Consider the following 53,261-nt stretch of genomic DNA (forward strand, 5'->3'; position numbering starts at 1 on the left):
ATCTAAGTTGAAAAGTGCCGAAATTCCGAGAAAAATTAAAGGAATCGGAATTTCCTGGTAATATGCACATCTACACATTGTGTCCTAAATATCTGCAAAGTTTGACGAAATTCTGTGCAGCGGTTTATGAGGAGTTGCGCTGACAAAAAAACAGGACTGACGGACTGACTGACTGACTGACACACTGACTGACTGACTGACTGACTGACGGACGGGTCAAAAACATTATACCTCACGCAACTTGTTGCGTGGGGTATAATAATTTTTTATTGAGAAAAGATACGGCATTTACATTTACATTTGCATTACCTGTTTCAAGACATTTCCGATTGTATACTCTGGTTTTTGAAATTTTTTTTTTCACATGCATTACTTGTGACAAGACCTTTCAAATTTTATTACATTTGACCTCATGACCTTGATCTTGAAGTTTGATGAAGTTTTTAGAACTATAATCTTTGCCAAAACTGTTATTAATTCAATAGTTTATGTCTTTTTTGTATAATGCACAGACAAGATAGGACACACAAACAAGAAACAAGACAGTTACAATATACCATAAATAATGGCATCCCATCCACTAAGACACTGAAAGCAGGGAACTACAATTCTTTGAATTCACTTGTCTCTTTCAAAAGTTATGACCATGGTTAAAGTCTGTAATTTTTTGAAAAAATTAGGTTAAACTTAAAAGTCAAAGTCGAGGGGTGAAAAATCATAGCATATTTAAAAACGTCTTGTCACAGGTAATGCACATGGCAAATATGAAAGCCCTATCTTCTCTCATTCAAAACTTTTAACCAATGGTAAATTTTTTTAAAGGTAGGTCAGGCTTCCAGGTCAATGGGTCAAAAATCAAACTATATTTGGAAAGGTCTTCTCACAGGTAATGTACATTTCAAATATGAAAGCCCTGTCTAATTCAAGAGTTATACCAAGGTTAAAGTTTGTTAAATTTTTTTTGAAAAGTAGGTCAAATTTCAAGATCAAGGCCATGGGGTAAAATTCATAGCATGTTTGGGGGGGTCTTGTCACGGGTAATGCACATCATATATAATAGCCCTATCTTTTCTCATTCAAAAGTTATGACCAAGGTTAAAATTTGTTAAAATTTTTTTGAAAAGTAGGTCAAACTTTGAGGTCACAAGGTCAAAAACATAGTATGCTTGGAAAGGTTTTAACAGTGGTCGAAATTTGTTAATGTTCTAATTGTAGTAGCCTGAGAGCGACAACCCTACACACCACAGCTGAATGATTTAACTTGGAAAAAAAAATTTAACTTCATGTATTCAAGGACTCAATGACTTGCTGGTACAGATGAAATGGATATGTCAAAGTGAGTTGGTATTTCCTAAATTCTTCATGTATAAACCTCAATTCTTAATTCTCAGATATTTCGGAATCCTCAGCCCCACAGTGTTTGAGATAATGATGTTTGGCCTTGTATACATTTTATGTTTTACCTCAGTCTAGAATGTTGCACTTCATTGGTTGAAACATGACTATATTTCTGAGTCCGGCAGGTAAGAATTAATATCCAGCAACATGGGCAATGACAGCATCTTGATATTAAGAATCATTTTTTACAGTGTATGTGTCTCTCACATTATGGTCTTTGAGAAAACAAATTACTTCTTAGATGTGTTACCGTCTTTGGAAACAATCTCAGTTAATTTGGCTTTGCCTTGGAGAATGATCAACCCGATAGATTTCCATAGACAGTCAGTACATATAATACATCTTATAAATAATAATAAGTTATAAGTAACAGTAACTGTCAAACTCAGGAAGGTAATCCTTCTATGTAAGAATCTGAGACATTATTTTGTATTAGACAATATTTAGACACATTTATTTTCATTTTGACAAATAAAAATTTGTGAATTGCATTTAAAATGAATGTACTGTAATGAAAGTAACAGTAGATGTAGTTATACATGTATATATAATTGTCATATTCCAGTTCATCTTTCATTAACTTCCCTAGTTGTACAGTGTCCTACTAGTGAGGAGGACCACACTAAGTTCCTAAAGAGCATAATAATTAAGGAAACTGAATATTCTGTTCTCTTTGGTTTCCTATATTTAACATCACCAATCTGGAGCACTAATATTTTGACTTGTGTTCTGTAATCAGGACTACAGATGTTGAGGTGTATTCAGTTTTCATTCCTCTGTAGTCGGAACTATAGATGTTAAGTTGTGTTCAGTTTTCATTCCTATAGATGTTAAGGTGTGTTCAGTCTTCTTCATCCCTCTGTCTTGTATTGCGAGCACCAGATGTTACCTTTCGTTTTTTGAATGTCACTTTTGTTGTCTCATTGTCCTTTGCTAAACTTTTAACTCTCTTTTCTTTAAACCTTCCTCCCTCTTGTTTTACTGTTTTCTCTTTAGGGGGCTCGGGAAGGGGAATGTCTTCAACAGGAAGGGGCTCCAATGGTTCCGTGGGTTCTTCAGGAAGTTCAAGGTTTGGAAGTTCTCTAGTTTTCAAGAATATGAGGTATATGTTAAACATAAACGTCCACAGTAAAATTATTTAAACACATGGCCCATGGACCTTATGGTTATCTAACTTTTTTCTGAAATCATATAATAAAACAAGAACATTTGGAGCAATTTATTTCAGCATTTTGGTGCGATAACATTTGTGTGCTAAGAAAATTGTATGTTGTTTTTTTCTTTAAAGATTCAGTACTGTTTACCTCTATACAGTCAATATCTTAAGGTTCTAATGAATATTTACATGAAATACATCTGTTATCCAATGGATAGATTCAAAATTTTCTAAGTAAATGTTAAAAGACTGCCTTGAATTTTTTTAAAGAGATTTTTTATCCCACAAACAACCAGTATTGAAGTCAAATGCTCTGCAGATCAGGCCCTTAAATATGCATGTGCTTAATTTTCTCATTTTATAGGATTTTATAGCATATGCATACTGATACTCTAACAGATTTAACAGAGGCTTTCAGATTTTTATTTATAACTTTGAAAAACAACAATGAAGTAATTTTCATTTATACCTTTTTTTTTCTTTTTAGTTAATAATGCAATGTGCTTGTGGACTTACTTAACTGTGGACCACTGGCCATAAGCAGATGTTGAAGTAGCCCCGTGACGGAGTGGTCCTACCTCTACCTGGTCAGGTAGAGAATCAAGTTCAGCTTGCTGAAACACAAATCAGTGAAAAGTATATGTATGAACCAGTACTTCAGTCATTTGAGTGTGATGGGAAACCCAAACCATGTATGAAAAGTGCATCTACAAACTACAGGCCCAAGGGCCACATAGCTCACCTGTGGACATTGGCTAGGAAAAAGCAGAAATCAGTTCAGTATTGAAAAGATTAAATACAAACAAATCTCGTTACCTTTAACTTGATGGGACCCAAAAAAAAACTTTGAGATATCCAAAGATCCGAGATATTAAAGAATAAGTGGTTGGGAATTCCAAATCACTTCAACATTTCAGTGGTATTCAAGACATTGGTGTTTGAGATACCGAAGTTCAACTGTATATAAGTGATCGCAATCAACCCCCTCCCTAGGGAATGGGTGCATGACTTGTTCACACTTCAATCTACATGAACTGTGGATGCTTCATTTCATGCTTCATGATTTTTCTGTACTTTATTTTCTATATAAAGCTCACATTTACATTGTTACTTACAACTCTAGCCTGCTTTTCAGCTTCTTCTTCCTCTTTCTTCTTTCTGACTTCCTGTTCCTCTAAGGACACAAAGACTTCTGGGGCGACCCATTTAGACTCTGCATGTTAGTTTAATTTATGTATGTAAGAAAAAAAATCTTGTATATGAAATATTCTATAAATAAATTAAACTAGAAATCTGACCAGTCAGCAAGGGCCCCGCCGAGGGTTAGAAATATAAGGGTGCAGAGTAGGGGATGAGAATTTTACTTGATTCCAAAAAATTTCAAAATATATAAAGAATAAGCAACAGCAACTGCTAAATATCCAACAATCTGTAAATAGTATCCTTGTATTTACATAAAGCAGTAAAAAACATCATATCTATAATAACTCAATTAAATGTATATTTAAAAATGAATGAAGCATGTGTTTTCTAAAATGCCAGCCTTCAGTGAATGCAAATATCACCCAGGCTTGTCCTTAACTCCAAAACAAATATCAGCTGCAGACAAAGGTGTTAATTAATCTTAAAGTGACAGAAAGATAACCCTCTAAAATATTTTGCAACCCAGCAAGATAATCAAACCCAAGGGATTAATTATACTGCTCTCTCAACCTTTTCTTCTAAGTTTACAATAAGAACTTTTTCAGCAATGATAGAATGAGGTTATTATCTGAATACCTGTTAAAATAAATAGTATGCTTGAATTTACATAAGGCAGAAAAAAGAAAGAAAAAAGAAAAAAAATAATGATAAAAAAGATATCTTTATCTATATCTTGTTTTTAGAATTCAATAAAATCATAACTCATTGTGTATTTTACCAAAATAAAGTATGAACATTATTTAAATCCACATTTCAGAGAATGTAAACATCATTCAGAACTGACCTTAACTTCAAAACAAACTTCATTTGCAGACAGAGGTGTTAATTAATAGCAATGTGGCAGATAAAGATAAATGCTTTGGATTTTCTTCAAGAGGAAAGTTAATTAATCCCAAGAGACTCATTGCAGCCTTTCATAGTTTCCAATAGGAACATTTTCAGCAGTTATCTCTCTTTGCCCATTCACTCTTATATAAAGTTAAGGAATACACCCCACCACCCCAGCTCCAAACTGGATGACATAGAGAACCAAACTTAGCATCAAAATATGTCTTACTGCCTATTCAACCAACATACCAAATTTGAACTTAATTGGTCAACCCTAAAAAAAGTTATTAGAAAAAAACAGAAAATTTGTGGACGGAAGAATGACAGACAGACAGACGGACAGACAGACAGAGTGATTACTATAGGGCACCCGCAAATCCTTGTGGGGCCCTAATAAATCAAAAAATATATTCTTAAATATATAATGACAATTATCAAAGGAAACAAATCCTTTAAGTGAAATTCTTAAAATGACTTTTCTCTACATCCAACTCTCAGAATTTCATTATCACAGAGCTAATGTTATGTACTAACTTGGGAAAAATTAGAAGACCCTAGAAATTAACTTCTCAAAAATAAGGCCCATAGCCCTCCCCTCCTCCCTAAAAGTCTCTACTACAAATTCACTGTAGATGAGAATGAAAAGTAGGGGTTTAGTCTATAGTGAGAGTGACTTCATTCTAGTACATGTATTAAAGTGCAAGTATCTACTGTGCTGTGTGTGAATGCATTTCAGTTCAGAGTATTAGTATTTACCATAAGTCACTGCATTCCCATACTAGAGATAAATATTAAAACTAGATGTGTCGTATTGCCACAAATGCCCCCGCAGGCAGCCAAAATTTCAAATGCCATTTTTGGTTGTAAATTTGTATTGGAACTTGACCTGATTTTCTGGTAAAACAGACTTGTCGAAATCCGTCGGTCCTGTCGGCAAGGCCGGTAAAAATTTGTCTGGACCGACAACTTTTAAGAAAACGACGGTCCAAATGACCGTTTGAAAAAATCGAGCGTGATGCAAATTTAATAAAGGTCGGGAACGGGATGCCTAGCTGAAGGTCACAAACACAGAAACTAGAACTGTCCAAAAGGGACAAATACCCCCCGCTGGGTTTTTCAGAGAAAGTACCAAATCACTAATGTTTTCTAGATCTGAGAGGTGTTCACAATTTCCTTAAACATTTACAGTGAAAATTTAATTACTCATTATATATTTTTATATGTCCGTCTTACGACGGGGCGTATTATGTTATAGCGTTCATGTTCGTCCGTCCGTTAGCTTTTTCATGTCCGGCTCATAACTTTAATACTATTAGGCCTAGAATTATCAAACTTTGTCAGCTGATACATCTAGGGTAGAAGGTGTGTCGCACATTAAAACCAGGTCGCTCTGACATTTAATAAAGACGCTATGGCTAAATATGGAAAATTCATAACTAGAAAACCATTAGACTTAGAATCAAAAAACTATGTCTTTTAACTTTTAAATTACACAATCCCAAAAGATTTCAGAGTATTGCAGTATCTTTATTAAAAAAGTGTTAAATCAAGAAAATACTAGTCTTATTTTTTTCATTATGTTCTTAACAGCAATCTGTAACAACAAAAATTCCACCTCTCCCATGGGTGTAATGATCAGGCACTGGTCAAGGAAAATTTTGATGGCAGAAAATTGCATGTCAAATTAGAGAGAAATTAATGAGTTTAGTGTGAGGAGATAACTGGTAGAGCATCTCTGATCAAGCAGGTGTTATCTACATCTCTTGGGAATTGGGCAAAAGGAATCAGTCTCTTAATTAATTGTTTGTGTTGTATTGAATTGTTCTTGTTGGCTAGTCTTACTTTCAAGATAAATTTGATGTAATTAAAACTAATTTGATATTGTATATAATAATTAAAACTATATGATATTGTATACTATAATTTAAACTAATTATTTATTGTACATTTTTTATTTGAATTTTTATATCTTTACAACAAATTGCAGACTGCCTTGTCTCACTAAGATGTCATTCAAACAAATGAATCTATACTGTTTATGATAATTTAACAATATTTGATGGGCATATCATGCTCTGGTGGGGCACTCTATCTAATGAATGAAACTAAGGTGCAGCCTAATAAAACATCAACACTAATAATTACAGTGTTTTTTATTACTTTGAAAAAATAGTTTGCAACTATCTGTCATCTTTGTGAGACATGACACTCTGCAAATTGATTGTTGAAAAAAAGATATCATAATTAATTATAGAAAATCAAATTTATTTTAATACCTTTATATCAAACTCATTTTAAAAATAAAAGGCTGGTTTTAGTAACTATGTATTTTCACAGACATAAATGACAATTAAGAGACTTAGACAACAGAGATCTTTATTTCTTTCTGCCCAATTCCCCTGAGATATAGATAAGACCTGCTTGATCAGAGATGCCCTAACAGCTTCCCACACTGAACTCATTAATTAATCTTTAACTGGATGCATGTCCACTCATTACTCACAAGGGACAAATGGATTTACACTATCTGCTGTGTAATGTAAAAACTGTTTTTTATACTTTGTGGTTTTTTTTTAGTTCTAGTGAGTAGTCTTAAGCTGTAGTTCACATTTTTGTACAGACGTTCTAGATTCTATGTCTCAAACCTTAGACATGAACCTGAAATGACTAAGTCAATAAATTAAATTAAAAAAAAACACTTGTAAAATGCAGAAAAATTATCAAATAATGTTGAAAATATCAGGTGCACATCTTCATATGGTAAATAATAAGTGTACAAATTTTCATACAAATCTATGCAATAGTCTCTGGGAACAGATCCAGACAAAACCACATAATAAAAATGAAAAAAACACCTGTAAAATGCAAAATAATTATCCAATCATAATGAAAATACCAGGTGCACACCTTCATATGGTGAATAATAAGTGTACAAATTTTCAGACAAATCCTTCCAACAGTTTCCAAGAAATGGTCCGGACAAAATCTCGTCTACAGACAGACGGACAGACAGACGGACATGCTGATTCCAATATACCCCCCCTAAACTTCGTTTGCGGGGGGTATAAAAAATGGCCGCGTATGCGGCGCGTTGACGATAGCCAATTAAATTTGTTATAGCAAAGTCATAAAACGTGTCATTTATGTCTTTTATTAAAGACTTTCTATCCCAAGGAAGGAAACTTGTAAGATTGAAGGCTGTTGAAAATAATCCAGGGCATTTTGGTGCTGTTATTCATACGACTTTCACAGCGTCAAAATAATGTACATGTATCTGGTCCGACAGAACATTTGACTTTGTCAGACCAAATGTCTGACAATGATTTCAAAATTTCGACAAGTCTGGTAAAATACCTGCATATGCAATTTCAACCTTATACAAACATCCCTACAAAAGTTTGAAAGCGGAAACTGAAAATTTCTTATTTTTTCCAAGTTCAAGAGGGATAACTCTGTCAAAAATCATCGAACCATGACCATATTGAAACTAGACCTGAGTATTCCTAAGATGTATCCATATGTCAAATTTGAGTTGAATGTGTGCAACTGTTGCCGATGAATGAACAGAAAGTCAATGATGACAGAATGATGGAACAGAACACAGTAAAACATGCTTATAGTGAACATGCTTACAATGAATTTATGCATACAGCAAAGTGATTTTTATTTTCTGTGACATTAAAATATATTGTAAACTTAATGGATATAACGAATTACGCTTATAACAAAGCAAAATCGTCCATCCCTGGCACTTCGATATAAACCTGTTTTACTGTAATACTATATGCCCCAGGCCATTTTATGGCAGGGGTATAAGAATGTATCCTAGTTACATGTATACAATAAGTATCAACCTTTAGAAGTGACAGTATTTTTATTAACCGTGAGTGACTATATTCTAGTACTATTTATATTTACCATGAGTGACTATATTCTAGTACTACTAATATTTACCATGAGTGACTGTATTCCAGTAATATGTGTAACCCTCCACTGACTTTGCCTCGTACCATTCACCTTCTTTCTTCTTCTTCTCAGCTTCCAAAAGTTTCTTTTCCACTTCTTCCAGTGCTTTCTGTTTGGCAATATTTTCCTCTTTCACTTTCTTTTTTCTATCAGCTTCTTTTTCTAACATACATGTACAAAAATAAATTTCTGTATTTATTTCAAAAGTTTTTGCACTATGATTGTGATTATGCATAAGACTGAATGTTTCTTAAGGGTAAGATAACAAACAGATTATGCCAGTACGTGTTATAAGAATTTGAAATCAGTCTTGAGATTTTTGCTTTGAAGAGTTGAATTGCCCCCGAGATGAACCTAGACCTAACCTTACACCTATATGTCTGCCTACCTGCTTCTGATCTGACCCTCACTCCGTACTTAGCAGCGAGTTCTGGGTCACTGGCAAGATCTTTTTTAAATGCTTCCAGTGCAGCCTACAAATACATCACAGCAGTGAAAACTAGAAATGTCCAAAAGGGACAAATACCCCCCGCTGGGTTTTTCAGAGGTGTCAAATCACTAATGTTTTATGGATCTAAGAGCTAGGTGTTCACAATTTTCTTATTAACATTTAGAGTGAAAAAATAATTGCTCATTATATTTTTTTTTAATGAATGAAACCAAGGAACAACCTAATAAAACATCAATACCAATACATTGTAATTACATTGTTTTTTAATACATTGAAAAAATAAATTGCAACTATCTGTTATCTTTTTGACATTCTGCAAATTGATTTTTGGAAAAAAAAATCAATTACAAAATCAAATTAATCTTGATAACTTTATATCAAATTCATTTTAAAAATGAAAGGCTGGTCATCCAGTAACTATGTACAATGACAGACAATAAATTACAATTAAGAGAATTAAAGAACAGAGATCTTTAAATTCCCAGGAGATATAGATAACACATGCTTGATCAGAGATGCCCTAACAACTTCCCACACTGAACTCATTAATTTATCTCTAACTGGATGATGTCCACTCATTACTCCCAAGGGTCAAATGGATTTACACTATCTGCTGTGTAAAGTAACCAGAAGTCTCTGACGAGACTGTAGCTCTACTGGTTTGTACTCATAACGAAGGAAGATAAAAGTAGCACTTGGACTTGAAACTTTACAACAGCTGCAATAAATAGAATGATGATCCTTGGTTTAGTCTCTTTTTGTGGCAAGATTTATTGCAATCAGACTAAAACTGTTGAAAGAATTTTACAGAAATTTAGATTTTAATAACCATGGCAACATCATTCAACAAAACCAAAAAACAATAAAGACAATTATGCATCTTAGTGTAGTCTACTTGTGTGCCAAGTTATACTGAAATCAGACCAAAACTGTAGGAAGAGTAGCATTTTGAAAGTATTTCACAGAACACAGAAATTTCTAGTCGCCCGTGTGGCGCAGTGGTTAGAGCATTTGCTCTAGAGTCGCGGAATAAGGAGTTGATCCTTAAGTCGCAGGTTTGAATCCCACTGTGGGACGTGAAGACCGGTCCTTCGGATGAGACCGTATAAACTGAGGTCCCTTGTCGCAGTAGGTGCTGGCATGAAAAAGATCCCTCACTGCTCAATGGCCCTGAGTGCCGAGTAAAGGTCAAAATTTGCAGCTCTCCACCGGCAAATGGTGGCGTCTCAATATGAGTGAAAAATTCTCGAAAGGGGCATTAAACAATAAACAAACAAAACAAACAAACAAAAATTTCTATTTTTAGCAAACATGGCAACACTGTTCATCGAAAACATAAACCAATAAATAGAATTATGTATCTTAGTGTAGTCTACTTGTGTGCCAAGTTATAATGAAATCAGATCAAAACTGTAGGAGGAGTAGCATTTTGAATGTATCTCAAGGAAATTTCTGTTTTTAGTAACCATGGCAACACCATTCATTGAAATAAAAAAAAACCCATGTACAGAATTATGTATCTTAGTGTAGTCTACTTGTGTGCTAAGTTATACCGAAATCAGACCAAAACTGTAGGAAGAGTAGCATTTTGAAAGTATTACAGAGAAATTTCTATTTTTAGTAACCATGGCAATACCGTTCATCGAAATCAAAAACCGATACACAGAATTATGTATCTTAGTGTAGTCTACTTGTGTGCCAAGTTATATTGAAATCGGACCAAAACTGTAGGAGGAGTAGCATTTTGAAAGTATTACAGAGAAATTTCTATTTTAAGTAACCATGGCAACACCGTTCATAATTAAAAACCGATACACAGAATTATGTATCTTAGTGTAGTCTACTTATATGCCAAGTTTTATTGAAGTCAGATCAAAACTGTAGGAGGAGTAGCGTTTTGAAAGTTTTTCAAGGAAATTTCTATTTTTAGTAACCATGGCAACACCGTTCATCGAAATCAAAAACCGATATACAGGATTATGTATCTTTATGTAGTCTACTTGTGTGCCAAGTTATATTGAAATCAGAGCAAAACTGTAGTAGGAGTAGCGTTTTGAAAGTATTTTCCAGAAATCTCTATTTTTAGTAACCATGGCAACATCATTCATCGAAATTAAAAACCGATACAAAGAATTATGTATCTTAGTGTAGTTTACTTGTGTGCCAAGTTATATTGAAATCAAACCAAAACTGTAGGAGGAGTAGCGTTTTGAAAAATTGTTTACAGACGGACGGACGACGGACACATTACTATCGCATAAGCTCTTCTGGTCTCTGACCAGTAGAGCTAAAAATTGTTTTTAAGGGAGCCGACTGGGGTTTTATTGTGTGAAAACTACTATAGAGAAACTCTTTAATTTTATACCATATGTACCTTACATTGACTTCAGTATGCATGCCAAGTTTAGTGAAAATCTACCGCCTGGTTAAGTTTTAGGGACCATCTCAAAATACAGGTACATTTACTATAGGATTATATAGGAAATTACCATTTTTTCGCACTTCGGAGCAAATTATACAAATGCTACTATAGACTTTTTGCTCAGATTACATTATTTGATGGGTAATACTATATTGTACATTTTGTGCAAGAAACACAAAATTCTACCATTTGGTTTCCAGAGGGGGCATCTCAAAATGTCAAAATTCATGATATTTTCCTATTTTTATGGAGTACAACAAAACATGACAGATACCACAGATTTACATAAAAATAATAAATATGATTGTTAGATTCTCAATTTCCTATGTTTAAAATTTCAAGAGCATGTATTTTGTACTTTTTATTTTATGGCATAATTAATGACCCCACTTTAAGAACTTCGGTTATTCATAACGTCAAAAACACACTATTACGACGTCTATCTACCCATCATTTGAAAAATCTTTTAAAAAATCAGTTATTTAAAAACGTATTTAGATTTTTTAAACTGATTTCCTAAATTTGTTAATTTTTATAAATTATGTAAAAACAGTTGCTTTCAAAGAGTAAATACGCTTTATTTTACTATGCTGCGCGAAGTATTGCGCAATGAAAACCCCAGTCGGCCCCCTTAATACTTGGTGATTTTTTTTTTGTTTTGATGAATAGTTTTAGCTGTAGTTCACATTTTTGTACAGATGTTCTAGATTCTGTGTCTCAAACCTTAGAAATAAACCCAAAATGACTAAGTCAATAAAAATGAAAAAAAAAAACCCTGTAAAATGCAGAAAAATTATCAAAAAATGCTGAAAATACCAGGTGCACATCTTCATATGGTAAATAATGAGTGTACAAATTTTCATACAATTCTATGAAATAGTCTTTGAGAATAGGTCAGGACAAAACCACATAATAAAAATGAAAAAAAAACACCTGTAAAATGCAGAAAAATTATTCAATCATGATGAAAATACCAGGTGCACACCTTCATATGGTGAATAATAAGTGTACAAATTTGTAGACAAATCTATGCAATAGTTTCCGAGAAACACTCTGGACAAAATCTTGTCTACAGACAGACAGACAGACGGACAGACAGACAGACATGGTGATTCCAATATACCCCCCCTAAACTTCGTTTTCGGGGGGTATAAAAAAGCTCCATCGTGAACAAAGTACAGTCTCTTACAAAACTTTGTGACTAGTCATGTGACTAGTCATCAATTTTTTCTAATCGTTTTAAAACTTCTTTGTACATGTTTAACAAAATCATCTATTTTTTTTCAAATATATCCATGTAATATGCCTTTACATTCCAACTTTATTAAAATGCAACCAAAAAAAGTTTCAAATTCTGTTTGTTAACCTTCTCCATCTTTTGGATATCATCCTCCAGCTCTTCTTTTTTCTTGGCATCTGTAATACCCTTCTTTCTGACCTAGATTATGTAAATACACAGATTATGTTATGTTTTACATTATATAAGATTATTTTTAAAACTCCCTTTGCAGTTTGTGACATTTAAGTCAGAACTAAATTGAAATTTTCCGAGATATTAGTGATTTGTAAAATTCTTTCCTATGACAATATGACATTTGATTGAGATGATACATTATCTGTTCACATACCACCTATGTTCTATCTTAACAGAGAGAAAAGAATGGTCAGATGTAGTCAAAACAATATACAACATATATCCAAACTATATAGAAACTTTAGTGTAAAACTTACTTCATCAATTTTTCTTTTAACATTTTCTTGGTGCTTCTTCCCTTTTTCATGAAAGTCAACGCTCTGTGTAAAATTGCAAAATGATAGTTACACATATGAAAAATATATATTGTACACACTTGCAAATAAGTTGATTTTTGATATTTGAGTCTACCTTGACGAGTTACATATCAAGCTCTCATTAAATAAACAATTATTCAATGGAACTGCTTGCCATGTATGCGATTTTAGAATCAGATTTCTGCTGACTAATCATATAAATTACTGGTTTACAATTACATCTTTTATTTTCTGAGTTACCCATCATTGCCTATAGTTTTATTTTTGCTAATTTATTTATTTTTTAATGTAGAAATTTGAAATTACAGTGTGATACCTATAACTCCAATGAATTGACAAACTTACTGGCTTATTGTCTGTTATCCAACATTTACAGTATTCACAAAATTTTCTTGGCTGTGATTTCCAGTATTCTGACCTGTAAAAACCAAAATCAGTAGTTCATTAGTACCATTTTAGGAAATTCAAAACACAGTGTCAAACATACCCTATAGCTAAATCTTATACACAAAAAATATCAATTGTTTTTTTTTCTTTATATATTAAAACACGTTAAACAAATTCCCAAGTAAACCTAGGATCATATGCATGAGTCTTTAAGTATGTAAAGAAATACTTATATATAAAAGAAAAGTAGAAGTAGACTCGTTTACATACTTTGGAGCTACATTAAAACCAGAGGGAAGGAAAATGGAGATAATAAGAAGAGACTTTAAAAAGCAAGAAACTTTATTTTTACCACACTTTAGAATATATATTTATACATACGGAACAGCAGCAATAACATCAAAACAACATTAAAACTTTTCAAAAAGCTTGAAAGTACTGTTACTCTTATATGGAAATGAAGCAAGGAAAATGAACAAAGGAGACAAAAGATGACGGAACAAATGATCAAGATTAGACGGAGAGCAAGGACGAGACTGATCAATGAGGAAATAAGTGGGAGAAGAATGGATCAAATTGGATGGATTAACTGGACATACACTGAAACTAGATACCACCAGTGGGGTAGACTTTACTTTACCGGTCCCCTGGCTCCGGGGCCATAAAACTTAGATGAGCTCACTTTTGATCTCAGTCTCATTTTTACAAAAGGAATATATAGTAAAAAAGTGAGACCGAGATCAAAAGTGAGCTCATCAAATTTTTATGGCCCCGGGGCCAGATCCGCAAGATCCGCGCGCTCATTGCACTATGACGTAAGATTTACATCACTCAACTGATTGGGGTTGGTTTTGCACATTTTTCGACTGGTTAGCGTTAGTCTTGCACCCACCCAAAAGATTAGGGTTAGTCCTTGCATAAGTTTTCGACTGATTAGGGTTAGTCTTGCATCCATCCGAGAGATTAGGGTTAGTCCTCGCACATGGGTTAGTCTAGCATGGTCTAGCATCCGCCTGGGAGATTTGAGTTAGTCCTCGCATACCATCCGAGAGATAAGGGTTAGTGTCTTGTTCTTTTAGATTAATTAAGAAATCATTTGCGTCTGTATTTTTTGCAAGATCTTAATTCAGCTTCAACGACATCTCGTTGGTTTGTTTACATGAAAAAATGGCTAAGTACGAAAGAAACGGCACTAAGCATGCGCCGCACGCGCTTTATTCACAATTATGTTTTGTCTCCTATTCACTGAATAAACAATATTTATTACTTTTTTTCAGAGAACAAGGTTAAAAACTTCTTTTAAAAACGAAGTTTTAAACTAAACTTTTAACTGTAGAATTCGAATTTGGGGTCCAAAAGGCTTAAAACCTCATTTTTTCATTTTTTTTTTTGATCGCTCACGCGATCTCATATATATGTAAGTCGCCTATGGCGACACTATATTTTAGCGCGTTTTTCTGGGGACCGATATAGTAAAGTCTTTCCCACCAGTGATATTAACATAGGCACCCAGCGGAAGAAGAAACCACAGGCAACTAAAAACAACATGATGCCGCAAAGTAGAGAGGGAAAGTCCAGATGCTGGCTGGTAATCGCAGAATGAAGCGAGAATAGTAGCAGCCAATTGGAATGAATGGAGGTGCTCTGAGGAGGTCCTATGTACGTGCCACCAGGCATAAGGAACATAGATGAATTTGAAAGATGGAGGAAGTGATACAGTTGCTTTAGTCAAACATTATTTTTTTAAATTCATTTTTCTTTTTTTTTTTTTTTTGCTCAGAGGGTAACGTTTAATTTCGCATAGCTGCATGTCACACATTTTCAATCATTCATTTGAAAGGATGTGTACCAAACTGTTTTCCTTTAAAGTGAATAAAATTGGCTGCTTTGATTGACAAAGAATTCGTGATTTTCAAAGAACAGTATCTTGAGAAAAAAAAAAGGAGGGTTAAATCTAAGTGTCTAGTGTTCAGTTAAAAGTGCACGTGTAATCCCTGGTACTCATGTTTTCTCACGGAGTTGAACTATAGAGATAAATAGATATGATTTGTTTTAACAGTGCTCTTTTCCTATAACTTGCGACTTCGCACTTACATTACTTAGCTTCGTTGACACAGGAAGTTTACAATGTAAGTGTGCGTGCGCTATGAATCCCGGGATGCCTATTTTAGGCTATATTTGTTAGGTAGCATTTTATTGGTGAAAAATTCGTACAAATCTCGTTTTCAGGAACCAATGAAATTCACCCGAATTCCAAAGGTCGCACATGCGTACTGATACAATACATTTGTTGTTTCTCTAGATCCAGGGACCCCGGTAGCAGACTGGAGGTTTTTGTAACCGTTATCACAGAAAAGTGGGAGGGAAAGTGTCATAAGCCACACCCTTTTATGTGTGCTTTATGATATTTCAGTATGGTAAGCGTGAATGCACCTAAAGTGTGCTGTCTCGGTTTGTTATGATGTGTGGTTTGCAGGCTACCACAGTGTTTACGTTTTTATGTCGGTGAAGTTGCTCTAAAATTAGGTGTTTTAGATAAATTCTCCAGTTTCAGCTATTTTTCATGTTATTTTTTAGTATCTTTTGTGGCATGTTCACATACTTTTGCAGATAATATATTGCATTAACATAGGATGTTGCCAACTACCCACAAGTGCATCAAGTTATATTCATGTGGGTCAAGGTAAAACGAAACATTACGTGCATAGGCAGGGAAATGAGAACATTTTGTCACATAATCATAATATTTTCGTTATCCTTGATGTAAATCGGTCCAGTAAAGTACAATAATGATAAGAATAACTCTTTCATTTTCACTAACCCCCTTATGATGGCCTATCTATTGCCCATCATGGATCGAGCCATATTTTATTATTGAGGCGTTCATTTAAGGAGTGAATTTGATTTTTGATATTTCATGAGGAAATAAATAGAAGATATTCAATGTTTTGTAGATGAATATGGATTTTATTTCACGAGTAGGACAGGATTTTTTTTATATTTTCACGAGTGCAAAGCACGGGTGAAAATATCAAAAATCCTGTCTCACAAGTGAAATAAATTCCAAAGTCATCTACAAAACATTGAATTTTCTGTTTATTACATTTTCTTTGATTTTCCCTTTGCCTCACATCTTCGTAAAACAGTGTCATAGGCTGTGACGTCATAGTTAAGCAGTTGAGACGTCATAGCTAAGCGATTAAGAGATTGAAAAATGTTGTAAACATGGATTTTTATAAATATATTTGGAGAAACTTTGGCAGTTTTATTCTATGTCAGGATGGTTCATTTACTTTCTCTATCTTCTGACAGGCAAGGGAGTTTAAAAAAAAACAAAAAAAAACACTCTTCGTTAAGGGAAGAAAAATCGAGAGTTTTGCCACACTTCTGATATTCTCACACTGTGAGAATACCATTTTGATACCCTTTCACACTGTGCCAGAATATCAGTTTTATCCAATAAATAAATAACAGTATTTCACATTTGAAAATGTAATAAATTAAACTCTTAAACAGTGAAATATCATTTTTTGCATACTTCATAGGAATGAACTGTTTTGCATATTTAATATTAATCAAACAATGTGCTTAACTTCAAAGAAAAACACCACAGTTGTGTTAATTGTCACTATTTTTGAAGCTAATATTTATTTTGAAAATGGGTGGATTTATTAAGCTTGTTAATTGTCATGTATATTTGAATATTATTCTTTTTATTAGTAGTAGAAGTAGATTTTTTTAATGCTTTATTTCTGTGTACTTGATGCAGTTAATAGATTATAAATAAATTGCACAGAAATTTTTAACACACACACCCACTTCACTCTTCACTCATACTTACATAAACAATAATTAATATTTTAGCCATATTTACAAACTATGTAAAAAAGCAAATTGTATGCAGCCTTTGTCTCTTAATATTCATCTTTTTTCTTAGCAATTAAGTTTCCAACATAAGTTTCCATTGTGTCCATACAGACTCAAATTTATCAGCAGTTGAATTTTTAACAGATATGTATATTTCCACATTATTGTACACTTTTAAATAGGCTACCAGTCCATTTAAATTTGGCATTTTAATATTTTTTAAACAATGAAAAATATCCTTTTTTTTTCTTTTTTTGGTTATTGTAAAAATATGTTCTTTATATTTCAGGACCAGAGTGACACAGGTCAGTATTGCATTCTTAGTCATTGATGAGCTTTTTGATAATGTTTTATACTCTGGAAAGAACTGTATTTAAAATTTCTCTTCCTGTTCTTCCATAATTTATATTGCAAAAGTAAAGTTTTACTCTATGTCAGGTATAGAACATACTCTTCTGAACATTTTTAAGTAACTTTCAATGTCAATGTATAGTAGAAAAGAAATTTTCAAAATGTCTGTATTGGATATTCTTATTAAATGATTTTTTAGACTGGGGAGGATGGAATACAAGAGATTCCATGGAAGGAGATTCTGTCTCCAGAATGGAGGATTCTAACCTCAGCATGGGGGACACAAAGGCTGATTCGGTGTATGGTGGCAGCAATATTGGGGTAAGACGTAGATACTATTAATAAGTTTTGGATAAAATCTTCATGTACTCTATATATGAGTGTTTTAACTTGAAACTTTCATGACTCCTATAAATATTTCAGAATGATGATGACTACAGTAATATGTATGATGAGTATAATGATTTTCATGAGGGATCAGATACTGAGGATGATGACGATGAAAATGAGCGTCCATACACGTCCACTCCACAATCCATGCCCTTTAAATTCATAAATGGAAAAGATGGAATGGGTAAACTAATCAAGATTGATATATATATAGAGAGACAGACAGACAGAGAGATGCATAATTGTGGAAAATCATTTTTGAAAATCTCTGATATTTACAGTAATATTGCTAATTGAATTGTAGCAACCTGTGAGAAGTGTGGTGCAGTGGGAATCAAGCATGCCTTCTACTCCAAGTCTAAGCGCTTCTGTAGCTTATCTTGCTCCAGGAGTTTTGCCACTTCTCAACGAGAGGGAAAACAGAGCCCAACAGGAAAGGGCGATGGAGTCATCTCTCCTTTGGTATAAAACACTGCTTCTATAATATGGACTTTCTCATTTATGTTAGAGGTTTAAAAAAATCATTAAATTTGATTTTACTCTTAATTTTAGCCTCCAAAGAAACCAGCAGCCAAAAAAATAGCCAACCAAAGCCATAATCAAAGACCCACGGACAATGTTCCTAGAACTCTGACCAAAAGAGCAGGTTCATATTCTTTTTTTTTCTTTTATCAATTATTTAAAAATCAAATCGAACAATTTAAATCACAATATTTCTTGCAATAAATATTTATGTTGGATTGGTCTTTATTAAAGGTGGATTGAAGGGCTTTGACTGGGGACCTTACCTTTCTTCTGGAGGGGCAGAAGCAGCACCTGTCAGCTACTTTAAGCATGTAAGTATGTGAAGAAATAACACTTTTCAGCTAGAGAGGACATGGAGTCACCATAAGTAAGTCCCCTAAAACCCCAAAATGAAATTATTTTGTAAACTAATTGTAGATAAACATTTGATTCTTTCATGCAACCATATTTAACCTATATTATTGATCACACAGTATTTTCAAATAGATTTTTATTCGCTTGGATCATAATAAAATTGATACTGAAATGATGTAGAAATGATATTTTTCACTCAGGCAATGAAATATGTATGTCTCGTTATGTTGTACTGTGTATATATTCGTCTTCCAGTGTCCAATGTTTGATAGCTGGCACAACATCACCACAGGGATGAAATTGGAGGTTGTTAACTTTGAAAGTGATCTCTCTGGCAATGCCTTCTGGATTGCCACCGTCATTAAAATAGCAGGTATTAGCATATACACTTCATATCAAAATTCTGTACCTTGTCTTTAGATCTTTAGTTCTAAATTGAAGTTGGAAGAAGCATAATACTATGATTTATGATGAAAAAATTTAAATGTTTTGTGAAGATTTTAAAGAATTTTATGGGAAATGTGTGTCTTATTCAACAAAGAGTTCATCTGATTTTGAAGCAGATGTTGGAAGCTGTTTTTAGCTCACCTGAGCTGAAAGCTCAAGTGAGCTTTTCTGATCACCCGTTGTCCGTCGTCCGTCCGTCTGTCCGTCACATTTTCAACTTCTTCTCAAGAACCACTGGGCCAATTTTAACCAAACTTGGTACAAAGTATCCTTGGGTGAAGGGGAGTGTAAATTGTTAAAATAAAGGGCCAAGTCCCCTTCAAAGGGGAGATAATCAAGAAAAGACAAAAATAGGGTGGGGTCATTAAAAAATCTTCTTCTGAAGAACCACTGGGCCAGAAAAGCTGAAACTTATGTGGAAGCATCCTGGGATAGTGTAAATTCTAAATTGTAAAAATCATGACCCCCGGGGGTAGGGCGGGGCCACAATAGGGAATACAAGTTTTACATTGAAATACATAAGAAAAATCTTTAAAAATCTTCTTCTCAAGAACCACTGGGCCAGAGAAGCTAAAACTTATATGGAAGCATCCAGGGGTAGTGTAGATTCTAAATTGTAAAAATCATGACCCCCGGGGGTAGGGCGGGGCCACAATAGGGAATCCAAGTTTTACATTGAAATATATAGGAAAAATTTTTAAAAATCTTCTTCTCAAGAACCACTGGGCCAGAAAAGCTGAAACTTATATGGAAGCATCCTGGGGTAGTGTAGATTGTATTTTGTTCAAATCATGACCCCCGGGGGCAGGGCGGGGCCACAATAGGGAATCCAAGTTTTACATTGAAATACATAAGAAAAATCTTTAAAAATCTTCTTCTCCAGAACCACTGGGTCAGAAAAGCTGAAACTTTTATGAAAGCATCCTGGGGTAGTGTAGATTCTAAATTGTTCAAATCATGACCCCTGGGGGTAGGGCGGGGCCACAATAGGGAATCCAAGTTTTACATTGAAATACATAAGAAAAATCTTTAAAAGTCTTCTTCTCAAGAACCACTGGGCCAGAAAAGCTGAAACTTATATGGAAGCATCCTGGGGTAGTGTAGATTCTATATTGTTCAAATCATGACCCCCAGGGGCAGGGCGGGGCCGCAATAGGGAATCCAAGTTTTACATTGAAATACATAAGAAAAATCTTTAAAAATCTTCTTCTCAAGAACCACTGGGCCAGAAAAGCTGAAACTTTTATGAAAGCATCCTGGGGTAGTGTAGATTCTAAATTTTTCAAATCATGACCCCCAGGGGCAGGGCGGGGCCGCAATAGGGAATCCAAGTTTTACATTGAAATACATAAGAAAAATCTTTAAAAATCTTCTTCTCAAGAACCACTGGGCCAGAAAAGCTGAAACTTATATGGAAGCATCCTGGGGTAGTGTAGATTCTATATTGTTCAAATCATGACCCCTGGGGGTAGGGCGGGGCCACAATAGGGAATCCAAGTTTTACATTGAAATACATAAGAAAAATCTTTAAAAATCTTCTTCTCAAGAACCACTGGGCCAGAAAAGCTGAAACTTTTATGAAAGCATCCTGGGGTAGTGTAGATTCTAAATTGTTCAAATCATGACCCCCGGGGGTAGGGCGGAGCCACAATAGGTATATTAAAAGAGGAGAATCTGGTAAAGAACAGCATGGCCAAAGTTACTCAGGTGAGCGATGTGGCCCATGGGCCTCTTGTTTCAATTTTGTTATGATTTACTGGAATTTTGCATGAGTAATAAGATATCCATAGGCAGAAAAGTTGGTTTCGCAGAAGTATATACTCTAAATGCTCTTTAGTTTTGTTTAAAAACAAAGAAAACATTAACAAGGATGCTGATTTTTCTGTTGTTGGACAGGGTACAAGGCCTTGATGCGTTATGAGGGCTATGCCAATGATCCATCGCATGATTTCTGGATCAACCTATGTACAGAAGAAGTACACCCTGTTGGCTGGTGTGCTACAAGTGGGAAACCCCTTGTTCCTCCAAAGTGTAAGTAATAAGATAATAAAGTGAAAGCCTTTTCTCAGCATAAAACCTGTGATTTTTAATTCATGAGAATGTTGAAATAACCTTTTGAATGTTGAATGTAGAATCTCCAAGTATGACTTGGACATAACTCTCATAGATTTCATTTCACTGAACAGATATACAGAACAAGTATGTGGATTGGAAAGAATACTTGGTGAAGAGGCTAACAGGCTCTAGAACGCTTCCTAATAATTTCTACAACAAGGTATGATGTGGCATGGTCATTTTTTATGCCCCCGGATCAAAAGGTCCCGGGGGTATATTGTTTTTGTCCTGTCTGTCTGTTTGTCTGTTTATCTGTTTGTCTGTTTGTCCGTTTGTCTGTTTGTCCGTTTGTCTGTTTGTCTGTCGTCAACTTTAACCTTGCCCATAACTTTTGATTGGTTGGAGCTATGACTTTCATATTTCACATGTGTATTCCTTGTGACAAGACCTTTCTTTGGGTACCATCATATTTGACCTTTTGACCTTGACCTTGGAGTTTGACCTACTTTTGCAAAATTTTATGAGACTTTAACCTTAGCCATAACTTCTGAACAGTTGGTGCTTGGGGTTTCAAACTTCACATGTGTATTCTTTGTGACAAGGCCTTCCTTTGGATACCAACAATTTTGACCTTGACCTTGGAGTTTGACCTACATTTGAAAAACTTTAACCTTGGCCATAACTTTTGAACAGTTGGTGCTTAGGGTTTCAAACTTCACATGTGTATTCCTTGTGACAAGACCTTCCTCTGGATATCAACCACTTTGACCCTTTGACCTTGACCTAGGAGTTTGACCTACTTTTGAAAAACTTTAACCTTGGCCATAACTTTTGAATGGTTGATGCTAGGGCTTTCATACTTCACATATGTAATCCTTGTGACAAGACCTTCCTTTGGATACCAACCTATTTGACCCTTTGACCTTGACCTAGGAGTTTGACCTACTTTTGAAAAACGTTAACCTTGGCCATAACTTTTGAATGGTTGGTGCTAGGGCTTTCATACTTCACATGTAATCCTTGTGACAAGATCTTCCTTTGGATACCAACCACTTTGACCTTGACCTTGACGTTTGACTTTTATTCAAAAAACTTTAACCTTCACCATAACTTCTGAACAGTTGTATCTAGGTCTTTCAAATTTCATAGGTGTATTCCTCGAGACAAGACCTTTGTTTGGGTATCAACATTTCTTATCTTTTGGCCTGGATTTTGACTTGCATTTGAAGAAACTTTAACCTTCGCCATAAGCTGCCATACGGGGGCATCAGTGTTTCACAAACACATCTTGTTTTTTTTTTTTACAAGCTTTCTACATATTGTCTCAGAGGTGAATCTAGAATGCCTTTTTTTTTTTTCATGGATTACACTATATTTTTCTCGTTGTCCCACTTGAAAACCTTGTATGTGCCATATGTTATGCAAGAAATTTATGATTCCTGCTGTTGAGCTTTTAAAGTGCATCAGGTTCAAGATTTAAAAAATATGATTGGGTGTAATGTTCATAATTATGAATAGTTTTTTAAATGGCACCAATTGAAAAGAAAGCCAAGTTGTTGAAAGTTACTCTGAGTGGACGATAGTAATTATGGTAACACTGATGCATATTTTATTGTCAAAGGAAACCTTGCAAAACTTGAAGATTGTGAAAAAAATGACAGTGTTCAGATATTCATTTCTGGAATTCAGATGTTCGTTTCAGGAAAGTTGGTTAAAAAAAGTAACCTTTCCTTTCCAAAAATGATAAAGAAATGTTTGGTACATTGTGTCAACATAATGACTCTTGTGTGTTAATTAAAGAACTTCTTGTAAGATCCGTAAACCATATTGACATCTTTATTTATAGTCAAATATTAAATAATGTATATGAATCAGAACAATTAACATATGCGTCCTTCAATTTTAATAAAATAGCTTGGAGAAAATTTAAAGGTACATGTGCTAAAATTAGAGATTTTGCAGTGAAAACCTATTTGGGACAACTTCCCCATTGTTGAAGCTATGGGGGAGTTGGCCAACTGTCACTAATTTCCAGGTTTACCTCTGTTGACTGTATACCGTATATACTCGCCTATAAGTCGGTTTTTTGGGAGTTAAATTTTGGTCCAAAACTCTATGTCCGACTTATAGGCGAGTCATAAAAAGCTTAGTATTTTCCTGGACGCCGAAATGTAGTATTTTATAAACATTTCCCATGATTATCATTGAACAACGTCTGGATATATTATATCATTTACGTATTCTAAGATTATACATAAAATACAAGTATTTACGTATTTTAATAACTTTATTTTCATCTTAAGTGTGCATTATGTATTTTTCTTAATGATCTTAGATTAAATATTGGCGTCATGTTTAAAAATATTAATTGAAACCAGGTTAAAACATTAGAGCATTGATATTAAATTGTCAACTGATTCTGGCAAAAAGTTGTACCGACTTATAAGCGGGTCAATGGCAAATCCCTCCAAAATAACCTCAAAAAATACAACCGACTTATAGGCGGACCGACTTATAGGCGAGTATATAAGGTAACTTAATCAGTAGACTTTCTTTCATGATGTCTTGGATTTTCAGGTGGTGGAATCTATAAATAGTCATGGATTTAAGCACCACATGCAGGTGGAAGTGGTGGACAAAATGTGTGTGTCAGCGATGCGCGTCGCTAAAGTAGAGGAGATCATAGGTGGGAGATTAAGACTACAGTATGCTGACACAAAGGTTTGTCTTCATAAAAACATTACTTAATCGTGGCATGAAACTAAAATTTCAGACCAATATACATGTAACTTTAAAGAGATCTTGATTGTAATTTTTTTTTGAATGTTTTTTCAGGAGGAGGATGACTTTTGGTGTCATTGTAGATCTTCCCTGGTTCACCCTATTGGTTGGTCCCAGCAGATGGGACACAAACTGCATGCTACAAATGGTATGTCACTCATTATTGGTAGGATATTTATTTCTAGGTATCATTTATATCTTTTTAATGTAATACATGTATATACATCCTTTGTATTTTAGACTACAGAAATAAGTGCTTAAATAAAATTGCTGTTGAGAAATATGATGCCAATGATGCTACTCCAAGCTTGTTTTCCAAAGTAAGTATTTTTTTATTTTATTTTTGTAATCTTTTGTCTGGTTTGGTTTTAGCTCTACTGGTCAGAGATGGTAAGGTGTCCATTGTTCTTCCATCTTCCTGTAAACAATTTTTCAAAATTCTAAGTACTACAGTTTTGGTCCAATACGTTCTATTTCCATAATGGAAGAGTTATACTTCTTAGTGCACTCTTTTGTGAAAAAGTCGGAAAATGTACAAATCTCGCGGGATTTCTGGGACAAACGTAACATAAACATGTAAACAATATGTTGAATGTCGATGAACAACTCCTAAGAAAATGCAAATGAAATATTTTATTGTTGTGGACTTTATATACATCAAGAGTAGGAATGACAACAATAACAATTTATATCTATTGTTGATCGTACGTATCTTTTTATTGTATGGTACATCTAAATACAATACACATGCCTCGGAAATGTCGTATTTTTTATTAATGGATGATAAATTTAGGGTTCTCGCTCTCTTACATATGTCTTTTAGTTCTTCTACTCTTTAATTGGAATGACAAATACATTTAACATTTAAAATTGGATTGAGATTGGCATGTTTTGTATTATCCGCAACGCCATGCTGTCCCAGTCGGACGACCAAACGCGCCTCTAATTTTGAAGAGTTCACTAATGGAAATAGAACGTATTTCAATAAGACTTGGTACATGAGTACCTTGTACTAAGATACACAATTTTATATATCGGTTTTAAATTTTGTTCCCATAGTTACTTAAAATAGAAATTTCTTTTAAAGTCTTTCAAATCACTCCCCTCCTACAATTTTGGTTCAATTCAAAAAGAGCACAAGTACACTATACACTATATTAAGATACACCAACTACACACCAGAAGAGCTTCAGTTATCAGAGATTTCTGGTTTTTTAATAGTTTGGAACAGTCTGTGCATTTATTTATCTTTCAAGTACCGTATTGATCCTGTTTTTTTCTTCCAGATGAAAGATACTCCAAATGGAATGAAATTTCAGGTTGGAACAAAGTTGGAAGCAATTGACCCATTGAACCTCTCTGCCATTTGTGTTGCTACTGTAATGAAGGTATGTGTACAGTAAATCACTTTTTATTCGGGAGAACTTTATTTTCACGTAATTACGCTGTTTGTATTGTTGTAAATTTAAAGTTTGATGAAGTTTTGGGCCTAAGAAAGGGTTTCAATACAGCATATTCTTTTTTCTTAGAGAGAGATAGAGCTATATGTCTGGATTGAGCATTATCACTATATAGTATCTTGTTTATATATATAGGTGCTAAAGAATAACTACCTGATGATCGGTATAGATGGATCCATGGCAGAGAATGGATCTGATTGGTTCTGTTATCATGCCACATCACCATGTATATTTCCTGTGGGATTCTGTGAAATTAACGGCTTAGATCTTACTCCACCCAGAGGTTTGTAATCTGCTAGCTAAAATTGTGTAAAAGTATTTTGGGTCAAATAACATTAAAGTTATACCTGAATTCCACATCAGATATAAGTCTAAACTATTAAAAATATGTATTTTAGGTCATAAAGGTCCTTTCAGATGGTTTGACTACCTTAAACAGACAAAGTCTGTTGCAGCACCTGTGAAACTGTTTGATAAGGTAATTACATCTTTTAAAACAGTTTTTAAAGTTATAAATTGATTTTTTTCCAATATCAAAATTACATTGGTAAGGAAAATAAATTCAAAATTGTCCTCTTCAGGACATACCAAAGCATGGATTTAAGGCTGGAATGAAGATTGAAGCTGTAGATTTAATGGAGCCAAGGTATGTTTAGAACATTGTTAGTACATTAGATTCTACATATATACCGTATAATGGGTATTTTCTGCGGTTGGAAATTTTTGCGATTTAACCCCTAAAAGATAGTAAATTAATTTCTGCGTTTTCAATTTCTGCGGTTGCATTATACCGCAGAAAATATATATACTGGGTATGATCACCAAACTCTAAGAATTATCAGATAGCTGCCATGTTTACGTTTCATAAATTCATTGAGACATATTGATCAAAGGTGCATGAGAACTGGTATTAAGCTATTAAGCTTAATTAAACTACTATCTTTTAGTTAGTCTTTGTAACATTATGTCGAGTCCCAATTGAAATGAATTATTACAGTATCAGTCCACCCAAGCAACAATAAAAATCTTTATTCTACATTGTAACAAACGTTTTATGCGATCTATTAAATTTTTTAAATATATAAATAATTAATGCATCCAAGCCATATTCTAAAAATACACTTAAAGTTAAGTGCCATCAAAATTGACCTAGTGTTTATATTTTTAGCTCAAACAAACATTTGCATAATCAAGTAATCTAAAGTTGACCGTATACAATCACAGGTGCCATGTGCAATGAGGCGTAACTAATCCTGTCAGTCGTCTGCATTGAGTGACAATCAAGCCACATTGTGTATACAAGGAGTAATTATGGTCTCAAGATAAAACACAAGATTGAAAAAAGTGTGAAAAAAAGAAAGAAAAGCTAATATGTGTTGCTTGTAGCTATCGGAGTTTGGACGAATAATTGCGAAATCTCTTTTAGTCATTTACATTTAGGCCTACATGCATATCCGTATAAAATAAAGAAATAGGTACAAGAAAAGATGTTTTTGTATAAACTTATTAAATTGATATTATTTACAAGTACGTTTTGATTCAATTTATTTTGGACAAATCCTGACATCTAAAATCTTCGAATTTCGATGACACCCGAATATTCTCGCTAACGAGGACGTGTCCACTAGTGAGTCTGCGGACGCATAGTTTTTAAGAACCTTGCGTCCCAAATAATTTTGCTACGTCTAGTACGCAGATTCTTGCGTTAATGAGAATCCTGTGACATAAGTACAACTTATCATACTTGCATGTATAAAATATATATCTGAAGAAATATTGAAAAATATTTTGCGATTGTAATTTTTGCGGATTTATCCTATCCGCAAAATTCCGCAAAAATTGGACATCCGCAGAAAATACCCGTTATACGGTATCAACCTACCAAGTTCATGTGCCCTATAATAATCACCATTCCCATCTATTCATTAGTAGGACTGTGTATTGTGAGAGGAAAAAGTATCATGATGTATTACAATATTTCAGAAAAATATTGCAGTATATCATGATATATTAGGTTTTTTTAATTTGCTAGTTTCTCCACAATTCTTTATTGATTTTAAGGAAGAAAAAAAATAGATTTCACTTTCTTTTTTCCAAAAATCTTATTCTAATATAGTCTATTGCCATTTCACTTCTCTTTTTAAATGCTAGAAAAAGAAATTTGACTTTTCTTTTGGATATTTTATAATTTCTGCCATTTTGTTTATGCAGACATTAATTTTGAGATAAGAATGTGCCCATTATACACTTCCAGAAAGTATTAAAAAAAATTGATACTTCACTTTGTATCAGTGTATCATATCAACCCCCTCTACTTTACAATATATTGATGTATCAGTGTATTGTTACACCTTTATCCATTAGTCTGTACATGTAAATTCATCAACATTTTAGACAAATGATTGCTCAGTCCACTACAAGGTCAGGATTACTGATATAAGTGTTGTGTATAGTTCCTATGACATTTTTCTAGGTGTACAAGCATTTGTTAATAAATTCTTATAATAAGCCCATTTTGTTTTAGACTTATCTGTGTGGGAACGGTGTCACGAGTGGTTGGACGCTTGCTGAGGGTCCACTTCGATGGTTGGGAAAATGAGTATGACCAGTGGGTAGACTGTGAATCACCCGATATGTACCCAGTGGGCTGGTGTGAGGTTATGGACTACAGTTTGGAGGGACCAAGGGTCAAAGGTCAGGGGACATTTTTCTAATGAAAAAAAAATGATACCAAATGTAATCTACATGTAGGTTCACAAATTCATGTTAAAAAAATGCTATAGTAACATACAACAAAAAATCTTATCTGGATATAATTATTTTCAGTGGAACAAATACCCCAAGTAATGTCTACACACAAAATGTCGAAGGAACAGAAAAAACGCAAAGGCAAAACCCAAATCTACAAAGGCCCAAGAAAGAGTAAGAAAACCGGTTAGCTATACATGTAGAAGTGGATTGATTCTACATTTCATATTTTGTATTTCTGTAGTTTCTTATGAAGCATGTGTCAAGGTTCCTAACCTAGCTTATAGCATTAATCTTTGAAGCACTAGTGGCAATGAAGTTTATCTACTCACATGTTTGATTAGAATAGTACTATTATATGTCTTATTAATTCATGTACATGTTTATACATCTGTTAATCCTTTGCATGAAAATGCAACATTTAAAAACTATCAAACAGATAAGATTATAAACTGTGTCTTCTAAGTAGCCATTGAAAGTTTTCATTTCATACATGTATAAACATCTGTCCAGAGATACTGTACAATTAATATGATTAAAATTGCAATCTAAAAAACAAACTGAAAATGTTATAGTTAGGTATATTGAAACAATTATGTTAGTGTACTGATATAAATCTATGTAATTTGAAATTTTGACAGAGAGGAAGACAAAGTTTGGATCCCCGTTATCTGATCAGAATCAGAGGTCTCTGCAGGAGAACAATAGAGACCAGGGATTTCTCTCCTACGGCAGCCGCACACGCCCCGCCCACCACAGTATCCCCCACCTAGTCGACCCTGTCGTGTCTTCAGGCACTAAAGGTCAACTTCAGCAAAAATAATGCCTATCTTAACATTTTGAGAATTTTTTAAAAATATTGAAATAATATTTATACCTCCACAAAAGAAGTTGGAGATATACTGGAATGACCATGTCCATCTGTCTGTAGACATATTCTGTCCAGAGATGATCTCTGAAACTACTGAATATTTTTTTTTTTCTCAAACTTTGTAGAATTAATATATATATCATCTGAACTAAGGTACCTATTATTTCCAGGTTGATTTGTAACAATTATAAAGATTCAATTTTTTTTCAAATCATAGCCCCAGGGAGTAAGGTGGGGCCACAATAGGGGATCAAAGTTTTACATGGGGAAACATTTTAAAATTATCTTCTGTAAAACAAGAAGGCCATGTTTAGTTAAAGTAAGATGCAGTCATCCTTAGGTAGTGCAGATACAAGTTTGTTCAAATCATGTCCCCAAGGGGTATTGTAGGGCCACAATGGGGGATCAAAATTTTACATGGGAATATATAGGAATATGTTTAAAAATCTTCCTCTCAGGAATGGCAGGGCAATGATTAGTTATCATTAAATCCAACCATCTGCAGGTAGTGCAGATTCAAGTTGTTCAAATCATTGCCCCATGGGGTTGGTTGTGGTCCATGGGCCTCTTGTTTAAGATTTCATTGTACATAACTTCTGTGCAGTCAGAGGAGTGAATTTCTTGCCAGGGCATAACTTCGTAATGGAGAAACTCCAGAGCATAATACCTTAAACAAAGGTCGCTCATGTCCAGAAATGTGCCTTGACTCGGTCCAGGGATTATTCTGGACAAGGTCAAGGTTATAAGGTACGAAAGTATTAAATTACTGAGATAGCCAAAACTTTGAAATAGAAAATAAGTAGAAGCCTAATCTTAAAGCAAAGGTTGCTTGTGACTCAAAGGTATGCCGACACCCTAACCCAGGGTATTAGGACAAGGTCTAGGTCAAGTGTTTTAAAAAATGAAAAATTCTTGCCATAGCCATAACTTTGGTGTAGATAAAAACTTAAGAAGATTATACTAGACACAAAGGATGCTTGTGACTTGACGTGTAACAAACCTGCACCGAGGTCAATCAGACAGGTAAAGGTCACTGGGTGTTTATCAAAATATTCATGTCCACAACATGACTATAATTAAATAACTTCCAAAGATCATATTGCCCAAAGGATTTATTATGGACAAAGGAAATGACATGACCCAGACCAAAGTCTTTAAGACAAGGTCACAGAGATCAGAGAGGTATCTTGGAAATGTAAATTATGTAAGACAAAACTTTTTTATCGCAGGTGTATCTGTAGGTGATACTTGGCATACAAATGATTGTGACCAAGAGGTATGTCAAGATTCTATCCCTTATAGGTGTGTATAAATGTTCCTCAGGCCTTTACATTTTGGAGGCTTGGACTGTGGATGAATTTTTGCACTCAACACAATCATTAATCTTGGCCATTAACATTCTTCATTCAGTTATTACATTTGCGCAAGATTCATGCTATGGGAATTTACAGTATAATTTTTTTTAACAAGATGGCAAAGTTCTTTTTTAAGCTATTTTAAAGTGAGCTTTTTTCCTAATTGTCCTGCAGGGGTATTAGTCCTATTAAGACAGTTCTTGTTTACAAAATAGTTTGTTCTGTCAAATTTTCCAGTTGAATACATTTTCCTTATTTTATCTTATTTTTTCTGTTATAGGACCCTCAGAGATGGAAACCTCTGACACAAGTACAAATGATGGACCACCACAATTAAGTCCTCATTCCATCACAGAAAACCAGTCAAAACCCTTATCACAAACTGCAGTTCATTCAGATAACCAGTCAAAACCATTGTCTCAACCATTTGTAAAACAGGAACCAATGGATACATCAGATAATCAATCCAATACCAGCATTTCAATGTCACCAAATGGGAAAACAGCCCTGTCTAATCTCCTATTGTCCAAAACTACCAATCATGTCAAAACGGTCACTCCCTCAACTTCCCAGGGTAATGAACAAATGTCATTACTTGCTGCACGTCAGTCAACCGTGTCGCCTGACCAGTGGTCCGTATCAGATGTCTGTTATTTCCTCAAGTCACATGACTGTGCTTTCTACTGTGAAAGCTTTGTTAAAATGGTAATTATAACACATGTTAATGCTTGTACATTTAACAAGTTATGTAAGTTCTGGGATTTTTAATATTTGATTTTATACAGATTATTTCTCTATCTTACATATCTTGTTTATAGGGGATAGATGGGCAGAAGTTGTTATCCCTTACCAAGGAGCAGATTGCCAGCATCACAGGAATGAAAGTAGGTGCTTCCCTGAAGATCTCAGAACTTGTTCAGCAGCTCAAATCCAGATGCAGCAAAGTGTGAAGTTGGAGGAACTCAGCAACTCCTTTGCATCAAAGTGTGTCCAGTGCAAGGCAGCTTAATCATACAGATTCCACAGATATCTGATTCATACTGCTTTAATCTAACCAGCTGACGAAACTAGTGCAATTCACTGTCAAATTGCCACTATTGCTACTCAATACAATGAATACTAGTTGTAATACAATGTATTGTGATAGTGGACTGCATATGTTGATTATTGATGCATATTTTCTTTCCTTTACAGACATTTGAAAATCGTTGTTTTAAGAATATTGACACTGTTTATGTAATCAGAGTTTCTCAAATTGCATTTTCATGTTGTGTATAATTGTTATTGTAAATGAAAAGATCCTATATTTTAGTATGCCTTTTGGTAAGTGTTATTTTGATGTAAAGATTAAGGTATAAAATTGATCTGAGACATGGGCATTGATTTTAGAACGGGGTACAGATAATATACATTGTACATTAATTCCCTGTATACTGAGCATTATTGTAGCATGGTGTCAATAAGCACTGCCATAAAATAAATTTATCAATGAATTGTTTTGGCACTTTGCAATAAAAACACAATGTAATAGTTTGCAAAAACACAGTGTAACAAGGAATGATTGGGTATAAATAATATTTTTTAATTCAACTGTAATTTTGCCAAATAATGTTACTAAGAGATAAATTTAAATAAGTGATTAAGAATGTATTAAAAGTAAGGCTGCTGTCTGTAAAGTTACAGTAAGTATTAGATAAGGTGTTATCTTGTACAGAACCAGTTACAATATCTATACACATTTGAATATTAAGTTAGATTTTATTTACTTGTTTATTTCATTTATTAAAAACTCAAGTGTTGAGGAATTTGTGTTATTGTGTTGTAATTAGCGCTGTAAGGTAAGAAGAATTTGGTCAAAGTTTTGTAACTAATTAATCACTGAATTAGTCAACAGAATAACCTTTAACTATTTAAAAACTGAATATTTAGACATTGATCAAATATCAAGATACAATCATATATGAACATATATCATTATACTTCATTTCCATAATTCAGTAGGAATCTGCAAAAAACAATTTTCTTATGAAATTGATCTTAAAATGAGATTTGTAATGAAAATGACTAAAAAAAAAAACAAAAAACAAGATGCCCAAGGGCCTTAACAGTCACCTGAGTATAATGTAACACTGTATAGGATCCATAGATTGAAGTGTAAAATGAAGTAAGCTGATAAATGAAGCTGTTTTGCCCAAAGGCAAGAGAAATAGGATGATCAGGGATCAACAAAATTATTTATTAAGCTTGATCTATTTACTTGCCTGTTCTTGCCCCATTTGTCACTTTACCAATGCGGACTAAACAAAATGATAGTTCTTGACCACTATTTGTAAACCCATCTCATTCCCTCTCACATTGGCCTCTCTTGGTATTTGAAGAACATTTAATGTACAAAAATAAGGTATTTTTGTCCTATTTTTAATTTTTTATTCTTTACAAGTCTACCTGACCATTAAAAACTATGAAAGTACTTTTTGTAGTAAATATTATGAAATTTCTTGTATAATTCTGTTATCCATTTGACATTTCATTTACATTATTTACACTAATTAATTATCATAGGCGAATAGCAAAGGGGAATGACCTTTTTTCAATAGTATACAAATTAATAAGTTGGCTAAGTGGTGCAGAATTTCAAAAATCTCAACATTAAAAAAATACCCTTGGTTATAGATGCCCAGGAGCAGAGAAGATTTCCAAAGAAATGTATTCTCATTATATACAGTGTATTCAATAGCCCCCCCCCCCCCCTGAACCCCTAACCCTGGGGTTACTAATCCTTTCACAATTTTGGAAGAGGCATCCTTGCTCATCATAACTACTGTTATGCATTTGGTCTGTTTACTCAGTACCAAGGAGCAGAGAAGATTCGCAAAGAAATGATGCACTTTCTCTATATAATTGATAAAGCCCCCCCCCCCCCCTTCTCACAGAACACCTGAGACCATAAATTATACAATTTTGGGAGAGGCACTTTTGTTCATCATAACTATACACTTAGTTTATCTGCTCAATACCTAGGAGCAGAGAAGAAGATTTTCAGAGAATTGATACATGTTCACTATATAATCTATAGAGCCCCACCCTAACACCAGAACCCCTGTCCCAGCCATGAAAATCACAACTTTGGGAGAGGCACCCTTGCTCATCATAACGATGCATTTGGTTTGTTTGTTTGCTTAATACTCCAGAGCAGAGAAGATTTTCAAAGAAATTATGCACTAAACACAAATTTCAGTTTTGGAAGAGGCACTCTTGATCACCATAACCATGCAATTAGTGTAACTACAAATACCAAGGAGCAGAGAAAAAGGTTTTCAAAGAATTAATGCATTTTCGTGATATAATCAAGAGAGCTGTGCCCTGACACTAGTACCCTTTACCTAGGGTCATGAAATTCACAATTTTGGAAGAGGCACCCTTGATCATCACAGCTATGCACAAGGTTTCTTTGCTTTGTATCCAGGAGCAGAAAAGAAGATTTTTGAAGAATTCATCCACTTTCACTATATGACCTTTACAGCCCCACCTCCTGAGCCCCTAACCCCGGCCCGGGCCCATGTTATATGAATTTCAAAATGTTGGTAGAGGGCTATATGAATTTCAAAATGTTGGTAGAGGGCTCAATGCTTATTACAATCTTGCCAACAATTTGACTGCTTGGTGTCCAGGAGTAAAGAAGAATGTTTTTAAAGATAGCATTAATTTTGATGGTTTTAGCCCCACCCCTATGGCTCCAGGGGGGCAGGGACCTTGAAATTCATGATTTTTGTAACCCTTTACCCGTTGATGCTTTATTTTAAAATTGGTTGAAATTGGTTCAGTGGTACAAGAGAAGAAGATTAAAATGTTCAAAAGTTTACGACGCACGATGACGGACACACAAGATGGCAATAGGTCACCTGAGTGACTCAGGTGACCTAAAAAAAAGATTTCTGACAACTCTATTATACTGAAAGAGCAATTTTTATCTATTATTTTTTATGGACTAGCAAATATTTGAGCTGGTCCTCCGGTAGGATTGAATACTCAGCTATAGTCACTTGGAAAATGAAGTAAAATGGTAATATTTGCCAATGATCTTTGAGCAGAGTTGTGGAAAAAATGGAAAAAGAAATCAATTTTATCCCTTTTCTAAGTTTTTATACACGTATCTTCATAGTAACGCATAAATAAGAATGTTTATTTTTAGCTCTACTGGTCAGAGACCAGAACAGCTTATGCGATAGGTGTCCATCGTCCATCCGTCTGTCTGTAAACAATTTTTCAAACGCTACTCCTCCTACAGATTTGGTCTGATTTTAATATTACTTGGCACACAAGTAGACTACACTAAAATACATAATATAGTGCATCGGTTTTTAATTTTGATGAACGGTGTTGCCATGGTTACTAAAAATAGAAAATTCCTTTAAAATGCTACTCCTCCTACAGTTTTGGTCTGATTTTAATATAACTTGGCACACAAGTAGACTACACTAAGGTACATGATTTAGTGCATGTGTTTTTGACTTTGATGAACGGTGTTGCCATGGTTACTAAAAATAGAAAATTCTGTGAAATACTTCCAAAAGGCTACTCCTCCACCAGTTTTAATCTGATTGTAATATATCTTGCCACAAAAAGACTAAATCAAGGATCATTATTCTATTTATTGCTGTTGCATAGTTTTAAGTGCAAGTGCTAATTTTCTTTTCCTTCGATATAAATACAAACCAGTAGAGCTACTGTCTCATCAGAGACTTCTGGTTAGATAATTGAATTTTTATGATGTACAACAATTAAAAACAATCCCCTCATGGGTTTAACTACTATGTTATCCTGTTTATTTAAGTTTATATGTAATAAAGACACATTTTGATGGTTAATAATATTTGGACATTATTTCCATTTCTACCTGTGCTCACTTGATTTATGGTTTTCATGACTCAGATGACAGTAATGAAGGAGGAAAAATCTAAGAAGATCTAATGAAGGGAAAAATAATTTTGGTGTGATTTAATTACCTATAGGAATTACTTTGAAAAAAAGAAAACTTGAATCCTTCAACCAAGAATACTTTCCTCGATGGAACCCACGGGTATCTTCTCCCATTACACTACACTCAACCTGGGTCTGTAGTGTACACGTAGATAAAAAAAAAATTGTGGGTTCCGAAGATGAAATGCTTTGTGCCGTGTTCAAAACTGACCCAGTGGTTCTGAATATGATAATGAAAAAGTTAATAATGATGAGACAACACCAACAACAAACAAATGATCACAAAAGCTCACCAGATTCTTGGTTCAGGTGAGCTAAAAGGAATCCCTGTCCGAAAGCGATAAATCAAAACGGCAATAGTTAGGTTGCTTTGTATTAAGATTTTTTTTTAATATTTGGAACTTTTAGGAACTTTTTTTCTTGCCTTATTTAATGATCCAAAGTATATATATTAACTATTATAGGTTCTGACGACACGTACGTTCCTCAAATATCTATATTGTATTTCCTTGCAGTTATATATCAAAAAACATTCATAATTGTCATTCTCTTGTGAATTCTAAACTATTTTCAAAATGTTTTGAAAAATAATTACATCAAAAACTGTGATATTGGCCATTCAAGTAATTTCAAAAAGGATTACATAGGAAACATCATCCTCTGGTATCTTGCAAAGATGCCTGGTAACGTATCTTAATTTCTTTTAGGAAACTTATTAAAGTAGAAATACTTCAATGACAAATTCTCGGGGAAAATTATATATTACTGAGGAACGTGACGTCTGACCTTAAGGGTTATGTAGGCACATGATAAATTTCGTTCTATCCAGTCATCTGGTTCAGAGCTTGTGAGACTCGTACATGTATACAGTGTATCCACGTAATTCCAATTTTGGTAGGCTTAGTATTTTCAGCACCAACTTAGTCCCCACACTGAAACATAAATGCTGGTCCCAGTGGGCATTACTTTTAGTAGAGGATTCAGTACTCACGTAAACTTGCAAACAATTCGTCAGCTCCAGGTTCAAGAATTTTAAAGACGAGGTCTGACCAACTAAGCCTTCCCTGGGGCCAGGAATTTCACAGTTTTTGTACATAGCTAATTATAATTAAGGTAGTCCGATCCTCAGGTTCCGCAAATCAGCTTTTCAGTAATTGAAAATTCTCACAAAAATGTCTTGGATGTGACAGAATAACGTGTATTTACCCATGGTATTTCTTCAAAGTTCATCACTAAAGTTAATCATATTATACTGGGAAAATTATCATATCTCGAGTATATTTTCAGTAAATGCGAATTAAAGCACCAGCTATGGATTTTCTACTTGAAAACTGATCAACATATGTATTTTTGGATTCAAAATTATAGGTATCCAGGCATTTGGAGAAAATTGCACGTTTTGCACACTTATACAGTAATTTAGTTCTTCTATTTACTTCCATTGTTATAAAATACATAGTGTAAAAGGTTTTTGTTAGCATTGCAAGACATCCCAGATCACTTCTAATTTCATATCATGTTAATATGCACCGGGATCCAATGCTACATTGAAGGAAATTTGATTTCTCTAAAAATGAATTCATTTTTTTTTCTTTTCTGGGGTACAAATGTCAACTTTTTATAACATCATTTCTAAGACTTCAAAGAAGCTTAAACCATATTAAGATGCATAAAATGAAAATTGTTGCAAGAAAATATTTCAATTTCAAGCTCCATTTTGAGATTTTTTTTAATTAAATAATAGATATAAGAGTTATAATTCCTACCCGAGGATCGGATATCCTTAAGTAAACAATTTGTGTAATAGATGACCATTAAGAAAAAAACCCAAAAATTTCCGTCGAGACTGCAGCTCTACTGGTTTTTACTTTTAAAGGAAAAGTAGCACTTGGACTTGAGACTTTGCAACTGTAGGAGGAGTTGCGTTTTGAAAGTATTTCACAGAAAATTCTATTTTTAGTAACTATGGCAACACCGTTCATCAAAAACCGATAAACAGAATCATGTATCTTAGTGTAGTCTACTTGTGTGCTAAGTTATACTGAAATCTGACCAAAACGGTAGAAAGAGTAGCGTTCTGAAAGTATTCACAGAAATTTCTATTTTTAGTAACCATGGTAACACCATTCATCAAAAACCAATGTAAAGAATTATGTATCTTAATGTAGTCTATTTGTGTGCCAAGTTATACTGAAATCAGACCAAAACTGTAGGAGTAGCAATTTGAAAAATTGTTTACAGACAGACACCTTTCTATCGCATAAGCTCTTATGGTCTCTGACTAGTAGAGCTAAAAAAGATCTGCAAAGGTGTTATACATTTCCAAAATATGACTACCGAGCCCATCCTCGGGCCTGAACTACAAACCCAAGGGGTAAGAATTCCACAATTTTGTTAGTCATCATTGTAATCATGCAAATGACATTGATGCCAATGGTTTACCTGCTATATATCCATGAATAAAGAGTTACAGATTTTCACAGGTGTTACGTATTGACCAACTTAGCCCCATTCCCCCTTTCACCTCCAGGCCTGAACCAAGGGAGCATGGATTTCATTATTTTGGTAGAGGGCAATTGTTCACATAAATAGTTAGCCTGTTTAATGAAGAGATTTTCAAAGCTGTGATGTTTTTTTAATATATATGTATGTAAATTAAGTCCCATTCTAGGGTCTGAACCATGTACGGCCCCATCTATGTTTTTAAAATGCTCGAGATTAAAATAATGTAAACAGTTGTAAGATTATCAGGAAACAATTCATTTTCAATATATGTATATGACTAATTTAACCCCACCTCAGTATCTGCACCAAGGGGCCAAAAATGTCAAAATTTTGGTTGAGGGGTCATCAATTATCATGCCAATACATGTACAGCTTAATTTTTGAAGATTGCATGACTTTGATGGGTTTGGCCACAACTCTTATTCCCAAGAGGCAGACCATACCCCCCTCCCCCCATTTTACTCATAGATGCTGCAATATATACCAAGATTGGTTGAAAATGGTTAGTCATTCTAAAGCTTGGAATGTTCCATGACTGACTCATGTGACATAAAAATCCTTGTGCCCTCCAAGTGCATTCACTAATACTTTGTACAGTGTACATACACTTTAGTCAAGAGACCTCAACTTCAATTTCACTTACACATTTGGAGGGACTGTAATCATACTAAATTCAGCAACTAATTATTAAAAAATCTGTACCCATTTCAGGTAAATCACTTAAAATGAGAGAATTTATTCCCAATGTTTATCAAAACTCTTGCTAGTATATTAAATGAAAACCTTCAAAAACTTGTATACTTTTACTGACAAATGTGAGAAATGAATTACACTGTTTTTACAACATATTGCAAACAATCATGTTAATGAATTAAAATAACAACCATCACATCAACCATTCTCTGATTCTGTCCCAGTTCCTGGCCCCTGTAATGTTCAGAGATATTCTTCTAACATTCTAAAAATTCATAGTCAGACAGGACTTGGAAAATTTTCATTATCTTTTATAAAGTACAAGAGTTAAAACATGGACACCAGATACATACTATAGGAAAACAAACATTAAAACATTAAAATCACTCACTGGGAATATTGGGATAGAAGATCTTTGTTGAAACAGAATTAAGATACAAAATCTTGATTAATTAGACTAGATGGGCAATTCAACTTGATTCAGAGTTTGGTAGTAGATGGGGGTTTAATATTCAGGCAAATGTCCTAGATAATGAGGTAAACATAAAATTCACAGCAGTGGACAGTCACTCAGAAGATTCCAAGGAGCCCATCAATTTTAGTATAATAATCAACTTTTCACAAGTATCTATAGTTTTTATCAGAATGTTTTTTTTTCAAAATGTCTATAAACTATATACAGAACATAAAAACAAATCAAGCTGGCGACACTGAGTGTGGACGTCCCATGATTGCTAGAGGTGCTTTCTTTGCAGTAGCCATCAGCCACACTGGTGCCAATGAAGAACATGATGAATTATTAACAAGATGAGATGATAGATGAAGATCAGGCACCATCATTTTGTCTCCACTTTGCTTTAATCACTCACACTACATTGTTTGTTTTGTGTTATTCTCACAATAACCCTCCCGTCTGTTGTTGGAATACATCTATACTGTCGCCATCTTCCATATCCAACTGAAAAAAAGAAGAAGACTTTGTTTATCATATTGCTTACAAAAGTAATTCTGTTTTATCATTTAGAAAGTCATGCAATGCATTGTATGTTTAGGTTTGGTTTCATAACCTCACCTTTATTTGATATGTTGACAAGTGAAAGTATGTCAGACAAAGAAAAAATTGGCACATCAGAACTAAAATAACTCATCGCCCTGTAGCCCACAGCAACCAATTTTTAAAAAGTGACCCTTCTGGTAGTGATGGGCCAATAGTCACTGACGATTGACAATCAGTCATTTGGAGCTCTTTGATGCTAATTGATTACTAAACAAATGTTGCAGCCATCGCTGACAGAAAATCAAATGAACAGTTAAAACCTGAATTTCATTACCAAATACCATGTGCAGAGTTTTAAAGAAGTGAATGTATAGTCAGGCTAATAACAGAAAATGGACAATATTATGGGATTATGAAGTTTTTGTAAAAGTCTGAATTTGAATCTAAATATGTTTAACTCTTTTATATTAATTTCACTTAAGAAGAAAAATTTGATTATAATCAATTATGTGTATCCAATAAATACAGATAATCGATTATGTTTATTGTCAGATTGCCCATAACTACCTACTGGATGCAACTTTGAGCAGTTTTGTTCATCTGAAACATATATACACAGTTGAACTTTGTTATCTCAATCACTGATATCTCGAATATCATCGATATCTCTAAGACAGCTGGAATTTCCATTTACTTTTTCTTTATGAATTTCAACTTAAGTACCTCAAATTGGGTTGAGATATATGGTAGTCCGACATCTGAGCTAGTTGTTTTAAGACTCAGGCTAGCTAATATAAATGATAGTCCATCGAACTAGCAGACAAGAAAAAAATTTCTCATCAGTTTACTTTTGTTATCTATGTAAATTGGTTTCTTTTGACTGAAAACTAGTTTGTTTCTTTCACCAGAGCATTTGAAATTAAGCGAACATATCTGCAATGATAAAGCATTTTAATCACAATGATCAAAGATGCATTGTTGGCTAGTTAGTTTGAGGCTTGGGCCAGTAATTTTTTACTGATCAGTAGTCCCTGGGCTAGTGAGTTTTCCAGGGAAATTTCAACCCCTGCGAATACACCATTATCTTGCTTTTTTCTTGGTCTCATCAAGTTCGAGATAACAATTTTTTGATGAGAGTTGAAACAAACCTACAACTATATTAAGTTATACATTGAAAAATAATTTAGTATGCCAATTTTTAGAGACAAATTGTAAATTTCATATCAGGTTCTAAAATGTACAATACAATCCAATATATGAAATATAGGTACTTACCCCTGAAGGTGTGTCTGTTTCATTTATGGGATTTCCATCAAACCTAAACCTCACAACACCAAGTTTTAACCCCTGTAATTGAATGATGAAACCTGACTTCAATTCTGTTAAGTTTATTCTTTTTAACGAACAGCAATTGAAAACAAGTAAAATAATATTGGGTTGTATGGTATATAGCAGTACTTTGTATCCAATATCCTTTCACCCTACCTTTGAATTGATTCTGATGTTGATAAAAATATGCATTCCAATAAATAGCCTTGTTGGCTCAGTACAATAACAAAATTATTATAATGAGCAACTCCCTTATGTAAATTATTTTTAGTTCATAGGCTCTAATACTGCAAATATTCAGGAGACTTCAATATAAAAAACTCACAGCTCTGTCACAGTATGCAGACATCAGTTTCCTCAAAGGTGTGTTTTTCTTGATCTTGAAATGCACTACACTGCCATCTTGTCCAGTAACTTTCAAGTTAATGTGTTCACTGCTTTCTGGCTTGATCTCGTCCTATAATATATAAATTTAAAATAGTGTTTAAACAGTAATTAAGACTTCGCTAACCCAGTCTATGCGAAAGTCACCGGACCGTCGGTTTTTACCGGTAAAAATTGGTTCGGGTCGGTAAAAAAATTCAGGATACAGGACCAAATGTCCGATGAAAAAATAAGGCCTAAAAATCTTAATTTACATGTTCATATGGTCTTATTTTCCACACATATCCTTTATTCGATCTATTTAGCAGTAATGCATGATTAATTTTAATCTATATCAACCCTGTCATGATCGTTTATTTCTAATTCGAATTTCCTCTGTCATGGAATATAGATATATGTATAGATAGCTCATATGTAGATTTGGTTGGGTAGATTATTTTCATTACTAAACAAGAGTAACTATTATGAGTTACTTCAGGAGATAAATAAATATATTTTAAAGTGCATTTTCTTAAGTTTTAGAAAAAAATCTTTGACACTATATATTTCGTTTGTATGTGTCAAATAACCAGAAAAAGAAAAATTGTATGCATTTGTCATATGTACTACCTTTAAACAAAAAAACAATAATAAGTTTGTTCATTTCAATAAAATCATTTTTTTTAATAATCTCAACTCTGGATCTATTTAAGGTTCAATTTAACAGTGAGAATACACCCCCCCCCCCCCTTCTTTTCAATCTCTGAATCATAATGATGTATGAATTAATTTAAAGAAAAAGGTCGGTCTGGTAAGTAAATGCTTGGTCTGGTAAAATATATATTTTTACCAGACCGTATGTCCTGTAAAAATTTTAGACTTTCGCATAGACTGCTAACCAACCAATTACCTTCATGATCTCAGTCCAGAAATCCTCAAGTTAATTATCTTGAAATCTGCTTAAATAGATATGTGGAAGTGTTAACTTATCAACCTTCAGCATTTTTTTAACTGAATTTAAAGGAAATTGTGTACAAATTTACACATAATTTAGATTTTTCCCAACTAAGGATTACACACACTTTCCTACCAATTACTATTGTTTAGTCTGAGTAACCTTAACAAATTGCCATCCCTACTGAAAACACACCTAGCACACCTAGGAATCGTATACTTTTTTTTGGGATCCATAATTTAATCAATACAGCTTTTATCGATGTGCATATAATTTACTTTGGTCAACTTACAGAACAAGAACTTGGTTTGTTGGTTTACTAATGTAACTGTTAAATTTAGTTTTTTTTTATGGCAATAATGCGTGTATTTGGGGATAAAGCTTACATACATTAACATTATAATTTATTTATTACATTTAACATCCCCATTAAAATCAAGGGGTTTTTTTTATGTTTGGATGGAAGATTACTGCAATAACATAATTTTTCTGGGACATATCAAATTACCTCTTTCAACACTGAGTAACTTTTATCAACCAATCCCTGGTACTCTGAGTAACTTTGGCCATCACTGAATATTTCACCTTCCATCACAAAAAATACAATAACTTCTTTATTTCTTTGAATATTTTGATAAATGACACATTATTAGAAAGGTGATGCATTCCCCTTTTAAATTATATCAAATTTATATATATTCAAAATCAGTTAGCAAGTCAAAAGCACTAATTAAAATCATAATTACATTTTATAACTGATTTTATGTAATATTTTGATAAATTTGCTGCTAAGAAGTTTCAAAATCACTTATGTTCTTAACATCGTTCAAAAGAGAAATTAATTCTGTGTAAAATGATATGCAATATGTCTGATTTTATTGAAAAACAAGTCCATAACAATAAATAAATAAAATGTGGTGTTTCAGGACATCGGGAAGAGTCTGGGGCGTCGAAAACGTCCTCTGTTCAGAGCCTTCAAAGTCTGATTCCAAGTTAAGTTTCTCTAACCAGATTTCACATCACTGTTAAAACCTCATATTTTTATTGTCTAGAAACATCTATAATGTCTAATTCCCCAATTTTATTAAAGTTTTCATCGTCAGAAAGATCAGACATTTTGTTTTAACCACCATTTTGCTTTCTTCTGCGTTTCCTTTAAGATTCATATAATTTTCCTTATTTTTTCGTGATTTTTGCCATGTGGCCCCCCATATTTGTTAACAGATGTTTATATCCATCTACCCATAAATCATAGAGAAAGATCTTGCGCAAAGAAATACTTTCTATTTCAAGGAATAAACGTTTACTTTCAGTTTTGTGTCTGAGACCAACGAATCGGTCTAATGTGTTGAAAGGGTTAAACTGTGACAAAACCTTCTCAAAAACCTTCAGTCCTGGAACACAAGTTGACAAACTCCTAGCGAGAGCCTTGTTTAAAAAGAGCTTTTTCTTGGTAAATTTGATTCCAGGTATCATAGAGTGAGAATAATCTGTGTATGGGGAAAACCCTCACCACAGTTTTTGTTCAATATAGGTTGCAATGTAGCAAAACAAAGTGGATGCGCTCCAGCACGATTTCGGAGAATACAAAAGTTGTTGCACTGAAAATAACTACAAAAATAATCAAATCATGTCAGATTGACATTTAGAACTCTTTGAATTATTCAAAATATATCATTATATTGGAATTATCTGCCCCTATTTATTTTGCTATTTTTCCAACATACTGAACAAATTCTATAGTTAAACTGGGTTCACATGTAACAGTATCATTTTAACCATAGAACATGCTGTGTTTTAACTGCACCTTTGGTTTGTTTGTATGTTGTTTAACGTCCCTCTTGAGAATTTTTCACTCATATGGAGAAGCCTGCACCTTTGGTAGTTTGAGGGATGTTTCTTTATAAAAACATTCAAGGTGCAGCATTTTTCCTTTATTTAAAAGTAAAGGGTTAGAGATCAATTTAATGGACTCTCCTTTGGGTTGAGGTTTATGAACAAATCTCTGTAGACCTAACAATTAAAATTTGAATATTTTATTTCAAATCCGCATTAAGCAGCATTTTTATCAATTGAAGTGGTCAATTTGGTTCGTAGCCGGTTTTTAGGAAAAACACTGAGGGTGCCATAACTTAATGACTTGAGTCTTTCCACGACGTTTTACATAGTGGTGTTCCAATCATCGATTATAATCGAAAATCAGTCGATTGCTGGCATTATCCAAGTGCTTGATTACAATTTTTTTATTCTGATTAATCGGGTTATTTATTTTATTTTACAAGCGTAATAGTTTTTAAGCCGCATATTCCAGCTGCGACTTGTCTATTAACTTGCTTGCATATCGTAATGGCGCAGACAAACAGACATTGTATTCATACCTGGGTAAAAACGCTCATTCTCCGGTATGGACATACTTTGGATTCTACAAAATGAACGAAGAACCAGCTGGACTAGATTGAACGTTCTATCTTTAAAATAATATTGTCCTTAGGATCAGAAGGACTAGGGCTTGTCCCGAGACACAGTTAGATTATTCCAACTACAGCTGGACCACCACAGAAAGTTATTCACCCATTCTTACCATTTAATAAATTAAATTGACAGACTTTGTAAATGTCCCATTATAATTGAAATTTAGTTAGTTACAGTAGCCCAATCATAGATTATGAAATTCTTACTGATTCCCATCACTAGTTTTATCCCTTTTATTCAAATGTATTATAACTAAGTCTTAATCACTTTTTTCCCCCTAAATTTCACTGAAAATGCCATTTAGAAAATAATTATGCTCATCATTTTGTCTAGAACATCAATTTGAACATTCTGGGGTGCATAACTAAAACAAAATCATTGAAATTGAGCAATTGTTGATCTGACAAAAAGTTTGTTTGTTTTTCTTTTTAAATAAAAACTGGTTCTCAATGAGATTAACATTGTAAAAAAATTAAATTACAACTCATTTATGGCCATTTTCTGTAGAATAAAATGTCAATGTTCTAGGATTAAAATATAGTAGCTTTCATTATATTGGTAACGGTATACACCAAGAAACTTTTACTCCAATCCAGTGAAACCTTACTTCACCTGTACGTTAGCGTAAAAGTACCCCCCCCCCCTCCATCTCCTAATGAATTCAACTCGTTTACTGAAAAGGGAACTTTACACTTTTCGTTTCACATTTTTTCCTCCAAATAAATATAACAAATTTGATAAGCTTTTCGTTTAGGACAGTTTAAGGACAAAACGCGTGGCTTCGGATCACATGGAAAATGAAAACAGCATTGTTCAAATCACAACGCGGGAAGGAGTGTCGTGTGATGACTTTTAGGAATTTATAAGAACTTATATACAAACGTAAATTTCTCACAAAAGTACCTTTTTCTCCTCCGACATTTTCTCAAGTTTCTTTTAGAAAACAAACAAGAGCTATGGGACTTTCTAACTGCTTGCCTGTCCGTCGGCTTGGCTGAGAAATTAAAATGGCGCACAAAGGAAATACCCAACTAAAATATCGCTCTGTAAAACGGATTTTCATTGGATGACAATTTTTGACCTTCAAATGACCTTGAAAAAAAGAAATGATAATCAAGCGACTTTTTGTCCATGCCTATGCTCTTGAATTGCTTAAACCATTGATAAAACAGACTTTGCATCTGTTTGTTGAACGCATATTGATAATTTGCATCTTTTTAATACAGGGTGATATGGAATTTAAAAGAACTGAATATTTACATACATTTTTCACTAAACTTGGAAAGGTGGTGACGTCTAAATTTATCATCCAATGAAAACCTCCATATGTCTTGGAGTTGAGCGACAGTATTTATAAGAAGTTGCATTTCCCTCTGTCAAAGTTTTATCGTGTAATAGGACTTCCCTTTGGTCTCCTAATATATGTAATGGATGACTTATTACGGGAAATAGCCTCAGTCTAATGTTGCAACAAAAATAAATAAAAATTTTAAAATAAAAAAAAAAACTGTTAAAATAGTTTTCATTTTCTTTTACTAATATATTTATACATCCATTTCCCGAAATTTTCTACAAAATATGACTTTTTGATTTTTTTTCAACGATATCTAGAGCTATGAACCATATTATGATAGAGATTTAATATTGGCGGTCTTTATTCGTGATAATATACTTAGAAACTGTATAGCAAACTTTCACAAAAAGCCCTCAGCTACATAGATGATAAGGGGGAGGCTGATCCAAGTAAAATATTCTGATTTGTGTATATATGTAGACCTTGATTATGCAACATACACAGATGAATTAATATATATACATAAATAATTATTGTAGATGGAAGCAGACAATTAACTTTCAAAATAATATGTAAAATCTACACAAAAAGTTTGTAGTGATGACACAATGTTTCAAGTTCTGATGTTCTTTTTCCCCTGTCTTTTTTAAGATTCATCAACCCTCTGACAAGAGAGATAACTCTAACTTAGAATAATACCTATTATTGCTTTAGAAAATTGTCAAGTTAAGACGCGATTTCTGTCGACTTCTGATCATATATAAAACAAATACACATAACTATATATACATAACTATACAGTGCATCGCACTGTATGCTGAATTGTTTTGCATAACAATTATAATGTAGATATATCTTTTTGAAAATCAGCATGAGTGAGTAAAGGGACGATGAATCCAGTGTAATTGTTTCTGGTAACTAATTATATATACATGCAGTGTATTTTCAACGCCTATGGATTGTGACTATATAAATTGTATTCTCTATTTTGATAAAGAAAATTTTTCCATCGCAAAATGGAGTAAGACATTTAAAGTGTTGTATGTATAAATCGGTCGTCTCTGATTAAAGTGTAGCTCTACTGCTTGAGTTTTACATGACTTGATGTTTCCTTCACTTAATTGTAAACAGTGTTCCTCAAATCATTTCAGAACTGCAGCAGTTCCTTTTTTAAAGAAGTTTTACATATATATGAAAATATGCAAAGGTATCAAAAGTATATACTGAAGCAAATACCCCCCCCTCCCCTTAGAAAACGTGTACCCACCATCACCACCACAATAGGTGTTTTACGTTTGGGAAATGGATTTAACGGGGTTTGTTGTTTTATTTTTTTTCATTTTTTTTTTATTGTCAAGAAATTTTTGGGTTTGAAATTTTTTTTGACTGGGGTGGACCCCACCCCCTGGAAAAAAAATCCTGGATCCGCGCCTGTATTCGTCCCTTATTCAGAACCTGGGGATCGGACTACCATAAGTATAATTTTAAACAGCATGCATGTGAAGTGTAAGTTATAATCCCTGTGAAGAGATTATGATTTTCTTTTAGTATGAGAAGATAAAATATACCCATACGGCCATCTTCGCTAGCCAAGGGTTTCTGATACGCTACTCTCCTCATTTTAACATGTTTAAACAAGGACCTATATATACTAGTTATGGGTCCCTGGTTTAAATAACAAATTAACATAACCAGGGACCTATACACTATACTATATACTTAGTATATAGGTCCCTGACATAACTCAATACCTTCTTGTTAATAATTCTTTAAAAACATTATTTTTTTAAATTACGCACAGATTGCGTCATCGACAGAAATAAAAAGCGTACCTGGTAAGAATCGTGATCTCGTGACGAAAACAATCCCGTCTTTTGTCAGCACCGTATGCCAAGGGTTTATGAGGAGAGTAGCGTATCAGAAACCTTTGACTAGCGAAGATGCCATAAGGCCAGAGGTTTTTCTTTTGGATTTTACGGTACCAAATTTAATTTTCCGGATTTTTCTCAGCCGAACGATGGGTTCTAAAATTGAATGGATTTAACTAAGTCAAATAAACGCTTACCTATAAATGAGACCTTTACAAACATTTAGATGACCGTAAATAAACACACGTGCAACTCAAAATGGCGGTAATGTGGTAAAACAACTTTACAAGGTAATTCCTCACTGAAAGCAATGACACACATTTAAAGAACTTTTTCTGCATGGAAAAGTGAATCAAATCTTGAATTATACCTTTACCACCATTTCTCCAATTACAACGTCTCAATTTGGCTAAATTCTTATCTGGAATATTGGAGAGTGCCCAAATGTTTAACTCCAACTCTCTAATGTAGACGGTGCGACTGTTAGGGCGAGCGCCGATGTTTATTACTGGATACCTATAGTCCAACCCACACTTTGCAAAAGTTGTGTCCCTTTGTGGCGTGCTCCGATTAATCCAATGTGTTTTTTTTTCTTTCGTAGCCCGATCCTGGGACAATCATTATACAAGATGCACAAATTTTTCCCAGTCAAATGATAAATTTACAAACCAGAAAGGCTTCTGTGAGGATTCTATGGGGTTTTCCTAAAAAATGGCGGCCAAGGGACATAAGTTTTGAAAAGTGTGGATTCAACTATTCAGTTTTAACTTAGATTGATTGATTTTATGTTGTTTTACGTCCCATTTGAGAATTTTTCACTCATATAGAGACATCACTATATACCGATGAAGGGCTTCAAATTTAGACCTTTACTTGGCACTCAGGGCCATTGTCAGCAGTGAGGGATCTTTATCCCTCAATGATATTGATTTATCCCTGAAATGATATTACCAACGCCTGCCATGACACGGGACCTCGGTTTTTAAGGTCTCATCCGAAGGACCTGCAACTTTCACTTCAAAGTGCCAAGTGCTTGGCGAAGGAACAGTTGCCACTTTTTTTTTATCGACTTAGGTCAGTTGCGGCTGAGATTCAAACTCACGACCTTCCGATTATGGAGCGAGCACTCCTCCGACTGAGCTACCATGACGTTCCATTTTAGCTTAGATAGAACCTTCTATCGTTAAAATGATATTGTCCTATGGACCTGGTTTAACAATAGTTTTAACTTAGACTGGCATGCCTCTTCAAAATGCACGAGACATTTCGAATGTCTAGACTGTGACATCACATGACGTCAGACGTTAGTTGCATTACCATAACAAAGTCTGAAAAATGCAAATTTTAACAAAGAACATTAAATCTCCTTTTTTTCTGCAATATGTCCATTAAATCAAGGTGAGTTTATTATTTGGTGAATTTTTGTTGTTACTACGAGAACTTAGTTAGCAGCGAGATGCATTTGCATTGCATTGTGGGTATCGAGATATCTGCAGGAAAAAATCCTTTGGATCAATATGCAAAGTCTGAATTTTCTCTTTGCCCAGGTAGCTCACAGTGATGAGCAAAGAAAAAATGCTATCAATTCCAATGATCGATAATTATTTTTCACAATTGATCATCTGAAACATACTTCTTATAAAATGCATTCTGGAATTATCCGTTCCTGGTTTAAAATTTATTTCTTCGTAATGAAAGAAAATCATATGGCATTTGCACCTTATACAACAATATTCAATCACCCAAGTAAACATTTGCATTGTATAAATATATTAATATAAGCAATATTTTATGTGTTAATTATCATTTATTAACAAATTATACAAGTGCATCTTTTTCTTGGTTTCTAATTTCTATACTTATAATTGGAACCTCCAGATTATTTTAATGCTAACAGTGCCTGGTTAATAGTTCATATGGATAGGGCTGTGTATTGAGCAAAATATTTCGATACGATACGATACGATATTTTTTAAAGCGATATGCGATATATTGGATTATTTATTAAGTCTTTCAAAAATGTCTTATTAATGACATTTAATGCATAAATTTGATAAAAACTGGGTGAGTCTAACATAACATGTTAAAATATAGTTGTCTATGTATTTTGTAATAGTTATTTAAGATGTGCTCTCTCCTTAATGTTTATTTCATTATTGACCAGTTTTAATTGAAAACAGTTCAAAATAATCTTTGGTAACTGAAATTCCCAACTTTTTTACAGAATTATAAGGAAAACTGCCTGTCCGATACGTATTGGAAGTTATTTTTTCGATACGATACATTCCAGAATATCGATACGTATTGAATATTCAATATATTGACACAGCCCTACATATGGACATTCATTACACCATTCACCCTACTTAATGTTTTATAAAGCCAACTAGCATGAAGCAGAGGTGATTAAGAAAAATATGCATATACAGAAAGTGTAAAAGAAGCAAAACAACAAAGAAAACAATATTTTATATATTCTTGTTAAAGAAATAATTTGAAATACTTGTAATAGTCTGCTTTTTATATACAAAACTGTGACATCAAATTATAATCAGTAAAATCGCATTGGAAGCAGTAACCAATTCCAACAGATGATTGATTATGAAAATTAACAAATGTCCCATCACTACAAAGTGCTTTAGAAAATGCAACTCTAAATGGGAAAAAAATCATTAGGGTATGCAAATAAAACATTTTTGAAAAACTACAATTCTTATGTTGGGCCCCTACATTCATGGCTAGGTCCAGCCCAGGTGGCTACTTACTGAAAAAATTAACTTGTATCCCTGTATAATATGCATACAAAGTTTTACAAAGAAACCTAAGACTAACTCAAGAACAAAGGCTATAATTTGTAAAAGAAGATAGGCATATTTGGAATCGTGTATGATTTATAATTAAATGTCCATGATTTGGTCGGCAGGCCACAGGTGTACAGATTTTACAAAGTTACGCACATAGGAAAATGTTACATTTACATTAAAATACCTAGGGTATACTCTACTGATTTTTTCCCTATATAACATTAGATCGTTATATGTGACTAATTCCCTAGAAATTGTTAAGAATGGACTAATCCCCGTGCGTTAGTCAAGTGAGCTAATCCCTGCTTTGAAAGCTAATTCCCGGTTATATGTAATCCTCTAAATTTTACTTTCACATTGGTATGATATGTGAATGGACTAATCCCCATGTGTTAGTTCAGTTAGCTAATCCCTGCTTTGAAATCATGCTATCGGAATCTTCTGAATTTTACATTTGTATTGGTATAATAAAACTAGGGATGTCAATTTTATTCGGACAGCTTAGTCAAATAGTCGGAGGCTTTAGTCGAACGATAGTCAAATATTCGTTGAAATTTAAATTAATTTTTCATGTCATTTTCACGTTTTGTCTTCTATAGACTAGTTTTACAATATCTAACCTACGCTTTCACCATTATACAAGGAATTTCTGAATCATAAACATTTACGTATTTCAATAAATACATCTACATGTTTCCAATGTATTTGATTTCAAATGTAATATTTCCTGCACAATTTATCTAAATACAGGACATTAAACACTCGCATTTGTCCTTTCTTTTCATAACGCTAGTACATGTACCCGTTAACTGAAGCCATTTCTATGTGTCGTGACAGACCTGTGACTGGTAAACAATTAAAGTGTGCCTTTTATAAAAACAGAGAGAGCTTGCCATAAATTTTAATTATGAGATTTTGTGCAAACATTCAATACAATCTTAAAATGACTGTATGACATTAATATCAGAAAGAAACACCATTTAATTATGCTCATAACTGTCCCCATGTATTTACAATTTTGTAACAGCCGTTTAATTATTCTTTATGAATAGTTGCATTACGTCAGATCTTATGGAATTGCAGGTTGAAACTTTATAATTTTAATCTACAAAACCAAACAATTCTAAATGCCCTCTCCATTTACACAAATCAGAGGTAGACAATCCTTGATAATCATGTTTGTGTTAGCAACATTTTTCTTTCCGGCTTTGCTTTTTTTTTCATTTTTGCGGAGAACTTACTAAGAAAGTTTATATGTTATATGTATATATGTTTGACGGATTCGGCATGTTCCACTACAGAATACAAGTTCAGTTTCACATAACATATTTTCCCAATATTGTGTTTTGATTTGCTAAACAATAAGATAAAATATGGCTAAATGATTCATTTTGTACAAAATGTTATATTTTTAAACACATTTTTCTAAAAATTTACTATCTCTGGGTAGTCTCTCTGCAATTAAGATAACATACTTTTAACTGGGTTTTTTTCCATCCTGATATCTTTTAAAGTATGCCAAAACTGTAGATTTTGGAGGCATGTTTGAACATAAGTCGACATACAAATAATTTCATTTGAACAGTTAAACCTTACCCTGCTTTTTACTTACGAGACTATTGATCTGTAGATAAATGAAATGGGCGGATTCAAGTTTATTACCTTGAATTTAAAATTACTATTAGGTAACACATTTTTAACGAATAACCGACTAAAGAAATTTTAGTCGATAGTCGGTATGATTGAACAATAGTCGAGTACTCGAATATTCGTTGACATCCCTAAATAAAACAGTTAAAAGTATATCATTGCGGGAGTTAGCAAGATTCCAGATCTCCTTGACCAGGACTATTTCCCTTGGCTTCACCTCAGGAAATAGTCCTCCTGGCCTTGGGGAACTGGAATCTTGCTAACTCCCTCAATGATATACTTTAACTGTATATTAATATATATTAAAGTTTCAGTACATTAGAAGAATTGCTTTCGACTCATTGCAACTGAACCAAAATTTATCAATTTTAAAATTTTAATAAATCAGTAGATAAATTAAACTGACAATTGACATGATTGTTTGTATTTAAACCAAAAAAAAAATGCTCCATATGGTGATCAAACCAAAAAATTTTTGATTCCTGGTGTGCTGGATTGGTAACTTTCCCTACACAAACAACATGGATTTTAAACTGATAATGAAG

At 33.7% G+C, this 53,261-nt stretch overlaps 4 protein-coding genes across 5 annotated transcripts in view; 2 read left to right on the forward strand and 2 right to left on the reverse strand.

Moving 5' to 3' along the window:
- Positions 1 to 1,889: 1,889 nt before the first annotated feature.
- On the reverse strand, positions 1,890 to 15,741 carry LOC133173327 (WW domain-binding protein 4-like). Its single transcript, XM_061308318.1, has 9 exons — positions 15,697 to 15,741; positions 13,561 to 13,633; positions 13,156 to 13,218; positions 12,791 to 12,862; positions 8,940 to 9,024; positions 8,540 to 8,713; positions 3,670 to 3,767; positions 3,071 to 3,168; positions 1,890 to 2,480 (listed from the first exon to the last, which is right to left on the reverse strand). Coding segments are annotated over exons 1-9 (906 nt in total). The 5' UTR covers positions 15,699 to 15,741; the 3' UTR covers positions 1,890 to 2,239.
- A 122-nt stretch (positions 15,742 to 15,863) lies between these two features.
- Positions 15,864 to 32,605, forward strand: LOC133173756 (MBT domain-containing protein 1-like). Of its 2 annotated transcripts, none has more exons than XM_061308779.1 (22): positions 15,864 to 16,019; positions 17,759 to 17,774; positions 18,020 to 18,141; positions 18,244 to 18,394; positions 18,515 to 18,672; positions 18,763 to 18,856; positions 18,967 to 19,046; positions 19,345 to 19,462; positions 21,433 to 21,567; positions 21,723 to 21,811; positions 24,169 to 24,312; positions 24,427 to 24,520; positions 24,613 to 24,692; positions 25,659 to 25,760; positions 25,968 to 26,115; positions 26,231 to 26,310; positions 26,414 to 26,478; positions 28,357 to 28,526; positions 28,659 to 28,766; positions 29,222 to 29,383; positions 31,087 to 31,511; positions 31,625 to 32,605. In XM_061308779.1, the coding sequence occupies exons 1-22, from the start codon at positions 16,017 to 16,019 to the stop codon at positions 31,754 to 31,756; spliced, it is 2,676 nt and encodes an 891-aa protein (XP_061164763.1). In that variant the 5' UTR covers positions 15,864 to 16,016; the 3' UTR covers positions 31,757 to 32,605. The 2 variants fall into 2 exon arrangements, with proteins under 2 accessions (XP_061164763.1, XP_061164764.1); XM_061308780.1 differs by having other exon boundaries at positions 28,659 to 28,754.
- Positions 32,606 to 39,079: 6,474 nt separating this feature from the next.
- On the reverse strand, positions 39,080 to 46,159 carry LOC133173328 (small ubiquitin-related modifier 2-like). The gene is made up of 4 exons (XM_061308319.1): positions 46,004 to 46,159; positions 41,636 to 41,767; positions 41,257 to 41,328; positions 39,080 to 39,942 (listed from the first exon to the last, which is right to left on the reverse strand). The coding sequence occupies exons 1-4, from the start codon at positions 46,019 to 46,021 to the stop codon at positions 39,880 to 39,882; spliced, it is 285 nt and encodes a 94-aa protein (XP_061164303.1). The 5' UTR covers positions 46,022 to 46,159; the 3' UTR covers positions 39,080 to 39,879.
- Positions 46,160 to 48,517: 2,358 nt separating this feature from the next.
- Positions 48,518 to 53,261, forward strand: part of LOC133173065 (uncharacterized) — a 16,352-nt gene continuing 11,608 nt past the window's right edge. The window contains exon 1 of the mRNA XM_061307979.1: positions 48,518 to 48,552. The gene's annotated coding sequence lies outside the window, so the exon portion shown is untranslated. The remainder of the gene's footprint in view (positions 48,553 to 53,261) is intronic.

Source organism: Saccostrea echinata, unplaced genomic scaffold (genome assembly GCF_033153115.1).
Source record: "Saccostrea echinata isolate AGI-Se365-2 ecotype Australia unplaced genomic scaffold, CSIRO_AGI_Sech_v1 ptg000056l, whole genome shotgun sequence".
NCBI lineage: Eukaryota > Metazoa > Mollusca > Bivalvia > Ostreida > Ostreidae > Saccostrea > Saccostrea echinata.

What these genes read in the sequence shown, in the direction of transcription:
- LOC133173756 (XM_061308779.1), top strand. An exon ending in CTCCAAGCTTGTTTTCCAAA is followed by an intron (nt 24,693 to 25,658) that starts GTAAGTATTTTT and finishes TTTTTCTTCCAG; the next exon opens with ATGAAAGATACTCCAAATGG. An exon ending in CTGTGAAACTGTTTGATAAG is followed by an intron (nt 26,311 to 26,413) that starts GTAATTACATCT and finishes TGTCCTCTTCAG; the next exon opens with GACATACCAAAGCATGGATT.
- LOC133173328 (XM_061308319.1), bottom strand. An exon ending in CTGCATACTGTGACAGAGCT is followed by an intron (nt 41,329 to 41,635) that starts GTGAGTTTTTTA and finishes ATTCAATTACAG; the next exon opens with GGGTTAAAACTTGGTGTTGT. An exon ending in AAACAGACACACCTTCAGGG is followed by an intron (nt 39,943 to 41,256) that starts GTAAGTACCTAT and finishes TCTTTTTTTCAG; the next exon opens with TTGGATATGGAAGATGGCGA.
- LOC133173327 (XM_061308318.1), bottom strand. An exon ending in GAGGGTCAGATCAGAAGCAG is followed by an intron (nt 8,714 to 8,939) that starts GTAGGCAGACAT and finishes CATGTATGTTAG; the next exon opens with AAAAAGAAGCTGATAGAAAA. An exon ending in CTGAAAAGCAGGCTAGAGTT is followed by an intron (nt 3,169 to 3,669) that starts GTAAGTAACAAT and finishes TTTGTGTTTCAG; the next exon opens with CAAGCTGAACTTGATTCTCT.